The 54309-nt window shown below is 48.3% G+C and overlaps 1 protein-coding gene and 2 long non-coding RNA genes across 3 annotated transcripts; 2 read left to right on the top strand and 1 right to left on the bottom strand.

Moving 5' to 3' along the window:
- The first annotated feature begins 7719 nt into the window (after nt 1-7719).
- LOC125393275 (uncharacterized) lies at nt 7720-8701 on the top strand. Its single transcript, XR_007229754.3, has 2 exons — nt 7720-8317; nt 8495-8701. It is a non-coding gene; the product is annotated as an uncharacterized LOC125393275 (long non-coding RNA).
- A 4574-nt stretch (nt 8702-13275) lies between these two features.
- On the top strand, nt 13276-26743 carry Dusp5 (dual specificity phosphatase 5). The gene is made up of 4 exons (XM_085694088.2): nt 13276-13822; nt 17865-18013; nt 22189-22408; nt 25241-26743. Exons 1-4 carry the CDS (start codon nt 13444-13446, stop codon nt 25645-25647), a joined length of 1155 nt encoding a protein of 384 aa, XP_085550214.1. The 5' UTR covers nt 13276-13443; the 3' UTR covers nt 25648-26743.
- Nucleotides 26744-36040: 9297 nt separating this feature from the next.
- On the bottom strand, nt 36041-38182 carry LOC125393567 (uncharacterized). Its single transcript, XR_007229855.3, has 3 exons — nt 37747-38182; nt 37443-37542; nt 36041-37364 (listed from the first exon to the last, which is right to left on the bottom strand). It is a non-coding gene; the product is annotated as an uncharacterized LOC125393567 (long non-coding RNA).
- Between the last annotated feature and the right edge of the window lie 16127 nt (nt 38183-54309).

Here is a 54309-nt window from a genome sequence, read left to right as displayed (position 1 = left end):
TCAAGGAAGACCCCATACAATCCTGCCTGGCAAGCATCTCCTGGTTCCTCCTCCCCATCCCGTAATTCCTGAGCTGCAGCCATATCAGCATCCATAAATCCTAAACATGGTCCAGACCTAAGGACCTGCTAGCTCATCTTGGTCAACCATGGCTGATGTGGGATTCCCCTCTGTATGCTGTGAATATGTTTTATTACCATTGGTTAATAAAGCTGTTTCAGCCAATGGCTTAGCAGAGCAAAGCCAGGCGAGAAATCCGAACAGAGACATAGAGAAAAAGTAGGTGGAGTCGAGGAGACAGACACCAGATCCTTACCAGTAAGCCACAGCCTCGTGCCAATACACAGATTACTAGAAATGGATTAATTTAAGATATAAGATTTAGCCAGGAATACGCCTAAACTATTGGCCAAGCAGTATTGTAATTAATATAGTTTCTGTGTTATTATTCAGGGCTGGGCGGCCAGAAAACGAACAAGCAATCTCCTACACATGGCCATTTCAAAAGCTGACTCCTCAGAAAGGTCTCTGTGGCCTCCAGTCCTAACTCACCTCCCTGGACCCAGACCCAGAAGCTGGTTTTGCTGAGTATGTTCCTCTGTCTTTCCCACCACCCAGAAACACCAAGACATCAGGAAACTCAGTTGCCTTGTTTACTATTGGATCCCTGACACTTAGTTCTTAATAAATTAAATACAAATGAATTTGAGTCAGAGGAAGAAAAATGTATATATATACAGTCCTTGGTTTATGTTCACAGAAGTCTGGAGTCCTTTTTGAGGGGTGGTGGATTTATGTGTGTATACAAAGTGTGGGCCTACACATGCATGTGTGGAGGTCAGAGGTCAATTCCTTAGTTTTTGTCTTCTTCTGAACCTGGGCTCACCAACTTGACTAGCCTGGCCAGTGTGCCCTGAGAGTGTGCCTGCCTCCACCTCCTCAGGGCTGGGATCACAGTCATGCATCACCACACCTGACTTTCTCTGTGGGATCTGAACTCTGGTTCCCATGTTTGCACAGAGAGGACTTTACTTACTGAACCCTCTCTGCAACTCCCAAGTCTTAATACTTAGGGGTCAGCACACAGCGAGCCTCCAGTGTGCTGCTTTGGGGGAGACAGCTCTGGGCCAGCGGGCCTCATTATGTCTAGAAGCTTACAGCTTGGAAGGGAAGGACTTATCAAAAAGAAGGTCACATGCCAGGACCTTCCAGAAAGTTCCACAGAAGCTCCACAGGACAGAGGACTTAGGACCTGGGGGCTCAGTCCAGTTGTCTTTCTGGGAGACAATCCCAGCCCATTCAAGAAGCTTTGATCTGAATAATACAGCCATGAACCCCACTTTTGCCAAAGTAGTTTGACTATAATGGCTAGAATAAGCAACAGAAAGTGAACAGTTCAACAAGATCAAAGTAACTCAGAGAAGTGCCAGAGAGCTTGGATTTGGGAGTCAGATGAACCTGTCTCTCCACACTCCACAGGCCTGATTTCCTTACAGGAATTTTAATTTCTTCATCAGCTTGTTTTAAAATTTAAGGAAAAGCAATAAAGGTAAAATTATCAACCTGGAACATTCCAGCATAAAGACATATTATGACTAAAATACATAGATGTGACACTAGACTGAATACTTAGTGTTTCTGAAAATCTAGGGGCTTGAGGCTGAGGCAGTGTGGCCAAAGGTGGATGACTCCATCACAGACTATCAGAAGGCCCAGTGGAGTTCACAGCTCAGCCCCCATCCAGGAAGCTGTGAATCAAAGGGGAGTGGTGGGGTTCACACATAAGTACTGTAAGAGGCTCCTCCAGTCATACCTGAGTCACATGTATGTGATGTGGTCGTGCGTAGCAAGGCAGCTTTTCTGGGGTTTGCCTTTCAGCTCTGGGATTTCTTCTTGGAATGGCCATGCAAGGCTGGGTGCATGAAGCCACCTGCAAAGTCCTGGACCTGGACACACCTGCAATGTGTGACCAGAGCACCGGCTTTGCAATCTTGAAGCTGGGTACATGCCATGTCAGCACTAGATCTAGGACTTCCACATAAACGTGACAATTTGCTAACAAAACAGTTTCGTTCATTTATTTGAGGCAAGGTCTCATGTAGTCCAAAATGACTCGGAACTTATTATACAGCCAAGAATGACCTCACGTTTCTGATCCTTCCACCTTCAGAGACCTCCCAAGATTTGGGATTACAGGCACGTACACCTAGCTATTTCGGTGCTGTTGCTGGACAGGCACCCAATATGCAGTCCCTGCCATAGGCGGACAGATGTGACAGCTCTCCCCCCTGCCTACTTCTGATGCTCCCCAGCAAGAGAGAAAACAAACTCCTGCCCATTCTTCAGTCTTCCCAAGACTCCCACAGTGCCAGCAGACTGCCTGCTGGGTCTTTATCGCCTCCGACAGCAGTGTTTCTCTTAATTGTCTTTCTGGAGAGTAGAGTGGTTTCCACAGCTCCCATGCATTCCTTCTTTCCAGTTCTTTCTTTCTCCCTCTTTTTAGTGTAGTACTAAGGAGCAAAGCCATCGCCTTGTGCACACGAGACAAGTGCTCCACCCCTGGTCTACATCACACCCCTTGTCTATTTTTCTGTGTGTGCATGTATGAAGGTGAGAGCACACACACACACACACACACACACACACACACACGCATGAGTGCATGTGGAGGTCAGAAGTCAGTGACAACTATCTTCCTCAATTGCTCTTCATCTTATGTTTTGAGACAGATTCTGTCATTGAACCTAGGGAATATTGGTTTGTATAAACTGAGTGTGTATGTCTTAGTCACTCTTCTATTACTGTGAAGAGACACCTGACCAAGGAAACTCTTAAAAAAGAAAGCGTTTAGGGCTGGAGAGACGATTCGGTGGTTAAGAGCACTCACTGTGCTTTTGCACAGGTCCTGAGTTCCAGTTCCAGCACCCATGTGGCAGCTCACAACCATCTGATGCTGTCTTCTGGTGTGCAGATGTACATGCAGACGAAATATCCATATGCATAAAATGCATAAATAAACCTAAAAAATAAGTAAATAAGTAAAACAAAATACATGAAAGAGGAAGGAAGGAAGGAAGAAGGAATGAAGGAAAGAAAAAAAGAAAGAAAGAAAGAAAGAAAGAAAGAAAGAAAGAAAGAAAGAAAGAAAGGGGCTTGCTTACAATTTTTAAGAACTAGCCCATGATCATCACTGCAGAAAGCCAAAAGGCATGGTGCTGGAGCATGGAGTTGCTGAGAGTTGTATATCCTCATCCTTGGGCAGCAGGCAGACACACACACACACACACACACACACACACACACACACAGAGAGAGAGAGAGAGAGAGAGAGAGAGAGAGAGAGAGAGAGAGACTGGGCCTGGTATGTGCTTTTGAAACCTCCAACCCCCAGTGACACACCTCCTTCAACAAGGCCATATCTACACCAGCAAGACCACACCTCCTAATCCTTCCCCAACAGTTCCACTATCCTAGGACCAAGCATTCAAGCCTATCAGCCTTTGGGGGCTGTTCTCATTCAAACTACCACCCACATGTCAGACACACATTTGCAGGTGCCAAATGTAGATGCCTGGGGTCTTCTTCAATTGTTCTCCGCTTAAGTACTGAGATAGAGCTTTTCACTGAACCCATAGCTAGCTGATTAGCTAGCAGCTTGCCCTGAGGATTTCTTGTCTCTGCTTTCCGAGAACTAGGATTGCAGGCAGACACTAGACACACCCAGAATTTACTTGGGTATTGGGAATCCTTACTGCAGTCCTTGAGATTGTATGGCAAGCACATTGTCCATTAAACCATCTCCCTCCTCCTGTAGCTTTTGATATCTGGTCTCACTGTGTAGTCCAAGTTGACCCCTAACTATTCGTCCTCCTGCCTCCACCTCCCACATGCTAGGATTATAGGCAAATGCTGCCATGCTATGCAGCCCAGCTATACCAGTAATATTCAGTCCACGTTTGAGTGTTTACTGAGTGGCAAACCCTGTGCTGGGTGTCCAGCCCCAGATCCTCCTCTTCAGCCTGATAGACAACCTCACGAGGTCAGTTTTGTCATTGCTGTCATTTTCCTTTGTTCTGTGCAGTCCAGCAATGATCCAGGACAGCTACACTGTAGGTTGTGAATGAGTGAGTTTATCAAGTATACAGTCAGCCAAAGTAAAAGAATAAATAACAAGGGATAGATGGATGGGTGGGCAGATAGCAAAATATCCAGCAGAAATGGAGTGGGAAATCTGGAGCTGCTGATAGAGATCCAGGGCAGAGGGAATTGTCCCGTCTGCTGAGGTCTCCATGAACAAGAACAAAAAGGGACAGTTAGAGATGATATCATCAAATCAGGTACTCATAATAGCCCGCAGAAACTGACTGGAGAAGTTGAGGCAGTCTACTGGACTTCCCAGTGGGCTTGCTCTCCACGGCTCCGCTTCCTGTGGCTGAACTTCTGGCTTTGCTTTCTTGCTCCAGGCACTTTTACAACACGGGATAAACAACAGTCACATCTCCTGCAAGCGATTTACCTTCTGACTGTTTTCAAGAATGCAGTGGTTTTTTTTTAAATTTCTTTTTTGTTGTTGTTAAAGATTTACCTTTATTTTTTTTCAATCATGTTTATGTGTGTGGATGGTCTGTTCAGAGGCCAGAAGCATCAAATTCCCTGGAACTGGAGTTAAAGGTAATTGTGAACTGCCAGGTAGGTGCTGGGAATTGAACCTGGGTCTTCTGGAAGAGCAGCCAGTGCTCTTATCCAACGAACCATTACTCCAGTCCCTTGTTTTTTGTCTTTAAGATAAATGTTTCAGTATAAAACTCAGCTGGCCTTGCACTCCAGGTAATCCTCCTGCCTCACCCTCCCAAGGGAAGACAGGTGTATGCTTTTGCTGTGACATCAGCTTTTGTTTCTAATAACACATCTTGAACATAGTTTTTAAAGTTCACTGAGTCGATGCCTTTCCTCTTAGGGATAGATTGGTGTTCTGGCTGCTGATGCTAACGGAAGAGATCGGAGTAAGATAAAAATGAAAAGGAGCTGGGACACAATGTCCTGGCCAGCACAGAGGCAGGACAGGTTTGGACTTCTGTTTGTTTAGGAACTGCCTTCAAAACATTGTTTGCTTATGGTTGATTTTGTCTTTTTGCTTACGTGGCTTCAAGCTGCAGTCTCACAGACTGAGAAGTGAGAAGGCTTCCCAGCCTGGACCAGAGGTTCTCAGACAGAGCTCTCCGTGTGGATAAAGGAAGGGCAACAAGGCTTCCTTCCTAGGATACATGGATTGAACCCATGACTCACCATTGTCTCTGATGTAGACAGTGTTGACTGGACATCCAATGGCAGTGCGTTTACTCCATACAACCTTATCGGGTAGCATCCACGAGCCCTGCGTAAAGATGAGAAACTGGCTTGCCCAAGATCACACAGCCAGTTGGACCCCTAACTCCAGTCCTTTCCTTCACGTAATTGAAACAGCAGCGAACGGCCCCAACAAAGCTGGCTGCAGGCCACAGGGCAGGGGTAAGGAATTGGCTGAGGTTCCTGGGTTTTCAGATGACATTTGCTTTTGAAACACCTCCAGGGAAAGAGAGGAAGTGAATGAAGTGGAATCACATTTGCATCCTGGTGCCCTGTGGGCAGCAGAGTAACTGTCTTTCTGAAGAGGATTTGCCCAAAGCTAAACAGAATCAAGCTGCTTAGCCCGGCATGGAGGTACCACGCTAATCCCAGTGCTAGCGAGGTTGAGGAGGACTGCCAGGAGTTCCAGCCAGCCTGGCTTGTGTTTGGAGCATCAAACCTTGAAGGTCAAGATAAAAGGGCTAGGGTAGATCAATGGTAGTTTATCTAGCATATTCTAGTTTGTGTGATGCTTGGTGTTACCATTACATACACATGCATGCATATCCACAATTGTATGCACATACATGTATGCATGTCCACGAGTGTACACACATGCGCACATGCATACCCACAAGTGTATATACACATGTATACATATCCACGAGGGTTCACACACACACACATGCATACCTACAAGTGTATACACACACATGTATGCATGTCTACGGGGGTTCACACGTATGCATACCCACAAGTATATATACACACATGCATGTATGTCCACAAGTGTACACCTACACACACATATGCATACCTGCAAATGTATACACACATGTATGGATATCCACGAGTGTACACACACATGTATGCATAGCCACAAATATATACACACACATGTATGCATGTCCACTAGTGTACACACACGCATATGTATACCCACAAGTATATACACACACATGTATGCATGCTCACAAGTGTACACATACCACACACACACACGCGCACACACACACCAGAACCACATGCTAATATCTGTCAAGGGGTGGCTGTCAGAGATGGGATGGGGGCATCCAATCTCTAACTTCCCTCAAGAAGAAAATCCCTAGATGTGCCCTGGGGAGTTCACCTGTAGGAGAGTTCTGAGGGGAAAGGTGAGGGATGAGGTGGGAGGGGGATATGCTAGAGAAGCTGCTGCCTTAACCACATCCTCACCTTTGTTGGATCGTGGCGGTAACTCTGGGCCCTCGTGTAGCACTGCACCCCCAGACCACCATTTCAACAATGGCAATCATCTTTTTCCATGTGGGTCCAGCAATGAACTTCCTGCACCCTCAATCTGTGAAAGCCCGTCTTTTCTCTGAAAAGCAAATACTTTGTTTCTAAAGGAGGCTAGCCTGGACTACTTGAGACCTTGTTTCAAAAACCCAAAATAAACCAATTAAAAAGTTAGAAACCTCAAATATCCTTCAAGGTAAATAAATTCTGCCAAATGCATGCTCAAAACAGTCTGTGTTTCCCCTCAACTCCTCCCACAAAAAAGGTCAAAAGCATTGGAAGACGATAATGTCACCAAGACCTGTACGAAACAAGGCAGGAAAGTAAAGCTAACTGCAGACTGACAAGCACAATGGACAACTGAAAATCGGAAAAGGACTCAGAAGATATCACAACTCCACTAGGAAAATTTTAGAAAATCGGGCCAGCGAGATGGCTTAGGGGTTAAAAGCTGCTGCTGTACAGTCTGAGGACGTGAGTTCGATTCCCCTGAGCCGAGATAAAGGTGGGAGAAGCCAGTCACTAAGTTGTCCTCTGACCACACACACACTGCACCATCTGCCTTCCTCTCTGAATAATAAGAAATAAAGCTTAAAGAAACTAATTTAGAAAATGAAGAAAATTTGGGTGTGTGTGTGGGGGGGGGATTACCACTTCTTGTACCTCCTTTATCTAAGAAAGAGCCCTTGCTGTAGTTGATGCTTTTCTCCCCCAGTGGGGGCGGTGGTGGCCTTGCCGCCTCTGGGCCTACCACAGAAGGTAACGGTGGGAAATTCAGGCACAATCCCACCGTGTGCACCCCCTACCTCCGTCTCTAAATAAATGAAAGGTCCCACCCCCTCAGGGGTGTGAGTGGACAGACTACGGAAAGCACCCGTCAGTGCAGTAGACAGCAGCAGCCAACAAAGGGCCGCTACTGTTTCGCAAGCTGTCAGTTCCCTTACCGTGTTAGCGTAATTGATTGGGAGTGTTGTGCCATTTCTGAAGGTGGCTTCTGAATATACTATTTGCCTTTCTTTGAGATGTGTTGGCTGCTTCCAATTTTATTCTTATAAATAGCTCTCTGATAAACACTCTTGTGGATATACTTACTTCTCCCTCCCCCGTGTTTAGATTTTAAGATTATTTCCCAGAAGTGGAATTACTAGGTGAAAAGGGAATAAACATTTTTAGCCCTGGTACGCGTGATGCTTGGTGTCACACAGCAGGTGTTATGTCTTCTGTCTCACCTCCCCCACCTTCTCAGCATTCTGGAACCTCCCTGCCCCCCACCAAGGAGGTTTCATCCTCCCAGGAAATGACGGGACTGCTTCCTTCCTCCCACTCCCTGTGGGACAGCATCTCCTGCAGCTACAGCCTTTCCCCCCTTTCTGCATGAACAAATCCTCCCGTCCTTTCCAGGTCGGGGCTGAAGTCTACTGGTCCCACTCAGCACAGGGTGCTAAGACTTAGTCTCGGGCAGTGCTTTTCTTGGGTAACTGTCTTCTCGAGCTGTGGCAAAGAAGCTTTATCAGCTGACTCCTTGGGCAGCGGGAGAGTGAAGTCTAATTGTGACTGTGAAGGACAGGGCCTTTGGCACAATTTCCTGACAGGAACAAGAAGGCATTCAACTGGCTGGTGTTAGTTCTCGGGGTTACACTCGTCAAACGTTCTGCGAGACGGTGAGCAGGTCACTCTGGCTCTAAGAAAATGAACCGTTTCACAGTATCCTGGAGTGAGTATTAGCTTTGTTGGGTTCTAAGATCCTGGGGAGGAGAGGTGGGAGTAGCCACAGGGAGAGAAAGCCATATACGCTATAAATAGTAGAGTAATGATTAGACGTGGGCAGCAGAGACTCGACAGCAGCAATCCAGACCTTTGATTCTTAACAGTTCCCTTTCCTTCCTCTAAGGTCAAAGCAAGGTCAGCTCTGGATCTGCCAGCTGGAAGAAGTTGCACCCTAAAAAAACCAAACAAAGTCTGGAGAGATGGCGCAGCCGGTCAAGGTGCTTGTCACCAACCCTGACAACCTGAGCTCGGCCCCCAAGAACTCCACATGCTGCGACATGCTTGTGCCCCTCCCCACCGGTAAACACATAAATGTAATAAAAAGTTGTTTTTTTTAAAAAAAAATCCTACCCATTTTTCACTTCTTTGAATTTTCTACTTCATCACTGTAGTGCGGAGCAAAAGTGAATTGCGGGGGGAGCAAATGTGTGAATCGCAGGGGAGCTGGGTGGGCAAGATACAGCCTTCCAGGAGGACTGGGCCTGGGCTCCTCATGGGTTTGCTCTGAGCTCTGAGCTGTGGACACTCGTTAATCCACCCCCTCCGTCTGCCTGGCCCACACTGGGACAGGCAAGAGCCCCAGGGGCTCCTGCTGAGGACGCCATGAGCCCACACTCACCACAGTCCATGAGCTCTCTGGAAGAGTTAGCTAAATACGGTGTATGCTGTGTTCCGAAGAGAGACCCAAGGTTGACAAGGGCCTTCCAAGTGCAAGACACCAATGAACAAAGCATGAGGCGCAAACAAAAGTCAGAAACCCTCAGAAAATATGAGCTCACTCTGGAGAAAACTGCCCGAGGGGAGAAAATGACAACTGGTACAAGATCCTGCCTTGTGGCTTCGTCATAGTAAATTCCACTCTTGTCTTCAGTCCACCTTCATGCCATTTCAAATGGGGGGGGGGGGGCGGCATGATTATTGTGCCATTTAGTAATGCCTGACTGAGACACCTCTTTCTCTCCCACTGAGACCTGTGGCTGTGGACTACGGATCTTCCACCTTGCTTCCTTCCCAGCGTCTCCGGCTCTGATTCCTGTTGCCACCAACTTGCTCTCTGGGTGCCTCCCACAGGGCCAGCTGCTCCACATCTCTCATGAATTCCATTCCATCAGCACTGGCTGGCCGGCACCATGTGAGGGACACTCAGACATCAGACAGGCCCTGAGTGTGGCAGGAGAGATAACACTATCAGGCCCGGGGAGGGGAGAACTGAGCTGTGGCTGCAGCTGTGTGGAGGGGAAGGATCCTTGCACAGGGACAGGAGGAGACAGAAGGTTACATGGCATCTGGATTTGTTGTTTATTTGAGACAGGCTCTCGCTGCTATGTAGACCAGCTTCACTGCAAACTCACGGACACTTGTCTGCCTCTGCCTCCCAGGCAGTAGAATAAGCATCCAAAAGGCTTGGAAAGTGAGACACAGAATGCTAGCCCTGTGGAGTAGGGGGAGGACGGTAGTGGCCCAGCTCTGAGCAGCATCAGCTACATAATTTATGGAATTCAACTGCAAAAGAAAAATGTGGGGTCCCTTGTACAAATCTTAAACATTTCAGGATGACAGCATAGGGTTAAAACACTGGGGCAAGCTTTTAGATACAAGACTGCATGGGAAACAAGCTGTGTTGGAGAAGTCAGCCCCGGTGACATGACAGAAGAGAACAGGTCTAAAGACAGACCTGCAGGGCAGTTCCAGGGCCAGGGAGGAGAAGAAACAATATAGCAAGGCAGCTGACAGACCTTTGTACCTTGCTTCCCAGGCCACCCTACTGCTTACCAGACACCCCCTACAGTAGCCATGACAAGTTCTAACTTGTAACTATGACTACACCAGCCCCCCTCCCTCCAATCCCTAATCTGTGCTGTAGGTCTCTATCTAATGGTACTACCATCCATCTAGTCATTTTATTAAACTCTGATGTCACCCTCCCATGTGTGTGACCCACTCCTTGTGATGAAGGTAATGAAGATCACATCCCCTTGGGCCATTTGCATTTTAATCTCTCATCTGTGTGGCTTCTTTTTTTCTTTTTCTTTCTTTCTTTCTTTCTATCTTTTTTTTTTTTTTTTTGAGACAGGGTTTCTTTGTAGCTTTGGAGCCTGTCCTTGAACTAGCTCTTGTAGACCAAGCTGGTCTCGAACTCACAGAGATCCACTTGCCTCAGCCTCCTGAGTGCTGGGATTAAAGGTGTGTGCCACCATCGCCCGGCTTCTATGTGGCTTCTTCACAGCTATGATCATGGCCAAGTTCAAGAAAGTCCTTACCAACTCAATCGACTACCTATAGAAATCCCCGTCCCTCTCCCTGATCTCAGTCTGGATCCCACTTCCCTTCTCAAATAAACCCTCCACCCTCCAGTGTTGCTTCACTGATAACCCCAAATGCTAAGCCACTCAGGCCAATGAAGTCAATACCTGACGCTTATGGCAAGAGGCCTGTGGATGCCTTCTTACATTAGGAGGTGTAGCTTCAGGTATATAATTCATACCTCTTGAAGGAGGGCAGTCCAAATTGGCTGGTGTGAATTCTAGATCTTAGTGTGAGCCACCAGGAATTTAACTTTCAGCTGAGCAATCTCTGCTGTACAAATCAAAGCAGCAATGAGTGCGGGCTCAGGGCTCCAGGCTGCAGCTCTGTGGGGCCAGTCTGACCTGCCTGGCCTTCATCGTCATCTCCAGGGCACCCTGAGCTTTGTAAGAAGAAGCACCACCTAAAATATGTTTTCATGGGCTGAGGAGATGGGGGGGTGAAGGCTTAGAGCCAGGGTTTGATCTCTAGGTGGAAGGAAAGAAAGGTTATCTTATAAGTTGTTGTCTGACCTCCACACAGGCACCGTGACACACATACAAAGCAACCAAGTAAAGAAATAGAATAAAATACAAGCGGAAGCATGTATTTACAGAAGTCAGTGTTGGGTGGGGCCCAGAGGATCCTGAAATCCAGGGAAGCTGGAAAGAGACAGCTTGATCTTTCCTCCTTGTCAGGAAGTGGGGGTGAGGGGAGGACAGGAACAGAACTGCCAACCAAATGATAAATGAGACCCTGCCTCAACAACACAAATTATAGTAATAATAAATACAATTAGCAAATCATAAACAATGTAAACAAAAATCAGGGAAAGGAAATGAATCAAAGAGAAGGAAAAAACAGGATTCCTGCCATCATCCAAGCAATTCCAGCTTCTTTTTTTTTTTTTTTTTTTTTTGTCTGCTTGGTTGTTTTCTTCTTTCCTTAACGTCAAGTGGTTTCTATTCATTCTTGGAAATTTGTCTTAGCTGTCATCTCTAAGAAACTTTCTCTAGCCTCCACCCTAGCCCACCCACTGTGGGTGAACAGACACAGACACCTAGAGACCTGAGACAAGGCCAGGCCTCTCTGGGACTCTTGGAGTGAGTCCTGCCTACAGTGGTGTTATCAAGCACCTCACAGAGTCTGGGCCCTGTGGCTGCTCCACATTATCTGTGAGGCCCTAGAATGAAATGCCTGGGGGTGGAGACTGCTGGTTACACAGACAGAACCCTCTGGAAGAAGAGCAGGTTATGGGGGAAACTGCAGTAGATAACCCCAGACAAAAGCCATCCTATGGCATCAGTGTGACCCTACTACCAGGGTTAGGCCAGCACCTTTTGTTGGTTTTGTGATGCTTTTATTCTTGACCCACCCCCCAATGCTGGCATCTCAGGCCAGCCACTGGATATTCAGGACAGGGCTTTTGGCTGAATGCAGCTGTGACCCAGAAACAATGTCAGCTATTCCTGGTGTTGGGATGGATTGATTTGATCTCGGAAATTGATTTCTGCTTTCTCTTAAAAACCTCCTTCCCTTAGGTCAGTTGTAATAAACCCCCTCTCTAATGGACAGACGTTTTCTCATCAAAAGATAACAGTAAAATAGTTGGCAGATGCACTTGGAGATGCGTTTGCAGCCCACATGTCCTGGGAGCTAGCAGAGTCCTCAATAGACACTTACAGAGGGGAGGGGGCGAATCATACCTAGACACCCCCCGCCATGGAGGCGGGCGCAGGAAGCTCCAGAGAGAAGGGCTGGGGGGGGGGGGGAGTAGACAGCCTGGGATTACACTGATCCACCATAATCCCCCAAATCCAGAAGCCACCTGGACAAGTTTATGGGGACTGAGCCCCTCTGTTGGATCCCTGTGGATCCAATGTCCCGCTATTGGGTTCAAGACAGGCTTCCCAGAACAGCTCCTAAATTGGTGCATTGTTCTTGTTTGTTGAAACAGGGTCTCATTAGCTCTGACGGTAGATTGTTCTTATCTATGGAGGGAGACAGAAGAGGGCGGTCAATCCTTCTGAGACAGAATCCGTTTGACTCTGACAACTTCCCCTTTTGGGTTGGTTGGTTTGTTTACTTTCCGGAACTTTTTTATTAAGGAAAATGAAAACGTAACAGAAGTGGGGAAAACGCGTTAGAGGCCTCCTGCATTAAGAGGATCGAGCCAAGCCCCACCGCGGCTCATCTCAGATGCCACCTTCTTAGACCGAGTCCGTTCGGGATCCACCTGGAGGCCCCAGAGGTTCCAGAGCGCGGCCCCGCGTCGAGTTCCAACCGAATTTGCTTCCTCCTCTCCCCGCACAGCGTGGGTCACCTCGGCCTGCCGGCATTCCTGACAACCCACCGGCAGAGCTGGGTGATGTATGAGTGAGTCTCTCCGCGCAGGGCCCCCGAGAGGGAGCAGGCGCCCGCCACTTCCTCTTTCTCGCTCTGACTAAGACACCCCCCTCCATCCCGCTCCTGGGGTGGAGGCGTGTGCCCGCACGCCCCGCCCAGGAGGCGTGGCCAACGCCGAGGGGCGGGGGAACACCCATATTTGGCCTTATATGGGCAGTCACGTCACAGGACGCGCACTCATTCACATAAAACGCTGCGCTGCCGGCGGAATCCCCGGCTTTCTGGGGCAGCGAGTGGCGGGGCTTGGTGCGGAGCTCGCGGGGCGTGAAGAATAACGTCGCGCGGCCCCTCGCGCCGGCCGGGCTCGGTCTTTGCCAGGCCACAAGCCCCGCGGGGGGTGCTCCGCTCGTCCACGCCGGCCTCGGGCCGCTGGGTGGCGGCGGCATGAAGGTCACGTCGCTCGACGGGCGCCAGCTGCGCAAGATGCTCCGACAGGAGGCCGAGGCGCGCTGCGTGGTGCTCGACTGCCGGCCCTACCTGGCCTTCGCCGCGTCGAGCGTGCGCGGCTCGCTCAACGTCAACCTCAACTCGGTGGTGCTGCGGCGGGCCCGGGGCGGTGCGGTGTCGGCGCGCTACGTGTTGCCCGACGAGGCGGCGCGCGCTCGGTTGCTGCAGGAGGGCGGCGGCGGCGTGGCGGCGGTGGTCGTGCTGGACCAGGGCAGCCGCCACTGGCAGAAGCTGCGGAAGGAGAGCGCCGCGCGCGTCGTGCTCACCTCGCTGCTGGCCTGCCTGCCCGCCGGCCCGCGGGTCTACTTCCTTAAAGGTGAGCTCGTCCGGGGAGCCACGGGTCCCTTGCCGTCTGCCCTCCTTCCCCTGCACCCTGGGCCGGAACTCCGGGGCCTCGGGGTTGCCTCGCCGCGTGGGAACTTTGGCCCGGGGAAAGTCACAACTCGAGGGAATCTGCACCCCGGGGTTTCGCGTGCGCTTGGGAGGTCCTTTCGAACGTCAGCGTCCGGGGCTTCCTTCTCCCCACCCCCGTTTTCCTCGAAAGTGTCTGGCAACCTGTCTGTCCCCTGGGCTGGGTGGGCTGGGAAGGTGCGGCGGGCCGTGCTCCTTAGTTCCGGGGGCCGAGGGCCCGTGCTGGCCTCTGGCGCCGTTTGCAGACCGTGGGGGTCGGAATTTTTCTTAACAGATCTGGCGCGATCAAGCAAGTCGAGACCCTCCCCCGGGAGAGTGGCGCCGCGGTGTCCCCTTTCTTCCCGCCTAGACAATTACTGTACATTCGGCAGTGTCTTGGTGGGCCTCTTGCCTTTTTGACCCTGGCAAGTCCCTCCCCTTCCTCTCCTTCTATTGCTTTTTATTGTTTTCCTCCAGCCTCCTTCTCCCACCCTAGGCCTTTCTCGAGCTTAATTTGGAGCTGACAGCCTTCCCACCCCTTTTATCCTCTCTTCCCGGGCAGGGGATTATCCCTGGGACCGTCTCAGAGACTGCCAACCGGCCAGCCCGGTTAGGAGAGGTGCCGCAGGGGCTGTGAGATGTGGTGGAGATCCTGTGGCCTTTAATTTCAGGCCTTCAAGGGCTGCCTCCAGGCCCGACCATTTCACCTGCTGGGGAGACAACTTTGGCTTCCGGTTGTGGGTGGGTGATTTATTCTCAAACCCCACATCATTGATTTCTGGGTCATTTCCTGTGACTGCTCTTGCCTTCTAACCTCAAACGTGTGGGAACCCTGGCCAGGGTGCAGAGGTGATAGCTGAACAGATAGGGCCCCACAGCTCTGTTGACTGGGTACCTGGCGCGGGAAGCCTGATGTGCTTCAGAATTCAGGTGCAGTGAGCTAAGACCCTGTTTCAGAGCCGTGCAGCTTGACATGTTCTCACACTGCAGGCCAGAAGGATTCCAGAGGCTTGTGCATTGCTCCTTATCTATTAACACCTCTTGCTAACTGTCCCTTGTTGATCCCATTGAGAGATAACGGCTGCAGGGCGTGGAAGGGTGGCCTTCTCTAGGCTCTGCAGAGGTCTCTCACCTTTTAAAAATGAAGAAATGTGTATTCAGGTGAACAGGAGCAGCACAACGTGTGTTTAAAGAGATGCATGGCTTCCTCACACCCTAAAACAAGTTCCCTGCTGGAAAGCTTTAAACCAATTGGAACCATCCATTTCCCCAGTTGGCCTCTTTTACCCAGCTAGATTCTGGACACTTCCATGCTGCTTGGTGATGATAGTGCCCGGGGATGATCCGGGCAGCTGGGTTGCTTCCGGCCTGGCTATGTGAAGGAGAGGGGAGATGTCATTGTAAGGTGCCCTGGCATGTGCAGTTTTGTCTTTCATTCAGACCATAAAAACGCTAAGATCAAAAATGGTGTGCATTTGGGATTTCAGTGGAAATTGCTACGCTTATAACCGCCAAAGTTTAAACTGTTGCAGGGGAGAATGCCTTTATCTTACATAGCACGTGTCCAGATGGGCATTCGGGGTTTGACCTGGTAGCATCCAGATGTTGGCGGCAGGCCTGCCACACTTCCTCCAGTCCCCTCTCCCGGTGATGAGGCGATGTGTGTGCTGTCTCTGTTCCCTGCAGTGCAGGGATGTCTGAAGGAGGTCGAAGCAGCCGAAGGATTTGCTAGCGCTCTTGCAATTGGAGTGAGGCGCGAGTGAGACAGCACAGAGGAATGTTGTCTCCACACCTCCGGTGGGAGTGGGTGGAGGGCAGAGACCTAATCTCCTGACCCCAGTTTGAAGAGACAAGCCCTGTTGTTTATCTGTCCTTCAGCTACGGGGAGACACTTTGCCTGTTTTATTTTGTTAACTGGCAAGCAGTCTCCAGCCCTAACCAGCACTTCTCTCTACTTTACTGCCTACCAGCTCCTAAATGGTCTATTTAAAGCCTCGAGATGAGGTGGCCTGAAGGCTTCTCTTCCCCTAAGCCTTGTCCTCAACTTTGGGAGTGCCTGGGATATTCTTTGTCCAGATGCCTACAAACCTGTCATTTTGTTTCCTGGAACCCAAACTGTGGAAGCTAGGCCTACCCCAGTGATTTATTGACTATGAAATGCAGCCCCTCCCTCCCCCGCCACCTGCAAGGCTATGTGGGTTGATATAAGTCTGTAACATTCCCTCTGCCTCCTAGAAGGGGAGGGAAGGGGGCTGCCAGGGGAAGCTAAGCCACCAAAGCCTTCACCTCTACTCCCTTCCCCTTCCAGCCAAGGCCCCTGTTTTCATGGCCATGACCATTTGTGGAGGAGCAGCAGTTTCTCCAAGGCGCTAGTGGGCTCTTCGTGAGTGACCACAGGGGACATTTGTGGGTACTAAATGGGGGCAGGGGCAGAAGCTGAGAGGAGGCCAGAATGACAAGATGACTCATTCTAGGAACTGGCTGCAGCTCCCAGGAGGGAGTTGGGAGACTGCCATGTAATCCATTAACCCTTTGCTGACTGCAGGAGGAAGCCCTCTTACTGGGCTGCCCATCTAGCACCCAGAGACAGAGGCACAAAGGGAGCTCCTTGGGAAGGATCCTGTCGTAGTGTGCTTATGTTACTCGTGGCTTGATACCAAGTGAACCCTTGAGGCTAGTGAAAGATAGGTGGGTTTTCTGGAAGCTCTCAGAAGTACCTCAGGTTGCTGTTGGTGAAACAGAAGGTTCCTAAGCAAGATGTTCAGTCTACCTACAATGCCTTGGCTTTCTGTGGGCCTGCAGGCCAGATTTACTGGTTCTTCCCCACTGGTCTTGAGACTATTGATGTGGGTGTGTTTCTGTTACTGGTCATTTTTATACCTTTGGGGCTGGGGCAGAGGCTTGCATGTAGCCTAGGCTCATTACCCTCCTAACCACTTGCTCAGATTGAAGGCATGTGCCGCCATGCTCAGCTCTACAGGATGTCCTTTGACCTCACGGGAGCCTTCTGGAGTAACTGGAATGTAATATCAGCATCCTTTCATGCCCAGAAGTCTGCATTTTTCCATTTGATTTAGAGTGTATTAACTTGATGTGTGACTAAATTGGGCCTTAGGAGTGAGAAAGGGCACGCTTCTATGAATGGAGGCGGGTACAGCTATGATTTTTGCCTAGAGCAAATGGGCTAGGGGAAAAGCCAGTTTCGGAGTCTTCTTAGAAATCAATGAAAGTTCACATAATCATGCCTTTGTTTTAGGTAAACAAGAGAAGAAAATTGCTTTTGTTTTCTGAGGGGATATGGTTAATATTTACCAAATGCCAGATATGCTGCTTCTGATAGACACAGAAAGTTAATCATTGCCTCTCTTTGAGAGACCTTTAAAAACTTGACTTATTTACTATGTGTGTAGGAACCCGAGGAGGGAAGAATAAGGTGTTAGACTCCTACTGGAACTTGCATTACAGGTGTTGTGAGATGTCATGTGGGTGCTACAAGCTGAACCCCAGGTTCTCTGCAATAAGTGCTCTTAACTGCTGTTCATCCTCTAGCCCCAGATGACAGACTTTTCGGAGTGTGTGTGTAAGGGGGTGCGTGTGTAAGGGGGAGAGTGGTATAAGTGAGGAAAGTCCATTTCTTTATTCTAGAACTGGTGGTTTTGTTCAGTTTTCTTAGATTACATTTATTATGTTTTATTGAGCATGCTTGTGTCATAGCACACGTGTGGAGGCCGGAGAACAACTTGCAGAAATTGATTCTCTCCCTCTGTTCTGTGGTTCTCGGGTGGTATCAGGTCATCAGGTTTGGGGGCAGGTGGCTCTACCCACGAAGCTGGTTTTAGGTGCTCAGAAGTTGCTTTGCCTTAGCGGTCTGGTAGCTCTCACTAGTCGCAATGGATATTTTATGACAGTCCGAGAACCCAATGCCTTTGCCTGTCTCACTTGTGTTTGTTTGTTTGTTGTTTTTGAAGGGGGGTACGAGACCTTCTACTCACAATATCCCGAGTGCTGTGTGGATGTGAAGCCTGCTTCCCAAGAGAAGACTGAAAGTGAGAGGGGCCTCCTCGGCCAGTGTGGAAAGCCCACCCTCAGTGTCACTCTCAGGCCAGCTTATGACCAGGTATGTGACTCCCGACTCTGTCTTTGCACCCTCTCTGCACCCTGATCAGGCTGCTGCTTTGTACTGAGGGAACTGACGCTGTGCTGATTGAGCGCCGCTGTGACTTGGGCAGCGCACATGAGTTCCCATCGCAGAACGAGTGGGCAGTCTTCCAGCACACACAACTCGCTAGGGTCCTTGGGCCACAGGATGCTGGGCAGCTTCTGAAGAAGAGAGGAAGTGAAAGAGAACATTGTTATTAGCTGTCTCGGGCAGTTTGGGGAAGCTTGAAAATACTGGTTTAGGTTTCCCTGAAGACATTCAGAGCTGACTTTGAGGCTTCCTGTGTTGTTTTGTTTTGTTTCATTTTTTAGATTTGTTTTATCTTATGTGTATGAATGTTTTGTTTGCATGTATGCATTTGCACCACGTGCATGCCTGCAGAGGTCAGAAACTAGAGTTACAGAGGCTTGTGAGTCGCTGTGTGGTGCTGGGAATCAAATCCAGGTTCTCTGCAAGAACAAGTGCTCTTAGCTGCCAGCCATCTCCCTGGCCCCACTGTCTTTTGTTTTGGGAGGGTAGGCTTGCTGTGTATGTGTAGCCCAGGGTAGCCTTGACTTTCTTCTCCCTGAGACCCCCAAAGGCCGGGTTTGTAGGCTTGTGCCCCCATCCTTGGCCTACTCCTGAAGGTTTCTGGTACTTATTTTCATACATTCTGGTGACAGAGGAAATGGAGATTCTAGAAGGCTAGATGTTTCTGTAAGCATGTGGGGTTTTGTTTGTTGGGTTTGTTTTTTTTTTTAATTTTTGCTTTAAAAAGGTATACTTTGTATAACTCACTGACAAGAGGCTGGGTACCTATAAAATGATGGGGGAGGGTGGGGAAAAAGCAGGCGAAAGTCCAGGCCTGACAGAAACTAGAATTCAGACGCCACCTTGCCATCTCACAGAGGGCAAGGTTCTTATCATTGGCCAGTGGAATGTCTGACATTTGCAAAGACTCCAGCCACTGGTCTACAGCAGCCCCAGGCTTCGGTGGCCACTCTTCAATTCCCTGCTCTGGTTCCTTCAGGACCTCTGTATCCCATCTGCCCTTTGGCCTACACATCTGACTTGGAAGTTTTTCAGTCTTTGCTCAAAACAAAGAACATAGCAAAGCCTAATAAAGATATGGCTGAAAAATGCCAGCTCCCCGCTGTGGGCAAAACTCAGGCCCTGGAATTCTAAATACAAATGGGTGACCTTGCTCCTAATGGGACTCGTGGTCACTGGAAGCCTTAGCCTGGCCAGATGCCAGTCATAGGTTATGTTTGTCTTCTGTCAAAAAAAAAATCAGCATGTGGGGTGAGCTTGACGCCCCAGCACAGATGCATGTGTGCGTGTGTTGTGTTCTGCCTCTTTCTCAGAAAGTGAAAGAGAAGCAGGAATTGACAACAGGTTGTGAAAGCTCTGTAGACTTTTGGCCCACTGAGGGTGGGGTGTTCTGATGTGTTCTCAGCCCTCATTTGGGAAACCCCCGTACATTGAGAGAGGCCAGACAGCTGTCATAGCCTCCGGGTTTTCTGACAGCTTTGGTGTCTTCCTCTTGAGTTGAACAGAAGATTCGGAAAAGGAGAGAAATAGAATTTCAGGGGTGTGATGGGCCAAGCTGCAGGGGACGTTGGATGGTAGCCCAGGCTGGTGGATCAGCATATTCTAGGCACTCAAGGGAGTTTTAGGTGGTGCCCAGCCTGCTTCTTTGAGGGGTGGCTACTGGTGCCATGGAGATAGGTGGGTCTATATCTGATCAAAGGTAGAATGAGTCTCGGGCCTCTTTCCCAAGCAGAGTCTACCGTCTCTACCATTTTTCTAGTTTCTAACCAGGGGAGTGCTTGGGCTGGGCTGGGCTGGGCTGGACTGAGTGCAGGGGACAGTCTGCTCTCAGGCCAAGACCAGAGCTGTTGGGATTGCTGGGCTTCAGGATCTGCCCTGTGTCTTCTCCAGGATTCTAAAGATGGTAGTCACATAATATACAAGTTAATAATGCAGCCATTATTCCTTTTCTGTCTTACCAATTACCCTCAGAGGATAGAAATTCAGGGGTTAGAGAAGCTGCTAGAGCTCCAATCAGCGAGGAGCTAGCCCTCCACCCCGAGCTCTTCTCTCAGAGATGTCGCGTCTATGTCCCTAACCACACTGCCTCTGGAAGGCTGCCCTGTGTGTGTGTGTGTGTGTGTGTGTGTGTGTGTGTGGAGGGGAGGGGAGGGGAGCAAGTGGACTTATTCCTAGAGAATCTCTAGAGAAATACGAGAAAGAAGGAAAATATTTACTTCTCATTTTTACCTGAAATACTTGATATCTAAGCCAGGTACATACCCATAATAGCAGCACTCTGTCGTCAGGGTAAGGTGAAAGGATTGCCGTAAGTTCAAAGACAGCCTGAGCTGTCTCATTGAGTTTCATCCAGGCCAGCCTGGCACATACAGAGACCATGTCTCAGGGAGGAGTAAAACAGATTAGCCCTGTTTTCTCATATGGAGCTGTAAAACAGACGTGGGTAGTCAGGTTTCGGTCCCGCTCTACCTCTGACTGTCTCTGGCATTATTTAATCCCATCTGAGCCTCAGGAAACAGTCTGTGGGCTGGGCAGTGGTGGTGCTCGCCTTTAATCCCAACACTTGGGAGGCAGAGGTAGGCAGTTCTCTGTGAGTTCAAGGCCAGCCTGGTTTACCAGAGCTATTTCCGGAACAGCTAGGACTGTTACACACACACACACACACACACACACACACATACACACACACACACAAACCCCTGTCTCAAAATACAAAAACAAGACAAACAAACAAAAAACAACGAAAGAAACTGTCTGTAGAAGGCATTATTACCTATCCTACAGATCTGTTTTAGGATTAGTACCTATAAGTATCTGAAGCCCCCGAAATGCGGGTGTGAATAAAAATGCTGGTGTAGATATGTGTGTAACCAGTTGGTAGAGTGCTTCCTTACACACTGGATCCGGGGTTCAGTCTCTAATACCAGTAAACTGGGTGCGGAGGCACATGCCTATAATGCCAGTATTTGGGAGACAGGCAGGAATATCAAACTACACCCTGTGCCCAGCCCAGCTATGTGTAGAGTTTGAGATGAGCCTGAGTTACATGAGACCTCAACTCAAAAAGTGTGTGCGCGCGCGCGCGCGCGTGTGTGTGTGTGTGTGTGTGTGTGTGTGTGTGTGTGTGTGTTACCCCTTCGATCAATTCTCTGTTACTTTCTTCTGTGTAGTTGAATTGGCTTTTGCTTAAATACCTCAAGTGCTGGGTGGGTTGCCTGCTGCTGACCCCCATCTCTTGGTCCCTTACCCTTTCTCCTTACTATGGTCTGGCTAAGAATTTCCATTCCACCCGTTTCTGGGGCAGGAAATGGGGGTGTGTGTCTCCAACAGTCAATGGCCTTTGCTTGGCAGCTTAGAATCCTCCTGTAAATGCCCGCAGAGTCTGTCTAGCCTAGAGCTCTGTTTCACCTGTGGGTAGACGGTCTTTGGCTCTGCCTCTGTAGGAGCTTCTGAACTAGAAGCCTGGGGTGTGGGCGATGACCTCACCCTGTCTAACTCCATGTGAAGGTCGGGGGTGGGGAAGCCCCTCTGCTTGTGGTTTAACAGCTTTCCTGAGTCTAGATTCTGGGTAGGTAGGGGTTATTTTTAATTCTAAGAAACATACTTTTTTCAGGGAGGGGGGAACAGCACGTTTGCTATCCCTAAAATGTAGATGGCCGTGTGTCAGGTTTTATACAGTACATGATATAAAACGTTGTAAAGAGAGGAAACTTTGCCAAACCATTTTCTATGTTCGCTATGGCTTATGCAGGGCCCACTGGCTTTCCCTGGTTGTTTCAGGGGAGTTTGAACTTAAACAAGAGCCCCTTCAGTTCCGACTACTTCCCACCCCGGAAGTTAGCATCGGAAGGCTGCTTGCTGTGTGACTTCTAAGCTCCTGGTCCCTGAGAATTTTGCTGTCACTGAGTCACAAGGGTAGAGGGCTTGCTAAGATGGAGGTGCCACCCACTCTTGGCTGACTTGCCCTGGCTCTGAACTCTCTACCTGGGAACCAGAAAGGGAACCTCCCACCTTAAACAAATAGGTCAGGGCTTTTGTTTGCCTTCTCCCAAATGAACGAGCTAATCTAATGTCTCCTGGTTGTCCTCTGTCCCTGCTTCCAGGGTGGCCCAGTTGAAATCCTTCCCTTCCTCTACCTTGGAAGTGCCTACCATGCATCCAAGTGCGAGTTCCTCGCCAACCTGCACATCACCGCCCTGCTGAATGTTTCCCGCCGGACCTCTGAGGCCTGCACCACCCACCTGCACTACAAATGGATCCCTGTGGAGGACAGCCACACAGCTGACATCAGCTCCCACTTCCAAGAAGCAATAGATTTTATTGGTAGGTTCAGCCACCCCCATCTCCATTGTTTTGGGAGTCTCCTTGGAGTGGAATATGTATTTTCTTTTGATATCTCGGTATGGTTACCTTCTTGGAAAGAAAGGAGTCTGTTTTTTAGAAACAGCAACTTCTGCAGCCCTAGGTGGCCGCAAATGTGCTATGCAATCAAGACTGGCTTTGAATCCCTGATCTTCCAGCTCTCAAGTGGTGGGATCAGGAACCCACCACTGTGCCCAGCTTAAGAAAGGGTATTGTCTATGCAGCCCCAAGAGCTGGGGCAAAGAGCAGGCATTTTAGCCATCAAAAAGGCGAGGGGAGGAGCCAAGTTACTCTTGTTAGGAGTTTTAGTTTACAAGATAAATGAATTAATATCATTTTATGGCAGTACTTTGCAGCTCTTGTTATTGTTTCAGCTGGTTGGGAGCAGAGTGCGGCCATGTGTAATGTTCTGCAGGAGGAGAGCCTCCTTCTACATAGGTTAGGCTATTTTTAAAGCAAACAGAAGGATGGAGGGAGCACTCCGTACGCACCAAGCCTTGAAGGCCCCAGCAGCTTTGCATAGCTCTGGCAAACAGCTTTGGAGGCAATTTATTTTGCATTTTCAGCTAACTCTGGATTAAAGATAGCACTTGACTCAAAACCATGCCTAGTGCACAGAAAACTTGGCATCTTTTGCATTCCTGTATCCTGCGAAGCAGTTATTGTCTTCCCAGTCTACAAGCCTGAAGACTGGAGCCTTGGCCTCTAGTCCCTCTGCCCGGACAGAGCTTGGGCTCTCAGTGCTGCCTTGGTTGCTCTCGCGTTCCAGATCGCTTTCCCCCGGTGTGTTTAGCCTGAGTTCTCTGTCTCCAGTGTACAGTCACACTCAGGATCCTGCCCCCCTTTTCTCTTCCTTCTTTCTCTTTAATATGCATAGTTGCTGGGATTGAGACATCGTTTTTCTATGTCTTGTTAAAGGCAGGTGTTAGGCACAAGGGTAATTACTTAGTGCAGGCAACAATTAAAGGCTCCCTTCAGCCACGTGGAAGGGCCTGCTTACCACACATGATGTCGTAAGAAATCTTGACAAACTCGTCAAAGACACAGACTGAGGCTTTCCTTGTCGCCCAAGTCTTTAGGCTGAGAATCCTCTTGCAACCTGAGAAGCAGCCAAGATGGTGGGTTCTAGATGGGAACTCTTGACTTTTCTTCATGCCCTTGGGAGGGTTCCTTCTCAGCCTGTTACTTAATTACCTGGATAGCTACCGAATGAGGTCATCCAACCTGCCCTTGTCTAGTTCTGAGAAACCTCCCTCCACTTCCTGTGTGAATGTTGTGTCTGTGTTTGTGGACACAGTCCCACAGTGTTTCAAAAGCCTTGTACTCAAATAAGCACTAACATCCAGGGGAGGATGATGCTGTGAGTAGCAGGAGCCTGAGGTTTGGAAAGAGTTCCGGAAACGATGCACTCCATATCCTTTGGGTCCTTAAATGTGGCAGTAGTCCACTAAACGCTCACAGACAGTGGAGGAGCAAGGGGAAGTGAGGCACAACTCTGTAATTGCCCTTGACCCCATAATCCCAAGGACTGGGAGTCTGGGCTTTGAACTGACTCTCAGGGACTCTTGTTGGGGGCCAGCTCTTTATTATTCCCTTTGTATTGATGTGTTGCTGTACCTCCAGTGAGTTCCTCTGGGCATGCTCTGGAGGTTTGTTGTTCGGATTGGAAATCTCAAAGGTTCCTCCCTGACCCCTTAGAAATTTGATCTTTTAGATACAGAGTCATTTTCAGACTTCTTGAACTTTAAGCATATGGGTGGAAGGTGGTAAAAGAAGTAACATTTTCCCCTTCATTTTTTGAACACTGTGGTCTTTCAAAGAACCAGATATAGCTACATCTAACTTCCCGTGAGGTGATTACTTCCTCACTATCAAGAGAGGGAATTGGGGAGACTTGTGTGATTTTGATTTGACATATATTCACCTTCCCTATTTTTAGCAGGTTTTTTTTTTTTTTTTGGTGGCGGGGGGGATAACAGAACAGGAACAAAGGACCCTTCATGCACACGTGTGCACACACACATGCACACTTGTTCATAGTAAGCAAGAGACTGCTAACTGATGGTGACTCTATAGCAGTGCCTCCCAATGTTGAGCAAGGTGGAGTTTGCAGAAGCTGTTTATATCCCATCCAGTAAGCGTCACTTAGCCAGGACTATAATTAGTGGCCGGGCACTGTTTGTTGTATGTTTGGTGGTGAGAACCCTGGAACCTCACCAAGCATCCCGCCCTGTCACAGCAAGACAGGCTGCTCAGGGAATCCAGAAGACCCCTCTTCCAGTATGGGGCCTGTGTCGTCACCATAGAATCAGAACTGGAGAGGCTAAGTTGCTTTTCCAGGTCAGTCTCTGAGCCTTAGACACTCAGGAAATGACATACACCCAACAAAGAAACCTGCATGTGATTTTAAGGATTTTCCCATGCCCCTTTGCGCCGAACCTAGAACACAGATTGAGAGGTTATGTCTAGAGAGGATGTTTCTGGGTCTAGTCCTGCCAGTGAAAGGATCTGTGCAAGGGCCGTGGGAAACACTTTCACATGGAATAAAAGTCCTACCTGGGGACATATGTAGCTGGGATTTCAAGCTGTATTGTAGTCTCAATTTGTAGCCCAAGCTTGCCTTGAACTTGTGGTCCTCCCATCCATCCCTCAGATGCTGGGATTATAGATATATGCCGTGCTCAGCTTGAGGAGGACCGTGAGGTCACACAGGCTGTCCTCGTGTGCCCTGCAGTTGGTGTTCCCTTTAGATCCGAGTTCTGACCGACTGCCTTTCTCTTTGCTCCCTTCCAGACTGCGTCAGGGAAGAAGGAGGAAAGGTCCTTGTCCACTGTGAGGCTGGGGTCTCCCGGTCACCCACCATCTGCATGGCGTACCTCATGAAGACAAAGCAGTTCCGACTGAAGGAGGCCTTCGACTACGTCAAGCAGAGGAGGAGCGTGATCTCTCCCAACTTCGGCTTCATGGGACAGCTTCTTCAGTATGAGTCAGAGACCCTGCCTTCCACACCCACCCTTCAGCCTCCCTCCTGCCAAGGGGAGGCAGCCAGCTCCTCGTTTATAGACCATTTACAGACACTGAGCCCTGACATGCAGGGTGCCTACTGCACATTCCCTACCTCAGTGCTGGCACCAGTGCCCACCCACTCCACAGTCGCAGAGCTCCATAGGAGCCCTGTGGCCACGGCCACGTCCTGCTGAGACTGGGATTGGCTGCCAGTGAATCCCCAAGAGCAACTGTGATTTTTGTTTTTATAAACTTGCGGACATTTCATAACCTGTGCAGTACTGCAGACCTCTCTCTGTCCGCTGCCCAGGGAGACGGTGGTGGTCACCAGGCTTGCAGGTATACTTCAGACCGACCCCCCCCCCCCCCGAGCACAGCTTCTCGGGACTGTAGGAAGGCCAAGCCATGCCTCTAGCGCAGCACTTGCTGACCGCTGTGCTCCCAGAGCCCCTGCCCACTCAGGACCTCCCAGTCCGTGCATCTCAGAAGTTCGCCTTTTCATTTCAAGCATAAGGCAATAAATCCCCACAGCCAAGTGGGAGCGAGACACCGCTGGACCAGGAGAGAAGGCAGTGACGAGGCCCATTCATTTTGAAGGAAGCACAATTTTCACTCTGTTTTTTGAACTTTAGCAAATTCTTTGTCTGTCTCCGTCACTTCAGGGAATAAAGCGGGTTACCACCCAGTCACAAAAGTTAACCCTGCTAGATTTGTCAAGACAGAAGTACCTGCCGGACTGAACCCAGAAGTGTTGTTGAGATTCTGTCTTGGGTTCCATGAAAGCTGTTGGCTGAAGGAGAAGATGCTGAAAGGTCAGGGTTTCTTTCTCACCAAGGGTTCTGTGACCGTGAACTCTGGCATAGTTTTTGTGCATACTTGAACCTGTCCCGTTGAATCTCTCTTCAAAGTCACTCTGGTGTCATTCAGAAAGTTTGCAGACCCTAGACCAAAAATCACCCCTTTGAGGAGGTGGCAGTAAGTGCCTGGAGAAAGGGGGCACGCTCTGTGTTCTGGGTTGGTGACAGAGCTTGTTCAGTTTAGCGTCCTTTGTGTACTGACTCGTTGTCCGTCGTGACTTTGTTTCCCTCCCTGCTCCTGGGGGGCTGTCTTCAAGCTACTGATCCTGGAGTTTGTATCTTTGCGATGTGGTACTACTTCTGTGTTTTCATAGGTTATTTCTCCGGGGGAAAGGCAATAAGTCCCCAAAAAACCCATGTGAATGTGAAGAAAAGCAGTGTATTGCTGGTTGTTGTTTTTTACGTAGTGCAAAATAAAAATAACTTAAAAGTGCTTGTTCCTGTTAGTGGTGACTTGGGGTAGGAGGGAATGCTTTTCGGGCGGAGATTTAGGCCTGCCTTACTGTTTTGTGTGTTTATTTTTAATTTTTGTTTTATATGAGTGGGTGTTTTGCCTGTACACCACATGCACACCCAGTACCTGCAGAGGCCAGAAGAGACACTGGAGTTAGAGACAGTTGTGAGCTACCGCGTGGGTGCTAGAAATCAAACCCAGGTCCTCTGGAAGAGCAGCCAGTGTGCTCTCAACTGTTGAGCCATCTCTCCACCTCCATTTATTTCCAAACAGATGGCAGGGTGGGGTGGTGGATGTGAAGCGATGTGTGTTTTAACAAGGACACAGAACGTTGCTAGGACAATCCTCGAGGTGGGCAGACCTCCTGCCTAGGCTCTCTCCTTGAACAGCCTGCTTGAACTGTCACTTCATCCCTGAAGTGGACTGAAAGGGAGCTTCATGCTCTTCTTTCCGGAAAACCCAGATGTCAGGCTTGTGGCAGTATCCCTCTGCCCTGTCTGGCATATAGTAGACTCAGGAAAGGCTGGCTCAGATAGTTGAGGGATAAAGGTTCCCCTTAATGCCCTGCCCCCCTCTTTTTAGTCTTGTAAGTAATTCTTTCAGATAACTCCCTCCAGAGTCCCTAGGTCAATCCCTTAGTGAGTGGGTTTCAATCCAAGTGAAGCTTAACTTGCCTTCTGAGTAATTTCCAGTGGAGGAAGGAAGAAGCAGAATCAACTGTGTGGCTGGTACAGACTAAGTTCCAGACTCGGGGGCCTGGTCCCTAACCAGGCCAACAGGAAAATGTTGACTTTGTGCCAACCCGCTCAGCTGATGCTTCCAGCCAAACCTCTCACTTCAGAAGAGCTACCCCAATGTGTGCTTTGCTGGCAAACAGCAAGACAGCCGCTGACTAGCCCTAAGACTGCATGGGACCTTGTTATCTTCCTCTCCTTTCCCCAAATCGAGCTCCATGGGCCCCTGGGAAGGGCTGCAGATAGGAAGGCCACCCAGACCAAGAAGACCTAATCACTTTGAGTCACTCCCTTAACGCATCCAAGTCTTACTCTGTAGAGCAATGGACAGAGACAAAGAATTCCTAACCTTCCCTTAACTCCTGTTTTGAAGCCAATCTTCAGCTAGCCTGGGGCTTGGCTTGCCTGATTCATGACCGCTTCCAAGTCCCATATCTCTTAAGCCTCTGCTCAGTCTGGAGTATCACCTGGTAACTACTGCAGGATTGTCCAGGTGCTAGAGGACCTTGGAGGGAGAACTGGGGAATAGGCAGCCAGCTGCAGGCTGGACTGCTGTGCTAAGCCGCATCCCACTTGCTGTCGTTTGCTTTATTGCGTTAAAGTCTGTCTCTAAAGGGTGAGTAAGTCCTCTAAATCAGGCATATGAGGATTGCTCATAAGCCCCGTGAGTCACGGTGGGGCAGAGGGGGGCAGAAGTGAAGCCCCACAGCTGGGGAAGGCTCCGGGACTACGGCTCCATTTGCTGGTCTGTTAATCTCTCCTACATTTCTGCTGGGATCAACCACGCGGGTGTCCAGCACCAGGTGAAGAAGTCAAGCTGGTGCTATTGTCAGTTAAACTTCAGGGTTTGGGAACGCACACTCTGTTGGCCTCCAGCATGGTCTCATGTGAAGATGCAGCTGAGTCTGAGAGAATAGGAGCTCATTTCCCAGCTACACAGATGCGCAAACTGTCTAAGGTTCACCCTAATTTCTGAGCTGGGATTGATGGGGTCACATGACTACCCAGAGTGTGTCAGGAGCCCTGTGTACTCATGGCAAGGACCCTAAGGAAATGTCTCCCCAACTTCAACAGCCTGAACAGGGGTACCTCTCAGAACTCCTGCTGATTCATCTTCTGAACAACCCAAAACTCATGACTGCCTGTCTCTCTCTTTGCTCAGCCTATGTGACAGTTCAGAACTAAACTTTCAGCCTACAGGAGCCCCATAACACGCTGTGCTTTTAGTTTAGTCTTATTTTTGTTTGGTGACAGGACCTGCTCTGTAGCGTGGACTGGCCTCAGACTCAGTCCATCTGCCTGGATTTTCTGAGTGTGGAGATCAGGGAACACACCACCATGCCCAGTGTGGAGATCAGGGAGCACACCACCATGTCCAGTGCTGAGATCGGGGAGCACACCACCATACCCAGTGCGGAGATGGGGAGCACACCATCATGTCCAGTGCGGAGATGGGGAGCACACCATCATGTCCAGTGCTGAGATCGGGGAGCACACCACCATGTCCAGTGCTGAGATCGGGGAGCACACCACCATGCCCAGTGCGGAGATGGGGAGCACACCATCATGTCCAGTGCTGAGATTGGGGAGCACACTACCATGTCCAGTGCTGAGATTGGGGAGCACACCACCATGTCCAGTGCTGAGATCAGGGAGCACACCACCGTGCCCAGTGTGGAGATGGGGAGCACACCATCATGTCCAGTGCTGAGATCGGGGAGCACACCACCTTGTCCAGTGCTGAGATCGGGGAGCACATCACCATGTTCAGTGCTGAGATCGGGGAGCACACCATCATGTCCAGTGCTGAGATCGGGGAGCACACCACCATGTCCAGTGCTGAGATCGGGGAGCACATCACCATGTCCAGTGCTGAGATCAGGGAGCACACCACTGTGTCCAATGCTGAGATCGGGGAGCACACCACCGTGCCCAGTGTAGAGAATATATTCCTTGTTATCAACTCAACCTCAAGTCCATAAAAAAAAAAATTGCAATTTTCTTTTTCTTTTACTTCCATTTTCTCAGAGACTTAAAGTAACCACAAACCCTTTAAACCCCATTTGAGAGACTAAATGTACCATTTATGGAATGAGGTGGAGAATATGTACCTAGAGTGGCCTGTGAGTTGCTGTTTGTCATTTGAACCTGAAATGTTCCCCACCCCACCCCGACAGGCTCATGTTTCAAATGCATATTCCCAAGACAGTGGGCGTGTTTTAGGAGGCTGTGGAACCTTTAGGAGACTGGATCTAATTGTCTGAAATAGATCCTAGGGTGGGCTTTTGGCTTCATGGGCCTCTGGGTCCTGTCTATTCTCTACTTCCTGGTCTCCCCTACTTCCTCCCAAGACCTGAGTTGATGCGCCACATCTTCCTCTGTTATGGCTTCCCTGCCACGATGGACCAAAGCCACGAAGCAAGGTGAGTCTTCCCTCCTGTAAGGTCTGTCAGGGACTGTGGTTCAGAATACAGAAATAGCGGATGCCCTGTCCGCCATCTCACTCCGAAGGACTCGTTGATGGGATTGGCTTCCTTCGGGACTTGGCCACGTTCTCTAGAGTGGAATCCAAATGATGTAAATACATTTATTATTCAAAAGGTACTTATTAGATGGGTTCACTTGATAGGGCAGAGTAGTCTAATCGTGGCTGTCTTAGGGTTTCTGTTGCTGGGATGAAACACCATGACTCAAAGCAGATTGGAGCAGAAAGGGTTTGTTTTAGCTTCCACCTCCACTGTGTAGCCCATCACTGAAGGAAGCACAGGGCAGGAACCTGGAGACAGGAGTGGATGCAGAGGCCATGGAGGAGCGCTGCTCACTGGCTTGCTCAGTCTGCTTTCTTATAGAATCCCGGACCACCAGCACATGGGTGGCCCCATCCACAATGGGCTGGACCCTCCCCCATCAATCACTAATTAAGAAGATGCCTTACAGCCGGATCTTAGGGAGGCATTTTCTCAATTGATGTCCGCCCCTCATCAGATAACTCTAGCTTCTGTCGAGCTGACACAAAGCTCGCCAACACAGGGGCTGGTTTAGGGTGGATTTTATGTGGACATTTCCTGGGTTTTCTTACGAGACATGGAAGCATGGCTCATTTAAATGAACATCCTAGAAGACAAGCTGCTCACGGCTTCTAGCTGGAACTGGCTTATTGTGAGGCCCTGCTCGTTGGATCTGAATAGATAGGTCTCAGAACCGAAGGAAACTGATTGATCCCAAGGTAGACACGTGACTCAAAGACAGCCCACCCATAGGTTGATACGAGACCAATGAATGGTGTGGTGTCAGGGGTTTTGAGTTTTGTCTCTGTCACTTCCCAGCTGTGTGGATATGGACTAATTGTTTCATTTCTCTAAGTTCAAAAGGGATTTTGGTTTTGGTTTTGGTATTTTTGTTGCTGTTTTTGTTTTGAGACAGGGTTTTTCTGTATAGTCCTGGCTGTCCTGGAACTCACCCTATAGACCAGGCTGGCCTCGAACTCAGAGATTCGCTTGACTCTGCCTCTGCCTCTCAAGTGCTAGGATTAAAGGTGTGTGCCACTATGTCCGGCCCATGGGTTGGTTTTATTATTTATTATTTTGTTTTGAGATAGTCTCGCTGTATACCCCTGACTGGTCTGGCACTCACTGTATAGACACTGTGTAGACCTCACAGAGATCTGTCTATCTGTCTTGGTAATGCTGAGATTAAATGCATGTGTTATCAAGTCTAGTTGCGGACTGCGCTTTAAATACTGATCAAATCTTATTTCTGGGGAAAACCTCCACTGTGTTGTATTTTTGTAGACACATGGCTGCCTTTAATTTGCTAATATTTTGTTGAAGGTTTTGTGGTTATGAAGGATATTCATCTCTAATCTTTTCTAGAGATGCATTTGTCTTGCTTTGGTATCAGAAATGATGCTTCCCTCCCTAAGATTTGTGAGATGGCTTGCCAGGTAGAGGTACCGACTGCCCAAGCCTGACACCTAGGTTTGATCCCCGGGCCCCACTTGGTGGGAGGAGGGAACGGACTCCTGCAGAAGTGTTCTCTGACCTACGTATGAGCTTGCCACATACACTGAAATAACTGTAACTTGCTTTTACTGTTGTGTGTGCGTGTGTGTCCCCAGATGTGGTCTTGGGGGCCATTGCATGAACATGGAAAATGTGCGATCTGATGCTTGAGACTGGAGTGGCAAATGTCAGTTAGGTCCAGTTGGTCGATAATGTTGCTTGATTCTTCTTCATCTGTAGTAAGGGCTTGTGAGCAGGCCTGCTTTTCGTCCCACCCAGCTCCCGCATGGCTAGCTTAGCCCCGGAAATAATAACACACAAATTGTATTCATTTAAGCACTGCCTGGCCCATTATCTCTAGAGAGTTAGTTACTGACTAACTCTCATATCTTGATATTAACCCATTTCTAATAATCTGTGTAGCACCACGAGGTGGTGGCTTACCGGAAAAGATTCAGCATGTCTGACCTGGTGGCTGACTCCATGGCGTCTGCCCCATTGCCCTCTTCCCAGCATTCTGTTCTGTTTACTCCGCCTACCTAATTTTCTGTCCTATCAAAGGGCCAAGGCAGTCTCTTTATTGACCAATGAAAATAACTCAATAGACAGATAACCCTCCTCCATCATTCATCCACACTGGCTTTCTGTCTGCTGTTCTATCAATCATTGAGACACGAGTGTGCTCAACTAAATTGGAATTTTACCTCTCTTTTGGTTCTATCACTGTTTGCTTCATGAATCCTGAAGTTCAGCTTAGAATCAGTGTGTTCACTGGATAAATTCATCCCTTTATTATTAGGACATGTTCCTGCAATGTTTCTTAATATGTGGTGTATCATGCTCAATATTGTTCCCCTTGCTTCTTTATATTAGTGTTTTGTGGTGTACACACATACACAAATATATATATGTATATATATATATATATATATATATATATATATATATATATATGTATGTATAAATACAAATGTAGGGGCTGGAGAGATGGCTCAGTGGTTAAGAGCAATGGCTGCTCTTCCAGAGAACCCGAGTTCAATTTCCAGCACCCACACGGTGGTCACAACTCTCTGTAACTCCCCAATGGATATAAGATAAAGTGAAATAAATTATAAAAACAAAAAACAGCTTTAGAAATAATAAATAAATAAATAAATACATACATACATACATACATACATACAAATGTGTATGTTGGGGGAGGCAGAATCTTACTATGTTGTTCAAGCTGGATAAACTTGTAATCCTCCTGTCTCAACCTGAGTAGTTAGATTACAGACATGTCCCATCATATCCTGGCATGGTATTAACTTAGATTTTATCTTTTTTTCATTTTGTCTTTAATGATATTTTTATTTTATGTGTGTAGGTGTTTTGTTTGTATTATATATGTATGTATGTATGTATACCACATGCATTCAGTGCCTGCAGAGGCCAAATGAGGACATCGGATACCCTGGAACTGGAGTTACAGATAGTTGTTAGTCTCTGTGTGTGGTAGTTTGAATGTAATTGGCACCCATAATCTTATAGAGAGTGGCACTATTAGGAGGTGTGATCTTGTTAGAGGGAGTGTGTCACTGTCAGGGTGGGCTTTGCGATTTCCTATGCTCAGGATACTGCCAGTGAGTCAGTCAACTTCCTGTTGCCTGCAAGAGGTAGGACTCTCAGCTCTTCTTCCAGCACCGTGTCTTCCTGCATGCTGCCATATTCCCCACCATGACAATAATGGACTGAACCTCTGAAACTGTAAGCAAGCCCCCTCAATTAAATGTGTCTCTTATAAGAGTTACCATGGTCATGATGTCTCTTCACAGCAATAAAAACCCTAAGGCAATGTGGGTGCTGGGATTTGGACACTACTCCCCCCATGCTCGTTCATTGCTTAGTCATCTCCCCAACCACTTTGCTTTTCCTTTGTGTTTTTTTTGGGGGGGGGTTGTTTGTTTGTTTTTGAGACAGGGTCTCTCTCTATAGGCCTGGCTGTGCTGGAACTTGCTATGTAGACCAGATCAGCCTAGAACTCACTTGTCCTTGCCTCCCTCCAGAGTGCTGGGACTAACGGAATGTGCCATCATTTCTATCAGTTCTGTATGCAAGTCTGGTGTGACAAAAGCATACATACTGTCACCTAGTACAGTACAGAGCACTAGACGGGGAGTCGGGGCTTGGGTTCTCAGCCCAGCTTCTCTGGGGACTCTCCCTCTTCTCTTGTCTTTGTTTCTGTCTGATTTCCTTTTAATTATGTGTATGTCTACTACGTAGGTGTACTGAAGTGAGGCCTGTGGAGGCCAGAGACAACAGATCACCCAAGAGTTGGAGTCACATGCAGTTGTGAGTCTCTTGATGTGGGTGATGGGAATTGATCTCAGGTCCTCTAGAAGAGCATTGTGTGCTCTGTGCTGTCTCTCCAGCACCCATCTCTTCTTCTCTTTTTTATCTTGTCTTTTCTTTCTTCTTTTTCTCTGCCTCCTCCTCTTCCTCCTTTTCCTCCTCCTCTTCCTCTTCTTCCTCCTCCTCCTGTTTTTAACACCGAGGGTTGAATCCAGAGCCTCATGCTTGCTAGGCAAACACTCTTTCATTATACTATCACCCCAGCCCCACCTTTTCTTTCTGAGTCAAGGTTTCACTAAATGCCCCAACTGGCCTCAAACTCACTCCATAGCCTAGACAGGCCCTGAAGTTGTGGCTCTCCTACCACAGCCCCCTGAGTGGCTGGGCACAAGCTGTAGGCCTGTACCACCTCTCCTGTGGCATCCATTTAGGTAGATTATGTAATGGCCTCTGGCTTGTGGCTTCTCAGTAGGAAGGTCAGGGGATTGAACGAGATGACCTCAGTGGCTCCGCCAAGAACCATTCACGGTTCCAGGAGTCTTCATCTGCGGCCTTGCTCACAAAGCTAATGAGTACCTGACCCTGGCAGCCCAGCTAAGATTTATTTACTTTAATAATATTTATCAAAACCACAGAGCTCACTTCACACTCATACATCACTCCTGCCTTCCTGTTTACCCCACAGGTTTATCTTCTCAAGCCGCCCTTTGGGCTTACAAAAGCACCTCTGTGCTCCTCACCTGTGATTAAGTGGACAAAGAGCCGGTTATAAAACTGTGTCTCAGTTAAGGCATCTGTGGCCGTGAGGAGACCATGACCACGGCAGCTCATCTAAAGGAAACATTTAACTGGAGCCGGCTCATAGTCCAGAGGTTCAGTCCATCATCGTCGTAGTGGGAAACATGGTGGCATGCAGGTGAACGCGGTGCTGAGGGTAGCTGAGAGTCCTACATCTGAATCTGCAGGCAGCAGGTAGAGAACTGGACAGCAAAGTCGGCCCCTTAGTGACACACTTCTCCAACAAAGCCATACCTCCTAATAGTGCCACTCCCTATGAGCCTATGGAGCCATTTTTATTCAAACCACCACAAACTAACAATAGTATACATGTATATTTGTATAAATTTACTTATTTATTTTTAGTTTTTTGAGACAGTGTTTCTCTGTGTATCCCTGGATATCCTGGAACTCACTCTGTAGACCAGGCTGTCCTTGAACTCACTGACCTCTGTCTGCCTCTGCTGGGATTAAAGGCATGCACCACCACTACCCAACTTGTGTATTTTTAATTTAGATTTTATATATATCTATATCTATATCTATATATAGATATAGTATATAGAATACATTAAATATTTTCATGTGACTACAGTTTATAAATATAAACATGTGTGATTATAAATATATAATCTGAAAGGTTCTACACATAGCTTTTCCTTTCTCTTTGAGACAGTCTTTTAAAGAACACACAGCACATGGACAGAGCAGTCTCATCCCTGGAGAGGCCCCAGTTTTCCATCCACCCTCACTGCCCTCATGTAGCCCAGATGGGTGGTCTCACACATACCACGTGGCCAAGGACAACCCTGAACTCTTGGTCCTCCTGCCTCCACCTCCTGAGTACTTGAATTACAGGTAAACATAATCTCACTGGGTGGATTCTGGGAACAGAAGGAACTCAGGTCTTCTGCAGAATTAGAATGTGCTCCTAACTGCTGGGCCATCTCTCCAGTCCACCAAGGTTGGGTTTGAACTTGGGAGCTGAAAAGACCCATACAACTCAGCCTACTGAGTAGCTGGAATCAAAGTATACCGTCATACTCAACTTTGGTTTATTTGTTTATTTATGCATTTTTGTTCTTTGTATACTAATTTTTGTTCAGGGAAACTGGTTGTTTTCTTAGAAATACAAAACTCACATAGACCAATAAATACTGTTTCCACTGGATCCAGAATCTTGGCGCCCCTTCAGCTTCATCCCTGATCCCAGGTTGCCTGTGTGCTTTTTTTAAAATCTTAAATAACAAGACAACGGCTCCTTCCCTCCTCCCAATCCCCTTCGGCTCCCCCATACCACCTCCTCCCTCTCCCACCCTGCTTGAGAGAAGGCAGGGAATCCTGCCCTGTGAGAAGTCCAACACCCTCCCCCACTACATCCAGGTCTAGGGATCCATATAGACTAGGGTCCCAAAAAGCCAGACATGCTGTAAAAACAAGTCCCAGTGCCTTTATCAATGGCTTCTCAGTCAGCCCCCATTGTCAGCCACAATCAGAGTCCGGTTTGATCACATGCTCATTCCGACCTGGTCCAGCTGGATTTGGTGAGCTCCCATTAGAACAGGCACACTGCCTCAGTTGGTTCCCTCATCAGCATCCACTTGTCCCCGTTTTTTCTGTCTTTTGCAGTCAATGAAGACCCACATCATCCTCAGCTGCCCTGCCGACCTCCAATCCCCAGCCTCACCCCTGTAGTCAGTCCTGTTCACCAGCATTCATTCATCATAGAGAATGGATCAGAGGGAATTGTCATGACCAAGGCTCCAAGACCCCATGGGAAGACCATGCCCAAAGCACTTACAGTTGTTGGGGAGGGTAGAGGCTGCGTGTGCAGGGGCTGGGAGGGAAAGAGAAACCACACATCCAAGCGAAGAGATTGCCAGATCCCACAGAGGAGCATGAGTCAAGCATCACCATGGGGCCTGGGGCCCTGGGACAGAAATAGTGATGCCATCATTCCAGTTATCAATCTATGTATTCATTCCACAAATACACTCACAGCATCTGCCATTAGCTTGTCACAGGTGCCGGAGAAGCAACAGCGAACAAAACAAGATAATGATCCCCCACCTACCCTATTTTGTTTATGTTCCGTGGGACACGGGAGCAAAGGAAGTAAGCATGTGTATAAATGATCGTTGCTGAGGGTGTTAAGAGCCACGAAAATAAAACTGGCTAGTGTGTCAGAGGGCACCGGGGGAGGTGACATCCGTGCTGATGTGTCACCAGTTAAAATAGAAGTCGGGAGGGTTGGAGAGGGAAGGCAACACGATTTGCCTCCTGGCCCATCTTCTCCCCTCACCCCCTACCTTGCGTCATAGCATCATATCCTGCTATGGCTCAGAGACTTTACGGGGGTGGGGGTGTCTCTGGAGTCTTCTGGGCAAATCCTAGGTCTTTAACTTGGCACTACACGGCCTCTACAGTCGCGCGCACCCTGCCTGCCTGTTCACCAGTCCCCACATCCTCTCCGGACCCTTCCATTCTGACCCCGGAAGGTTCACTTCAGCTGCATGCCTTTGGGCCTCCGCACCTGGAGCCTGGGACAGCTTCCGGTCTTCTCCAGTTCAGAACACAGGCCGGTCCTAACTGTTCCCTTAGGTGGTTAAGTCAGTCTTCTTGGGGGAGGGGCTGGAGCCTTCAAGGTCCTCTCTGATTAGGGGTGGCGATTATGCCTATAATTCCAGCACTCAGTGAACAGAGGCAAGAGGTCGGAAAGTTTAGGTGAGCCTGGTCTTTAATGCAAGACCCTCTCTGAAAAAGAAGGAAAGAAATTTTAATTAAAACACGTTTTTAAAAACGTATATTAAAACCTGGTATGTTGGTACACACCTGTAATCCCGAAGCGGAGCGTGGAGGCAATGTCAGGAACTCAAGGCCAGTTGGTCAGCTACCTATCAAATTCAAGGATAGTCTGGGGGCTTCACGAGACCTTGTTTTAAAAAACCAAAATCAAAACAAAATTTAAATTCAGCCAGGCGTGGTGTTGAACACCTTTAATCCCAGTCCTGGGGAGGAGGCAGCAGATCTCTGTGAGTTCAAAGCCAGCCTGGTTCAAAGGCAAGAGCTACACAATGAGACCCTGTCTACACTAATAAACAAACCAAAGACCTCCCCCGACACTGGATCCACTCACTTTACAGCTCGTTTGTCACTGTGCATGAAATGAAAATGGAAAAGCAAAGGAAGACTTAGCGAGAAAATCAGAGTTCTCCGCCTGGGAGGAGTAACAGGACCCGTCTTCTCCGTACTCAGGAGCCGGCAGCAAAGAGTCAGTGTAGTCTGCGGGAGGAAGGCATTGCTGTGGACGCCATCTGATGTCAGCATGTAGGGTGCGAGCTGCCCAGCACTGGCGAGGCCAGAGCCAGAACATTCTAGAATTCCTCCCATTCCTCAACTCTAAAGAGAATTAAAGTTCAGGGTTCTAGGCTGGCACGAACGAGGACTACCTCGGAATATCCCATAACCCCTCTCTGCAAGCCTCGGTTCCCTAGCCTTGCTGAAGTCCTCCCCTTTAACCTGGGAGAACGGAACACCTGGATAACACAGGATGCCTAACACCTGTCGCAAATCCTTCCCTTCCTCCTCCATTCTCTTCCTCCCTTCCCTCCTCCCCCCTCCGGTGCTGATTCAATTCTGAAGCTCGAACTTTGACACTTTGAGGCAGGATGTCCAGGCAGTGGGAGGCTACGGCAGGGACACGTGATTGTTATGTCGGATGTTTAGGATGAAAGTCAGTACCGTAAACATGTATTCATCATGAGTCTCCTTCTGCTGGGTCTTTCATCTGGGGAATCTCAAAGTTCCAGACAAATGGTAATTAATTTTCACAACAGCTTCCATGGGAGGATGGGAGCAGCCAAAGGCCAGGGGCATTTTCTCGCATCCATTTTCCCAAGCCTTGTACTCAGCACCAGTGGGCTGGCTGCCCCAAGGGGACAGTGCCACTTAGGTAGGAGGCCTAGGGCTTAGACTCCTTTGACCTAGAAGGCTCCAGGGCCAGAAGGAAGCTCCTTCCAACCAGCTTCCTGCCCCTGCCCCCTGCTCTGATCTCCCAGAGGATGACTAAGAATGACCTAGGCAAGAGTGGGAGCATTTCTGCCTCCACTGGCCAGCTGAGGCTCAACAGTGTTAGGTGATTCAGCAGAAACCTCATGGCCCCAGGACTATGACAGCCTCTACCCTGCCCCACCTCTGTGTCCACACTGTGCACACAATCGCTTGTCTGCCCCCACCCTGGAGGGGAGAAGTTACTTGAAATGATTTTTGTCTTTAATGCATATTATAGAGGAAATACACGCTGGTTGTGTAAAGCTTAGAAAATACTGGAAAATATTAGGCCAGATGTGGTGGTGCACACCTGTAATGTCAGCACTTGAGAACAATATAAACAGTATTTCAATAATTCCACTATTTCCAACAGAACCACTACTGAGATATTACTTTATTTTTGTCTGTTTGTTGTTGTTGTTGCTATTTTTGTCTTTTTGTTTTGCTTTGTTTTGTTGAGGCAGGTCTCTCTATGTAACTCTGGCTATCCTGGAAGGAACTTACTATGTAGACCAGGTTAGCCTCAGACTCACAGATCCACGTGCCTTTGCCGCTGAAGTGCTGGGTTACAGTGTGCGCTACCATACCGAGCTGTCTGTTTCTTGGTGTTCGTGGAGGTATTAACATACACTCACAGTGGCGTTTTTGCTGCTCAATCGTGAGGAGCTGGGTTGGGATCCTCAGCTCTCACCAGGCATGGTGGGGTCTTATAATCTGAGGCTAGAAAGTGAAAATTCTAGAAAAGTCGAATTCTCTCCACCAATTTCTGCAGAAGGAAATCTCTTAGGGTTTCTTGTAGACTCTTCTAGAAGAAGTTGTCGATTCCATATGCAAGCATAAGCATGCAGCATAACACATGACTAGCTTAGCTACATCTCACAGAAATAGGCATTTTCTGTGCCACTGGGAAAAAATACTGATCACACTTTTTATCAACTACTAATATTTTCTTGTCTTGCTGGTAGGCTCTAGTGTAGCGAACCTTTTCCTCATTTCTGGACTTTTACTCAGGTGAGGAACAGGAAGAGTAACTGAGTCAGAAGGAAGCGTGGGAGGAGGAAGTAGACCAGGCTGGCCTGAGGGCCTGCGAGGCACAGGTCCTTCAGCAGCTTTTCTGCCCCACTCTCCAGGTGAGGAAGCGAGGCACAGGAGAGTCCGCTTGTGGGTTAGAAGCCAGGCCTCCAAGCACAGTCCGTCGGTGCTAAAGGCCAGGGCCATTTGACTTAACCAAGACTTGTTGAGAAACCCTAATTTAATGGTGGCACGTGGCTCGGCTGGAGACAGGGAGAGCCCTTCGGTCACTCACCTCCCATTCACTCTGACATTTTGTGACAGGGATTCAGGGTGGAAAAGGCCCAGTCTTTGTCCCGTAGACGTTAACAGTCACATGGGGGTGGATATGGAAACAAGGAAACAAGCTGCCACTATCCAGCACAGGGGAGGGATGTGCAAGGGGCCGTGGGGGCCCAACCCACCGGGGCTTCCTCTCTCAGATTCCAAAGGTCAAGGAAGGCAGGGAGGAGGCCTATCCTGAGTCAGGCCTCTCGTGCCAGGCAGGTTATGCCAGGGAGGCTGACCCACCCCTGCAGGCTCTCTATCCTCTGCATCAGCCCCCCCTCCCCGCCCCATTCTGGGTTTACCTCTAGCCTCCTGCCTTTCACATCATGGTTTTTCCCGTTCCCACAGCAGGAGAGTGCACGGTAGGCTTTCAGCTTCTGGAAATGTTTTCAAGGAAACGATTCCGGTTTATTTTCTAGAAATTCAGGAAATTTCCATCACACTTAGGACAGGAGTGGGAAGCACAGGGGGCTTATGAGTATATCTGACTGGAGCTCTGCTCTGGGATACTGGGAAGTGGCTGATGGAAACACAGCCTGGCAATCTATTTTTTTTTAATATAAATCTTTTAAAATGTCAACAGCATATCGCAAATATTTAAAAAAAAAACCTAACAGTTGTCACAAATATCACAAAATCCAGAAATCATATTACATTTGTCTTAAGTAGATTAGGTGCATTAATAAAATATCAAAGATTAATGATCAGAGGGAAGGGAGGCTGATGTTTTCCTCTATCTATCTTAAATTTTCACGTTATACTTATTTATCATGGGAGGGGTACTGTGTCATGGAATGCGTGTGGTGGTCAGAGCCATCTTTCAGAAGGTTCTCTCCTTCCACCAGAACGGCCTGGCAACCTTAACCAGCAAGAGGGTCCACTGCCTAGAAGTGGCAGTCCTGGAAAAGAAGCCATAAATTAAAACATAGACCCATAGGCCCAGAGCAGCAAGGCCATAAAAGTGAGTGTGCTCAGGAAGAGGTCACTGTAATGGAGAGCACAGGAAGTTGGTGGTAGCCCAAGGCCCTTGCGCTGCAAATGCTGATCTGACTGACTGTGGTCTGCACCTGGACTGCCACTGGGTCTGAAGGCGGCTGATCTGCCCTTGGCCTTGGACAGGAGGAGGTGGGGCACAAGGGGAAGGCCAGCCTGCTAGACAGAGGGACCTCAGAGATGTGCGCACTTCAGTGGAGCACAGAGTTTTTTTTTTTTAAAGAATTTATTTATTTTTAATACTTATTTATTTATTATGTATACAATATTCTGTCTGTGCATATGTCTGCAGGTCAGAAGAGGGCACTAGACCTCATTACAGATGGTTGTGAGCCACCATGTGGTTGCTGGGAATTGAACTCAGGACCTTTGGAAGAGCAGGCAATGCTCTTAACCTCTGAGCCATCTCCCCAGCCCCCAGCCCGGAGATTTAAAGGGAAGTAAGCAGAGAGTTCTTCGCAGTGACAGACGGTCAGGAAACTCAGGCAAAGGGGGCAACTGACTGCTGTTATCACCGGCACCTTCCACAGCCTTCTTTCTTAAAGTAAAATACAGATCATTTTCACTCTAGATAACAAAAAGAACACACATCGCTTGTGCCCGCAGAAAACCCGTCAACACTGGATTTGTAAAGTCTGGTTTCTGGGCATTAGATTTAGTCTTCCTCGGGCACCCCCTTCCATCCATCTCCACTCCTCCCTTCTCCTTGGCCCTGGGTAGGAGGAGATGGGGCACTCTGTTCCCAAGCCTTTGAATAGGTGCAGTGATCTGTGTACCAGCTGTGCACCTTACCTTGTAGTATTTGGACTTCCCTATATTAACACTCGGGGTCACCATTCCTTAACAGCTGGATTGTGGGGGGGGGCATGGAGTGGAATGTGTGTAAATTACAAATATCCTTTAACAAAAACCATTTTAGATGCAGGAATTATTGTTTGAAATACTGATACTTAATTGACATTTGACCTGGACTAATGAATTTTATCTCTAGGGGCTTTGGGGGAAGTTGTTTCCTTCAGTTCCCAGAATTCAGAGTAGGTGGGAGGGGAATGCGAGTGGGCTCCCCATCTCACTCTTCCTCTTCCAGGGGTCCTTGTGATGCCACCAACAGAAGGCGTGTCCACGGGCCCAGTGTCTGTCATCTTGATTAGTCTGCCCACTGCTTTCTCACGTTCTCAATATGCTCAACCACTGATTAGGCCAGAGTGGTTTTTCCGGCTGTGAAATTACCTGCCATTAGTGGAAAGTGTCCCAGCCTTGTCTCTTGCCAGGTTGGGACTTCGGGCAGTTTTCTTAGATTTCTCAACCTGTTTTGGTAAAATAAAGAGTCGCGTAGGTCTGCTGGGATTAAAGGGAAGCATGCCACACCCCGATGCTAAGATTTCTAACACTGTCTTCCACTCTCTTCTCCTCTAGGTCAACACGCCCCTCAACCCCCACCCACCCCGACCTGCCTAGGCCCCGTTTTCGCGGTTGCAGGCTGGGTTCCGGGAAGTGGCTCTGCCTGAGTCTGCTTCGGAACAGCTGTGGAGTCAGGTGACCCAGCTCCCCGTGGGGTGACTAAAATACCAGCCATGCCGATTATTTGAACTTCCTGGGCAGGGCCCGCCACCGCTGTGACTGGTGGGACCTTGGAAGCAACAGTAATTAATATTTTGCCAGGTGTCATTCCAATGGCCCCCGCCAAGCAAGGGCTCCCACCCTGAGCAGGGAGCCCGTGGGAACTGCCCGGGCTGCATTCCCGGCCCCGTGGTTGTTCCACGTGCTCTGAGGTTCCAGACTGCAGGCAGGCAGGTGTCCTTAGCCTTGCCCCCAGGGCTCGGATGCCCAGCAGAGTGGAGCATCCACCCCCCGGAGCCTCCAGTCTCCAGGAGTGTGCTATGAAGGAGTTCCCTCCTAATCCACTGGAGCCTGTCCCTATAGCCCCCAGGGTAGGCGTCCTGGTGACCATGGTAGAGACATCGTGGGAGATGGGGACAGGGTTGGGTCTCATTCGTTCGTTCCCACACACACCTTCCAAAGTTCCACCTGAGCTAGAGACACGTGGAGGGCTCAGGGGCCATACCCCCCATCGTCCTCTTTTTATACAGGAGGACGCCAAGCCCCCTAAAAGTGGATTGTTCTACTTAGGCTCCTATGAGAAATGACCAAACGGGTGATTCAAAGTTGCTTTTTTAATATCTTTTTTTTTTTAAATAAAATGTGTTTGAATGTTTTGCCAGTTTGTATGTTTGTGTACCACCTGTGTTCCTGGTAGCTATAGAAGACAGAAGAGGCCTTCAGATCCTCTGGAACTGGAGTTATAGATGACTGTGAGCCACCACGTGGATGCCTGGAATAGAACCCAGGTCCTCTGGAAGAGCAACAAAGTGTTCAACTGCTGGGCCACCTCTCCTGCCCCTGGCTGAGGTTTTGAAAGAGTCGTTATTTTCAATGAAGTAGAAAGCACTCCATCCCTAAGTTCTATTATCCCCAGTGCCTGGAATCCCTCTTCATTTTAAGTCCCATGTCCCTTTAAGTAAAGGTTTCCTGTGTCGCCCAGGCTAGCCCTGAACTCACAATCCTCCTGCCTCAGGCTCTTTAGTGCTAAATTTACAGGCACGGTGTACCCTACCATACCCAGGCTAAACTACCATCCCCAGCTAAACTTCAATTTGAAGGAAGTTTCTCCTGGCAGAGACCACTTTCCACAGCAGTTAAAAGTGGGGTTTCCCAATCCTGTACAATAAAAGAACTTCTGGAGGCATCATAATCCCTGACTTCAAACTCTACTACAGAGTTACAGTACTGAAAACAGCCTGGTATTGGCATAAGAACAAACAGGAGGACCAATGGAACCGAATAGAAGACCCAGATATCAATCCATACATCTTCGAACACCTGATTTTGACAAAGAAGAAAAAGATATCAAATGGAAAAAAAGAAAGCATATTTAACAAGTGGTGCTGGCATAACTGGATTTCAAGATGTAGAAAAATGAAAATAGACCCATATCTATTACCATGCACAAAACTCAAGTCCAAATGGATCAAAGACTTCGACATAAAGCCAGCCACACTGAACCTTATAAAAGAGAAAGTGGGAAATACACTTGAATGCATTGGCACAGGAGACCACTTCCTAACCCCAGCAGCACAGACACTAAGAGAAACAATTAATAAATGGGACCTCCTGAAACTGAAAACCTTCTGTACAGCAAAGGACACAGTCAACAAGACAAAACGACAGCCTATAGAATGGGAAAAGATCTTCACTAACCCCACATCAGATAGAGGTCTGATCTCCAAAATATACAAAGAACTCAAGAAACTGGACACCAAAAAAACACATAATCCAATTTTAAAAAAAAGGAGTATAGACCTAAACAGAGAACTCTCAACAGAGGAATCTAAAATGGCTGAACAACACTTAAGGAAATGTTCAACATCCTTAGTCATCAGAGAAATCAAAATCAAAACAATCTGAGATTCCATCTTACACCTGTAAGAATGGCCAAGATCAAAAACACTGATGACAATTTATGTTGGAGAGGTTGTGGGGAAAAGGGAACACTTCTGCATTGCTGGTGGGAGTGCAAGCTGGTACAACCCCTTTGGATGTCAGTGTGGCAATTTCTCAGAAAATTAAGAAACAATTTTTCTCAAGATCCAGCAATACCACTTTTGTGTATATATCCAAAGGATGCTCAATCGTGCCACAAGGACATGTGCTCAACTGTATTCATAGCAGCTTTGTTTGTCATAGCCAGAACCTGGAAACAATCTAAATGCCCCTCTACTAAAGAATGGATAAGGAAAATGAGGTACATTTACACAATGGAGTACTACACAGCAGAAAAAAAAGACACCTTGAATTTTGCAGGAAAATGGATGGAGCTAGAAAACATTATTTTGAGTGAGGTAACCCAGACACAGAAAGACAATTATCACATGTACTCACCCATAGGTGGTTTTTATACATAAAGCAAAGAAAACCAGCCTACAAACCCCAATCTCAGAGAACTTAGACAACAATGCAGACACTAAGAGAGACTTACATAGATCTAACCTACATGGGAAGTAGAAAAAGACAAGATCTCCTGAGTAAATTGGGAACATGGGTGACCTTGGAGGAGGGTTGAAGGGGGAAGGGGAGAGGCAGGGAGGGGAACAGAGAAAAATGTAGAGATCATTTTTTTTTTTTTTTAAAAAGTGGGGTTTCCAGAAGGGAAGGTGTGAACATGTACCCAGCCAGAGTTGGCAGGAGGCCTATGGTAGTTCTCCATCCGTGAAGGCTGATTAAGATTACATAGTAATCTGTCAACTTGCAAGGCCATGGAGCTGTTAGTGTAGGTCCTGTGTAGCAGAAGGTTCAGTAACCTTCAGAGAACATATAGCTAGCTAGTAAGTGCCCCATACGACTGGAATCCTAGCAGGAAGCTGCACCCACAGCCCAGCATCCCGTCCGTGTGTAGTTAGTGTTCATATGTTTAGTGGCTTTTTCATATTTAAAATAAATATGAAAACAATTCCATCTTTGAATGTGGGAGGGGTCTTAGGGTAGACAGTGAATACCACTTATCTTTTCTCGTCAAACGTCACAACAGTGCCCAAACCCCCAATGTGTCAGGGAGAAATGCCTAAGTTCCCTCAAAGGTGAGCGTTGTGTACCAACATTTTCCTGGGGAGATGAAGCAAGTGTGTTGTGTCTACTGGTCCCACGTAGAGAACCCATGAGAGACCAGAGTACAGACACCATCAATGAGATTTACTGGGGTTACTTACGGGAGCAGAAATGCTCAAAGACAATTGCATCACCAAGGCCCCGCAAACTTGGAGCACACCGCACAGCCTACCGGCAGCTCAACAGGTTGGAGAGTGTCCTTTCCCAATGCTGTAGTTTGTCTAAATCTCTTCTGGGCAGACGGCTGGTGTCTGAGTCTCCCAGACAGCGGATCTAGGGTCAGTCTTCTTTGAAGGTTTTCTCCTGAGTCTGCTTTGCTGCCTCAGCTCCTCTTTCTCTGAGGCGGACTCCCAGCTTTGTTTACTCTGGTAGGCAGTGGCCTAGTGAATCTGGTCAGTTTCAGGGTATTCTTGAAGCTATTTTTTAATTGTTTACCTCCCTGCTTAAGGAGCTCCCCTGCAGGATGGAATGTTTTAATCTCAGAGGAGACTTACACAACAGTGAGCGGCTGCCAGGGCAAGGAGCCAACTGGTGTCCATCTCTCGGTGTTTGATCCACTGATGTATCTGTGGGTGTTACAGTGTTTGCAGCAAGAATAAGCCAATGCATTTTGCATATAAGAAAACTGAGGCTGAATGCATAAATAGTGGTAGAACCTGGACTAGGAATAGGTTTTCTGTACCTGGACATGCAGTAAACCAGATCAAACCGAACTGAAAAAGTAGAACAGGTTTATTCAAGCAAAGTAACTCCCAGGTAGGTTCTCCAGACCCAGAGTTCCAGGTCGAAGAAGCCACACACCTGAACTAAAGCAGGGAGATTATATAGCTTGCAGGCAAGGGGTGATGATGTGCTAGCCACAGGTGGGGTTTGTGCCCAAGCATGGTCAAAAGCTGAATGCTTTAGGTGGGTTCTTGGGCCGCTCGCAACTTCAGCGGAGGAGCTGCTGTAGCCACCAAGAATGCAGAACTGGGCTTTTTGGTGCCTTCTTTTTGTTCAGAGATTCTCTGAGTGGGTGGGGTTTGAAGAGACAGGAATGGGGCTTTCTGGATCATGCAGGGATGAGCTGGAGGTTCTGAACACTAGAGAGTCCCACATTCCCAGGCTGGAGTGTTTTCCACTTCCATCTATTCATCCAACTGTGAAAACAGACCTAATACGCTTCTAGAGACCACGTTGGACTCTGGTGCCACAAAGAAGTAAACCAAGGGCCAAGGTAAAGCAAGTGAAGCACTTGCTTAGGGCACAAAATCTCCTTGGAGGGCACCCCCCCTCCCAGTAATCAAGATAGATAATACTTGGTTATTTCTTTTTGTTTATACGGGAGTTTTGTTTGTATGTCTGTGCACATCGTGTGGAGACAAGATCATGACATCGGAACCCCTGGAACTAGAGTTTCAGATGATTGTGAGCCACCCTGTGAGTATTGGAACTCAAACCCTGGTTCTGGAAGAGGATCTGTTCTCTGAACGTTTGAGCCATCTCTTCAGCCCTGTTTTTGTTCTTTAAGATGGAGGACTTTGCTGACGAGTTTTGTTGTTGTTGTTTTGTTTGTTTTTTGAGACAGGGTTTCTCTGTAGCTTTGAAGCCTGTCCTGGAACTCGCTTTGTAGACCAGGTTGGCCTCAAACTCACAGAGATCTGCCTGCCTCTGCCCCCCGAGTGCTGGGGTTCAAGGTGTGCGCCACCACCGTCCAGCATGCTGATGAGTTTTTGTCAACTTGACACAAACCTAGAGACATCAGGAAAGACTGAGAAACTGTGCCCCTCAGACTGGACTGTAGGCAAGTCTGTTGTGCGTTTTCTTGATTAGTGATTGATGTGGGAGGACCTGGCTCACTGTGGCTACTGTCACACCTGGATAGACAACAGCAGGCTGAATGAGCCATGGAGAGCAAGCGAGTAGGCAGCACCACCTCCACGGTCTCTTCACAGTTCCTGCCTTTGGGTGCCCTACCTGAGCTCCTGCCCTGACTTCCCCTCATACTGCACTGTAAGATGAAATAAACCCTTTCCTCTCCAAGTTGCTTTCTGTGTTTATCACAGCAATAGTAAGCAAACTAAGATAAGGTCTCACGTGACCCAGCTGGCCTTAATCCTCCATGATCCTCCATTTCTCAAGTACTAGAGTTGCAGGCAGGCATCATAATGCCTAACTTCAAAAAACAGTTTTATGTGTGTATTCATGTGTGTTTGCGCTTGTATGTAGGCACATGTGAGTGTGTGTTTGTGTGTACATGTGGAGACCAGAGCAACACAATTGGGTGTCTTTTCGATGGGTTTCCACATTATTATTATTTTTTAAAGATTTGTTTATTTATATATAAAGTATTCTTCTTGCATGTATGCTTACTTGCCAGAAGAGGGCATCAGATTGCATTATGCATGGTTGTAAGTCACGCTGTGATTGCTGGGAATTCAACTCAGGACCTCTGGAAAAACAACCAGGGACCTCTGGAAGAACAACCAGTGCTCTTAACCTCTGAGCCATCTCTCCAGCCCCCTCCACATTATTTTTTTGAGACAGAGTCTCTTACTGTTCCTGAAACACACTGTTTCTGCTATACCGGCTGGCCAGGCAGCCCCACAATGACTGTATTTGAGAAGGTCAGCCTGTGCCTGGGATCCTGTCCCAAGCTGCACATACCTTGCCTGAGCTATCTGAGGTCAGGTGAAGTCCAGGGAGCATGGTAGCTGAGAAGGAATTCTCCATGCTTCCCAAGAAAAAGATAAAGATGTTTCTTGGACAGCCCTTAGAAGTGAGCCTGACATAAAACAAGGAAACCATGGCTGCTTAGAATTAAATTACTTTACAATTTTTGACATGGTGATGCTTTGAAGGACCCTCCTATGGGCTAGAAGGATACTGTCTTTTCCCTCGAGTGTTTTTTGGTTGCTGGTTGTTGAACTTGCTAGAGAAGGCTGTGTGGAAAGGGCTGGGCTGACATGGTGTTTGTGTGGTGGATGGGTGTCCTGGGGGGGGGGGAGATTGCATCTCAGAGGATTGCCCCAGAGGTGGGCTGGAGATGAGCAACTGGGGAGTCTTGCTGCCTTTGGGATGAAGTCTTTCCTTGTTGTCCTGGCTGACCTCTCCCCCTGAACAGCTGGACCACAGGCATGAGCTGCCGTTCCCAGCTGGAAACAGCTCTCAGCAGGACTGATGAGCAATGGAATCATATTGAATGGCAGGAGAGCCTAGAGACGGAGCCACTTTGCAAATCTTGTCTGGGAATTAGCTGACATCACATGCATAGGTGATGACCTCCCTATAGTGAGACAGACAAGGGAGGAGCAGGGGAAGACAGACAGAAAGGGCCAGAGCTGTTCTTAGGTCCAGCTGTGTTTCCGTTTCACTACCCGGGGACATCACAAACCTTTCATATTTCAGATTGTTTTTCACCTGAAAACCAGTGATTTCGACCAAGGCATCCACTTGTGAGAGTATCTGATTATAATAACACAGTGACCGCCACTACCACCATAAATCTTTATTTTGAGGTGTGTGTATATGCATGCATGTGCCTGTGTGTTATTTGATTTTCATGACAACCTTACTAGTAGCTACAGATTTGGTGTCCCTAAAATATATACACACAATATATATAATAGATTTATTACATTATATATTATAGAGATATGTGTAAGGCTTATATATAGGTACACACACACACACACACATATAGAGAGAGAAGTAAAGTGACCTGCCAAACAGTAACTCTGCCAATAAAATCTGCAGTTCAGGAAAGCAATGAGAAGCTGCCTTTTAGGGATCATCCTTCTCTTTAGAGAGGTATTTTCACCGTGATTGAGGCTGAGACTGGCCCCAAGGTTCTGGAAATGCCCACACAGCAGGAGGCTGTACTGCTTCCTGGTCCCACCTCTGAGCTTCCCCCATCCACCCACTCTCCAGTTTCTGCATAGTGACTTTCTCCAAAGCCTGTGTCACTCTTGATAGTGACACTGCCAGAAAAGCTTGCAGTGAATCACGGTGACCACTTCCTGTCCCATTCGGGGTCCCCTGTTCTCAAATGCTCTTATTTTGTCACTTGGTAACAAGTACCACAATGATTATGGCCTCTGGATGGCTCTGGAGGTCTGGTCAGTCCTTCTATAATCTCATACATACGCTGAGAAACACTTTCAACCTAGTGCCGCTACTCAATCATGTCAACAGGGGCCCCGTGGGACTCTGGCTGTCCCAGAAGGCTGGTGGTGGAGATGACCTCAGCCATGAAGTAAGGGAGGTCGTCACCGACTGTGGGTTCCCCACGGGTGCCTGCTCACTGAGTCCTCTTGTCTCTAACATCTGTGTCAGAACATGTGTGGGAAGACAGACACCAAAGGATTTGGAGGAAAACCCATTCTCTTCCAGTTGCTCAGGAAGGGCTTCCTAGAAGCTGAGAACCACCCTGATGATGGAGCCCGAGAGGCAAGGGAGCCATGAGTAGCTGAGGGTCAGCTGGGAAGGAGACCTCCCCTGCCTGGGTAGATGGGGTCAGGGAGAATCTAAGACCATTGAGCTGCTTATCTTCCGAAGGACCCCAGCTGTATTCCTCTACCCTAGGCTGCTTTCTCTAGGTTTGTGCATCTTGCCGAAAGGTGACCTCTTGCCAAAGGTTCCCACTGGCTTTCTGACTACACCCTGACTTCTGCTGCTAAGACAAGGCTCTCTGACCTGTCACTAAAGACAGGAGTGGGAGGAGGGCATTTTATCAAAGCTGGAAGTAGCAAACTTGGTGCTTGGGACAAAGAGCAGGAAAATAAGGGATCAGATCAGAAGGGCGTGTAGAGAGAGTGGAGGTCCTAGCCACACACACATGCCCTGGCTCCTTGGTGCACACCACCCCAACATCCAACGCTCTTGCCTCCTTCTCTCTCATAAGGAACTTGTGATGACCAAGGACTCATCCTGATAAACCGAGATAGTCTTCCTTATTCAAAATCTTTAACTGTCACCTCAGCAAAGTCCCTCTGATCTATAACATCAGATGTCCATAGATTCTAGAGCTTGGAATATGGACATGCTTGTGTGTTGTTGTTGTTATTATTATTATTATTATTATTATATGTGCACTGGTGTTTTGTCTGTGTAAAGGTGTCAGATCCCCTGGAACTGTAGTTACAGACAGTTGTGAGCTGCCATGTGAGTGCTGGGAATTGAACCCAGGTCCTCTGGAAGAGCAGCCAGTGCTCTGAACTGCTGAGCCACCTCTCCAGTCCTGTGTTTAGGTATCATTATTCTACCTCCTAGCTTGGCAACTACTTTTTCTCTCTGGCTTGAGTTTCTTGACCTACAAACCAAGAGCCTTCAATGAAGAGTTCTTCCAGGTGTGACTGTTGGGACTACTTCCAGCAACAGACAGGTGAGCCGAGTGTAGGGAGCGCGCTCAGTTGCTCATGTTCTGTTTCCTCTGCTCGAAAGTCACTTTCCCGCCTGAATGCTGCTCTGTTTTTATTAATTAAACAAGCATGTACAGAGAACCTCCCATGAGCCTTGTCTCATTACCAAAACAAAGTCATTTAGCACACAGGGGAGCCCATGAGTGAAGTGTGATGACCACTATTGTGTGGGAACACAGGACGGGTAAGGATTATACAAGATGACAAACCAGCAGGGCCTACTGCAATCTCAACTGTCCAGCTCCGTGTCTATACATATGTGTGCATGATGCAAGCTCATGCGTGCATATTTATGTGGGTGTGTGCGCATCTGTTTGGGGGAGAGAGAGAGAGAGAAAGAGAGAGAGAGAGAAAGAGAGAGAGAGAGAGAGGTGAGTTGGTTCTGGGGGGTCGAACTCGGGTCTTTATGTTTGCATGGCAAGAACTTTTTGATTGACTCTCTCCCCAGTCCCAGAGTCTAGACCTTTAAGAGCTGACTAGCTAGGTTGTCCTTGAAGTCACTGGCCCACAGTCCTGTGACCACGACCTATCTCTTGCTTTTGTTGCAGTGAGGTCTCATGTAGCCCTGGGTGACATCATATTCCACAGACAATGACCTTGAATTTATGGCCCTCTTACCTCCACCTCCCAAATGCTGGGGTTGCAGGCAGGTGCCACCATGGCCTGTTTTCGGGCTGTGCTGGGAACAGAGCCCATGCTAAGCTAGCCCTTTAACAAACACTGTGCTTCTTCTGCACTGTAAGGGATGGGAGAGCAAGAGTCTTGTTGAATCCTGTGAACCCCAGCTGTGATAACAGTCTGACACACAAGTAAAAACATGGAGCAATTGATAAATAAATACCAGCATTACCGCTTATCTACTGGAGAGTCTCATTGATTAGAGCCATGGTTGCAAGACAAAAAAGCAAAAAACAAACAAACAAAAAAACCAGACGTTTAAGCCAGGCGTAGTGGCATGTGGTTATAATTTCAGCATTTCAGAGGATGAGGCTGGAAGATTCTATGAGCTCCAGGACAGTCAGAGCTGCAGAGCAAGACCCTGTCTCAAAAATCCAAGGGGAAGAGAACACTTACCAGATATTTTCAAAAGGAGCACAGGTTTCACACTAGCACTTAGAGGTAGTCACTACTACTCCCACCTTTTACAGACCAGCAAACTGCAGTATGCTTGCCCCTGGACAGGGACTCCCGGTGGTTGCAATCTGCCTAGGTCCCTAGCCTGCATCTGGCTTAGGTCAATTGCTGATCCTGGGGCCTGTATGTTCAAATTAGGACCTAGTTTGACTGGGAGTTGGGGAAAGAAGGAATGAAACAAAGAAACATTTTAAGTTCAAGAATTTTATACCAGGCTTTGATGCCAAGAGTTTAACGTAGCTCCTTTAGTCCTGGCAACAACCTTGCTACATTTCACAGATTAGAAGTTGCTGAAGACAAGGGTAGAGCCAAGATTTCAAACTAGCTCTGTCTAACTGCGGTTTATTGCCTTTTGAAGCTGGGCCTCAGCTCTCTCACCGAAGAATGAGGAGTTAGAGGATCTCTGGGCTCCTGCTCGGCTTGTGTTTTCAATTGACTGTTAGCTGCCTGTGGATTTACACCCTTGTAATAGCCTTTGAAGTGCTGCTACCATTTCCCTTTTACAAATAGGGAAACTGAGGTTCAAAATTATAAAATTTGTAGTATCCAAAAAATCACACAGCTACTTTTTGTTAGTTTCTTAAACCAAATTCTTGCTCATGACCCCACACAGTTTCTGCGGTGTCCAACAGCTTTGGCGCGAGGCCATTCTGTACATGGGCAGCATTGGAACAAGGGCAAGGTGGCTATGGGATGAGTTCTCAAGGCGGGCCTCTTCTTTTGGATTTCAGAGATTCACTCAGTGAAGTTCTGTTGGAGTCAAAAGGTGACCCTGAGTGGGTGATTAACTGAGCCTCAGAGCTGGCCCTGGCACCACTAGGGTTGACCATTTTCTCCCACTGGTGAGTGATCGAAGGTGGTGCTGGGAGATGCAGACACTGCTAGGACATTCCCGCTCTCAGCCAGAAAGAGGAATCTTGTAAGCATTTGTCCACTTCACTGCCGCCCTGCAGGGACTTGCCAGATGCCCGAAACAGAGGGGGAACTCAGAAAATATCGAATGCATGCATGCAGAAATAACAAGTCGTGGAAGGAGCCTGCCACCCTTTCCTAGGCAGAGTAACAGGCTAAGGCTTGTGGTGGTAGACCAGTGGGATGGCTGTGGCGTAAGATGCTGCCACCACCATGACAACCTGGGACCTGCTGGTGGAGGGAGAGAGCTGTGCTAATTCCTGAAGGTGACCTCCACATGTGGGCTGTGACACATATGTACCCAAACACACACACACACACACACACACACACACACACACACACACACGCGGCGTGGGGGGGGGAGATGAAAGGTGAGAGGGAGGGAGGGAGAAATCAAGTATAATTTTTTGAGACAGGAGTCTCACTGTGTATCCATGTCTAGGAGCCCACTATGTAGATCAGGCTAGCCTTGAACTCAGCGATCTGCCTGTCTTGACTCTAGACTACTGTGAAGAAAGGACTAGTAGTGGTGACCTCACCCCCAGTGGAAAGGGGTGGGGGACATGGCTCAGCCAGGAAAGGGATTCTTGTCATCAAACCCGACTGTCTGAATTCAATCCTGAAATGACCTGGTGGAAAGAGAACGGACCTCTCCCTCCTCTCCAGGAACAGTCTGTCTCCTGACCTCCACGTGAGTGCCTGGCACATGCATGCCTACGTGCACTAACAAAATGCAATAAAAGTCTCTCTGTGTGTGTGTGTGTGTGTGTTATGCAAACGCATGCCTGTTGGTATGTAGAAAGCAGAAGCTTAGCTCACCCTTGAGATGCTGACCTTTGTCCTGCTGCCTCTCATCTCCACACCTGTGAGCCACAGCTGCCGTGGAGGAGCTCCTCCTACTCCGGACTTTGGGAATGGTGCACAAAGTATATCACTCATCCATTCTCTCGCACTACGTTATAAACTAGAAAGAACACAAAACTTACCATGCTATTTTAAATGTACATCGCACGTCTACACTTCTGTTGTTGTGCAGCCAATAACCAGGACTCTTCCGGTGTGCAAGCTGCCCCTTCCACCTTGCACCCATCCTATTTGCCACGACCATGGTGGGTTTTAGCCTCCGATGAGTTTTTACTATTCATTCATTTGTTTGTTTTTTGTGGGGCGGGGAAAGGCACATGGGATGTGCGCATGGAGGTCTAAAG

The sequence above is a fragment of the Myodes glareolus genome, chromosome 7 (genome assembly GCF_982192425.1).
Source record: "Myodes glareolus chromosome 7, mMyoGla1.1, whole genome shotgun sequence".
NCBI lineage: Eukaryota > Metazoa > Chordata > Mammalia > Rodentia > Cricetidae > Myodes > Myodes glareolus.
Note: the sequence above shows the minus strand (reverse complement) of the source record. Positions and strands in the feature narration are given on the sequence as shown.

What these genes read in the sequence shown, in the direction of transcription:
- Dusp5 (XM_085694088.2), top strand. Translation starts at nt 13,444, where the DNA reads ATGAAGGTCACGTCGCTCGACGGGCGCCAGCTGCGCAAGATGCTCCGA. An exon ending in GCGGGTCTACTTCCTTAAAG is followed by an intron (nt 13,823 to 17,864) that starts GTGAGCTCGTCC and finishes TTGTTTTTGAAG; the next exon opens with GGGGGTACGAGACCTTCTAC. An exon ending in TCAGGCCAGCTTATGACCAG is followed by an intron (nt 18,014 to 22,188) that starts GTATGTGACTCC and finishes CCCTGCTTCCAG; the next exon opens with GGTGGCCCAGTTGAAATCCT.